General features: G+C 50.7%; 2 protein-coding genes and 2 long non-coding RNA genes across 4 annotated transcripts; 2 read left to right on the plus strand and 2 right to left on the minus strand.

Annotated features, from left to right (window-relative positions):
- Positions 1 to 28,556: 28,556 nt before the first annotated feature.
- FOXD2 (forkhead box D2) lies at positions 28,557 to 31,326 on the minus strand. Its single transcript, XM_003954368.6, has one exon. The coding sequence runs from the start codon at positions 31,110 to 31,112 to the stop codon at positions 29,625 to 29,627; it is 1,488 nt and encodes a 495-aa protein (XP_003954417.4). The 5' UTR covers positions 31,113 to 31,326; the 3' UTR covers positions 28,557 to 29,624.
- Positions 31,327 to 33,685: 2,359 nt separating this feature from the next.
- Positions 33,686 to 37,146, plus strand: LOC129143718 (uncharacterized). Its single transcript, XR_010153998.1, has 2 exons — positions 33,686 to 36,747; positions 36,912 to 37,146. It is a non-coding gene; the product is annotated as an uncharacterized LOC129143718 (long non-coding RNA).
- A 6,948-nt stretch (positions 37,147 to 44,094) lies between these two features.
- Positions 44,095 to 49,615, plus strand: LOC107976935 (uncharacterized). Its single transcript, XR_001721256.3, has 3 exons — positions 44,095 to 44,129; positions 45,005 to 45,077; positions 49,539 to 49,615. It is a non-coding gene; the product is annotated as an uncharacterized LOC107976935 (long non-coding RNA).
- Positions 49,616 to 51,180: 1,565 nt separating this feature from the next.
- FOXE3 (forkhead box E3) lies at positions 51,181 to 53,019 on the minus strand. The gene has a single exon (XM_016962721.4). The coding sequence runs from the start codon at positions 52,934 to 52,936 to the stop codon at positions 51,959 to 51,961; it is 978 nt and encodes a 325-aa protein (XP_016818210.1). The 5' UTR covers positions 52,937 to 53,019; the 3' UTR covers positions 51,181 to 51,958.
- Between the last annotated feature and the right edge of the window lie 7,929 nt (positions 53,020 to 60,948).

Genomic DNA, 60,948 nt, shown 5'->3' on the forward strand with positions numbered 1-60,948 from the left:
CTCAATTCATCTTGTTCTTTCCGGGGACGGGACATTCCTCCCTGTCCAGCTGCCTGCTCTCTCACCTCCCTGCTCCACACAGCTGGATTCCTGTACTTGCTGGGAGGGCCATGAAGAAGGATTGGCTGCCATCTCTTCCTGTAGATATCCTCATGGGACTCAGTTAGGGTAGCAATGAGCCTATCTCAGCTTTCCTGGCCCACTTTCCCACAGGGAGCCCCCATCCTGACAGGAGAGACACAAGCCAGCCCCACCCCTAAGAAGGGGGTGGTAGGAAACCCCAGTGCCTCCCACTCACTGCAGAAGCAAGGGCTGTAGCTGCAGTCACAAATAGAGATGATGGGCCTTGCAGGAGGAGGGAGGGTGAGATGGGTGGGGGAGGGCCCCTGCTCATTGTGTTCCGAATGACCCAGGCAAGAGGCTTGCCAAGGGCCCCTTCCCACTGAAAGAAGCAATCAGGAGAACCACATGCATATTTGCATAACATTTGCATTCAATTTGCTTCTGATTTACATATGTCGCTAGCCAAGGCCCATCTTCTTGGGCAGTTCTCTAGGTAAACATGTACCTCCTGTCCCAGAAAGCACCAGCCTTGTCTCAGCACTTCTCAAGGCTCCTCTCTTAGCCTGCCTAGGTCATCGAGGGCATGGGGTGGGGGCTGGATTCCCAAACAGCAAGCATGCCAGGCTGGCCAGGTCCTGCAGGACACACAGCTATGGAGACAGCCCAGGAAGAGATGGGAGCAGAAGAGAGGTACCTGTCAGTCTCTACATGCTACCTGTTCCCACTCTCCCTCACCATCTGCCCTTCAGCAAAGCACAGGAACAATTAGAACAGGAAGCGGGAAACTCTGACTGAGGTGGAGAAAGCAAGGAAGATTTTATGAAGCAAGTACTTGAGCAAAGTTTTCAAGAAGGAATGGGATGTGAATAGGTAAATGAGGACCACAGTGTTGAGAAAGAGGTCATTCATCCACAGCATGATTTAACTATTTATTCAATAAATTAGATAGGTAGGTAGGTAGATAGATGATTGATAGATAGATAGATAGATAGATAGATGCCAGGTGTCATGGCTCACACCTGTAATCCCAACACTTTGGGAGCCTGAGGTGGGAGGATCAATTCAGGTCAGGAGTTCAAGACCAACCTAGGCAACACAGCGAGACCCCATTTCTACAAAAAAAAAAATAAAATAAATAAAAAATTTAAAAGATAGAGACAGATAATAAGTGATTGATAGATAATAGATACATAGGTTACACTGACAGATGATAAATAATTGATAGATAATAGATACATAGATTACATAGATAGATAGATGACAGATGATAAATAATTGAGAGAGAGAGAGAGAGATGGATAGATGCTACTGCTAGCCCAGCTCTGTGCTGGGTGCCAGAGATGCAGTGATGGGTTAAGTGTGCTCCCTTCAGCCAATAAGATGGATGAGCAGCAATTAATTAAAATTCAGCGTGGCGAGTGCTATGCAAGAGAGAGGTACATATTGTTGTGGGAGCCCAGAGGAGGGAACTATTAATTCAGCTGGGAAAGGGGACACAGAAAGACGTGAAAGAGACAGTGTCACAAGAGTGGCATGTGAACTGAGTGTCCTGAAGAATAAAAAGAAGGTTGGTGAACAGGAGAAAGTACAAGGAAGAGCGCTCCAGATAGAGGAAATGGTCTGAGACGAGGCATAGAGGTATGGGTGAAATACAAAAGGGCCAGGCAGAAAGGGAGAACTCAAGACTGAGACAATAAGACTAAAGCAAACCAAGCCAAGGGAGACCCTAGTAGAAGGACAATTGCAGAGTCTGGAAAACCCTCTGAGCTTTAAAAAAAAAAAAAAAAAAATTAAGTGGTTATAGATGCTTTGTAGAAGGTACCTACAGTGTCAAACGGATGGTTATAAATTGGAAGGTAAGGAGATTGGGAAGGCCACTCAGAGAAATTGGGTAGCTGAGATAAAGAAATGCCATGAATGATTCCTTGTCTGATATTGGGGAAAAAGAAAAAAAAAAAGAAATGCGATGAAAAGGAAATCATGAAGGATGGATGGATGGATGGATGGATGAAAAATTAGGTTCATTATCTGGTTTATCATTGTTATAAATATTGGGTGAATTGAATCGGTGAGTGGGTGATTGCTGGTGGGTGGATTAGCATATGCAATGGAAGAAAGGAAGAAAGGGAGGGAGGAAAGGAGGGAAGCAGGCAGGAAGGCAGGTACACTGACTGAGAAGCTGAATGTACATGAATGATGACCTTGGTGTGGGAGAGGAACCTGCTCATCTATAAGGAGATCCAGGAAAAGACCTCCAGATTGAAAAGAAGACAATTTCTCACCTTGAGGGAGATATGGAGATGCTATTAATAGTAGTAATAGTAATGATGAACATTTACTTTTGAAGATAACTCTTAAATGTACAAAAAAAATGACTACATACTTGTTTTATTTCAGTGAAAATTGTTATTGTTATTGTTTTGGTTTTTTCTGAGACGGAGTTGCACTCCTGTTGCCCAGGCTGGAGTGTAATGGTACTGTCTCAGCTCACTGCAACCTCCACCTCCCAGGTTGAAGCAATTCTCCTGACTCAGCCTTCCAAGTAGCTGAGATTACAGGCACCCACCACCACACCTGGCTAATTTTTGTATTTTTAGTAGAGATGGGGTTTCACCATGTTGGCCAGGCTGGTCTCTAACTCCTGACCTCAGGTGATCCGCCTGCCTCGGCCTCCCAAAGTGCTGGGATTACAGGCGTGAGCCACCACACCCAGCCATTTCAGTGAAAATTTTTAAAGATGTGAAACTCAGGTTTGACACTCTATACCCACCTGAGTTGGAAATCGTACATATGTAGTGACAAGATTTTCCTACCTGACATTCAGCACACCTGCTAACTCCCGCTCTGGGGAATAGAGTGACAGCAGAGTGGAGCATATGACAGAGGTATTGTCCTGAAGAACCTGGGAGCTGTGGTGGCTGTCAGCATGACTCCAGTCACCACCAACAATGATGGCAGAGGTCTAATCCACAGGCACCCACTGGGTCAGGAGGTAGGCAGGGAGAGGAAGGAGTGTGGTGAGTGGTAAGGGTATATGAAAGGAAAAGTGTGGGCACACATGCACACTACACCAAGGCCACACAGAGGTGCCAATCCAGGAAAGCTTGACATGACCAGAGCTTGGCAGAGAGAATCAGGGAAGCTTCCTGGAGGAGGTGAGAACTAGGCTTAGGTGAAGGATAGTGTCTTTGCTAAGACAGAGATACCAGAGGAGGAGTGGTTTGGTGGATGGGAGAAGAGGCCAAAGGGACACAGAGTTGGGAAATAGTGGATTCAGTTAGCCCCCTTCTTTTCATTTATTACTCCATCTGTCTAAAAACCTCCCCATCCTTGGAGTTTTAAGGGGCAACTCTGGAAAAACAAGCCCACAGCTCCACCCACATGTCTCCTGCTAGAGCTCAAATATCTTTCTGCCTGTCCTGGGCCAGCTCAGCCACCTTCCCCCTCCCCTCTTTCCGCGTTCCCCAGCTGTCATAACTGGAAAGGATTTCTGCCTCCTCTATCCAGAAGAAACAAGGTTAGCTGTGTGACCTTAGTCAAGTCAGAAACTTCTCCGGTATTCAATTCCTTTGCCTATAAAACAAATTTAATAATCCCAGAGGTTTTAATGAGAATGAAATAAAATGCAAACTGTCACCTGTTGTACATTCATTAAAGGTAAACCAACACGATGACATTAAGCTGATTTTTATGCCCTTCTTTTTGCTCATAGTCACTTTTAATGTTTTTACAATGAATAAGAATTACTTATTTAATAAGGTGGGAAAGCAAAAATTTGAAAATATAAATTATACTTAGGGATTGAGAAAAGTTAGCATTTTAAAATTATAAGGGACATTTCCTGTATTGTTATTTCTTGTGAGGATTCTTAACTATAGATATTGTTATCATCACTAATTATGGATTATTAGTCTCATCTTACAGATGAGGAAATTGAGGCTCAGGAATACTAAGTAACTTGCCCAAACAGGTGTACCCAGTAACTGATGCTGTCAGCACTTAAATCTTTTGTCTCCAACTCTAGTGGCCTTTACATTATAGGACAAACCTGCTTTTGTGTGAAATCTTCCCAATGTTGACTGTGCTTCCATTTAATTTTTTAATTATCATATGTGTCCAATTGTCACAGATCTAAATATATATACAGTAAAACTTCAGCTATCTAGAATGTTTGATTAATGTAATATTCCAAATACCTAAGCTTTTGGATGACTACAGACTTAAGTATCAATTTTAATCATTCTTGGCTGGGCATGGTGGCTCACGCCTGTAATCCCAGCACTTTGGGAGGCCGAGGCAGGTGGATCACGAGGTCAGGAGATCGAGACCATCCTGGCTAACACGGTGAAACCCCTGTCTCTACTAAAAAATACAAAAAATTAGCCGGGCGTGGTGGTGGGCGCCTGCAGTCCTAGCTACTCAGGAGGCTGAGGCAGGAGAATGGCATGAACCTGGGAGGTGGAGCTTGCAGTGAGCCGAGATCGAGCCGCTGCACTCCAGCCTGGGCAACAGACGAGACTCCGTCAAAAAAAAAAAAAAATTTAATCATTCTTAGAAATTGTTCTTTAAAAATATGATGCTCTTTCTCTAACTTTTTAATCAGGATATAGAGAAAGCAGTTTACCCATTTCTTAATGCCTAGGAGCACCCATTCTAGTCCCAGTTCAGCCTGAGTGCACGCAGCCTCATCATATCCCTTCTTTCTCAAACTTCCATTTTCTCAATAATAATAATTAATAATAATACCTTTTATTGTGCAGTTACCACATGCGTTGTTCTAAGCAAGTATTACTTCCATTTTCTCAATAATAATAATTAATAATAATAATAACTTTTATTACACAGTTACCACGTGCATTGTTCCAAGCAAGCATTAGCTCATGTAACTGTCCTAACCCCTGGCAGGTAGATGTTGTTGCTCTGGCTTTGTAGACAAAGCAAGGGAGGCACTGAGAGGTTAAATGGCTTGCTCAAGATCACAGAGCTGGCAGGCTGTGGAGCCAGGACTTGAACCCAGGCTGTGCAGCTCTGGCAGTGGGACCAGGTGCTTCTAGCTCTGGCATCCAGGGCCTCATCTTCCAACCCTGAAGAGGAGTCTAGTGGGCACAGATCCCTACCCCCAGAGTAGCCAAGACTCTGCAGAAAGAAAGCACACACCCTCCTCCAGAAACTCCATAGAGCCTTCCACAGGCCATAGCAGATGCTTCGTGGAAATTCTTCTTTCTTTTTTTCCCCAGCTTCTAATGGTTGCCACAGCTTAGAAAACTCAAAGATCCTGAACCCTTCCCTGTCTGCCCTCCAGCCCTGCCAGTTCTGAACTTTATACCTTCAGCTTTTTTCTGGCTCTTGACAAGTGGAAAAAAAATCATTCTTAGGATTGGTGTGCGTGTGTGTGTGTGTCCCTATTCATAGAAAAAAAATGACATTTGAGGCCCCTCCCCCAACTCCCAGTTTCATAACACCGGAAGAGACAAGGAGCTGGACAGAAACTCCAGGAGGTGGCCACAGACTCCTGCCCACTCACCCCCATCCCACCATGGGCCACACAGCAAATCCTCTGTGGCCCAATCCTTTCCCTTTCCTTTCTGCAGTGAATTACTGTTGTGGCCTCAACTCCAACCTGGAAAATGTTGCATTCCTGCCCACCTTCCAACCTCATCGCCCACAACTCCCTGGCACAAACCCTTTTTTCCAGACAAACCAGGCTCCTCATTGATCTCAACACATGTTTCATGCTTTCCTACCTCTGTGCTTTTGCCCACATGACTTCTTCTCCAGGAATGCCCTCCCTTCTCCTCTTCCTTTCTCCAAATCCTACCATCCTTCAAGGCTCTGCTGGAGACAAGCACCTGACTGAGAACTTACTATGTGGTTGTAGATTCTGGAGATACAGGGGTGAGTGGATAGGGTCCCTGCTCTCAAAATAGTAATTAAAAAGTAATTACCCAATTGCAAGGAGTTCAAAGCCTTCCCTGTTACCCCTTTGCTCACTTTCCCTCTGCCTGAGTGCCTGCTCCATCACTTCCTACAATGCCTGCACAGAGCGGCACTCAACAACCATCCATCTCTCCCTTCCACTACCGTCTCCACTTGGGAAATTCTCTTAAATCTTTAAGTCCTTCAACCAATGCCCATCTCCTTCAGAGAACCTTCCATAATCCCCTTGTCCTCTAAACTACCCCTCATTGGGCTAGGTGGGCTTCTCTGTGGGCAGCCCTGTGCTGAATCTCATTATTTCACTTTCCACAGTGGGTGTCATCACCAACCCCACAGCCTCAGGGCCTCTGACCTGCAATTTTCCTTCCACTTGTCCCAGTGTGCCATACAAGAACCATCATGTCTGACACGTGCCATGCCACAGCAAATCTGGGGGCACTTCAGTGGACCGCCATGATGTGTACAGGGTACTTCTGACATTGTAAAAGGCTACTGGTCTGGAAAGTCTCAGTGTTAACTGCACAGATCTAGATGTTTGTGTTGAGCAGTGTCATTCTTATGGTTAAAGCCAGATCATTTTTAACTTTATTTTGCTCAAAATTACTATATTGGATGGTCTTTTGATATTGTTTTAGTAGTTGTTGAATGGGTTGCTTGACAGACAAAACATGGCATGGCAAACAGGTACAGCTTCAACCAGCAAAATTCATCTCTCCATCTACTGCCCCAAAAATTGTTCAGGAATTGGAACAATGAAAAGTCTTCATTAATGACTATTGGTCAAAAATAATCTGGTAAAATACAGAAACTCAGTGTGGAAAGGGGCCAAATCAGTGTAAGGCAGTGTTCTTTGTAGAGTACGTTTAAAAGGAAGTGAGAGCTAAATCAAACTCTGTAATTTCAACAAGCACATTATCACAAAGATAATGAGAAGCCAGTCAAAGATGCAATCATGTCTCAAAACTCTTGGACAAATGATTGGAATTTCCTGAGGTGTTAGCTCCTTCGGTGAGGTTACTGCTTGCCCTAATAGGATGGGCAGGTCTCAGTGCTGATGGGGAGTAGGAAAGGCTTTGCTATTGAGCAGAGTAGAGGTATAGTTTAGAAGATGTAATGTGATCTTGCTCCAGCTCACCACACTCTCATATGATGATCCCATGACAGGCAGCTCCAGGGGCAGCCATCTGCCATGCTGAGGATGATCTCCACTCAGCCAATTGCTTTAGAAGCCACTGTCCCAGGTGGCCCAGCACTTGGTCCCACATCAGAAAGACAGGCATCATGGTGTGAGGACTTACCTGTCTGTAGAGGGTCCTCACACCTCTCTGGGGTGTGCTTAGAGCTACATGCAGAATGTTCAAGGCTTATCCAACAGACCTGAAACCATTGTCTCAGATGTCATGAAGGAGCAGCTGAAAGTCACAGCTTACTCTAAGACGGAAGAACTCCCTCCTGCTGCTTCCAGGCACACACCTGTCCAAGGAACCATCACTACAGGCAGGACTTTATATGAGTGAATTCAACATCCAAAAGCTAATCATTGGAATAGAAGCAGGACCGCTCACTAGTGCATTAAGAAAGAGATCCTTGTGGAGAACGGAAAGCTGCAGAGGATCACAATTATTAGTAGTAACTATTATCAACATTATTAACTTGAGGAGGAGCAGAAAGATTCACTGCATCTTTACAAAAGAAAGTAACTACTCTAGTGACAATTAAATGACTCAAACCATAGGGATTGGGGCCACTGGAGAACTTGGTCACCTCTGCTTGATAGGAAACTCCTTCCTCAGGTGGGTCTGATTAGGAACACTGAATGTGGTGCATGAGGGAGTTAGCATAACCTAGCCAGACCTAGAAGGGTCTTGCAATAACTTACCGGAGAAAGGTAGAAAAAGAAAAGACATCTGCTTACAATATATAATATATCAAGTTCTTCTGCAGAAAAACAAACACCTCCATGGATACAGATCACTGGATGATCATAATACCAGTGCAAATGATGCAGCTATCCCTATCTTACGAAATTAAAACGGGATCTCTAAAAAGGTAGAAGACAGATGAAGCAAAATCTTGATAACTGTTGCATCTAAGTGGTGGGTATACACGGGGCTCATTGTACTGCTCTTTCTACTTCTACATAGGTTTGAAAATGTTCCTAGGAAACAAACGTTCATTCTGTCGCCCAGGCTGGACTGCGTAGTATGATCACAGCTCACTCCATCTTTGAACTCCTGAGCTCAAGCAATCCTCCCACTTCAGCCTTCCAAGTAGCTGAGACTATAGGTGTGCACCACTATGCCCAGTTAACTTATTTTATTTTTGTAGAGAGGAGGTCTCACTATGTTGCCCAGGCTGGTCTCCCACTCCTGGGCTCAAATGATCCTCCTGTCTCAGCCTCCCAAAGTTCTAGGAGTACAGGCTTGAGCCAGGGCACCTGGCCAAGAAATAAATTTCTAAAAAGTGGCCTCAAAAATTCAGAGATACTGCTCCTACTTTTTAAAAACTGTTGAAGCTTTTGTTTGTGATTTAGGTGACTCTTGATTATACCAGACTTGAAACTACCCTCTTTGTGGTATATGCAAAATAAAGATTCTTGTGTGGTTGCAGAAAAGAGAAGGTGGGGGTGAGGTGCGAGGGGAAGAGGGCATGACAAAGTGAGGGGGCACAGCAGAAAGAGATGAGCTTTCATATGAGCTGGACAGGTTCCCATCCCAGCTCCATCACACTCTAGCTGTGTGATGCTGCGGAGGTGTGTGCTACTCTCTGTGCATCTATTTCTTCTGGAAAGTTAAAATATTGCCCCCCATAGGCTTGTTATGAGGCTATAATTATGTAATAGATGTTGAATATTCGGCACACAATAAGCACTCAAGAAATCCTGACTATTACTACTTTATAAATATCAGTACTTTAAAAAATAGATACATTCAGGAGATTCTTTGCTTTACAAAAGAATTCACCACAGGGTGCCTTTAAGCCCTCAGCCCTGCCAGTGCATTTTAAATGGGATTGAGTTTGCAAACATCCATTTCTCATGACTTTTTCAGAACGCAGCCAAGGTACTAATGAAGGCAGGTGGATCTACAGCAAGAGCTCCCCGGGCACACTCTCTCAGTCTCAGATCCTGTCCAGCAGGATTCTCTGAAAGATTGGAGACTAAAAACGTTTTCTCTGAAAATCCACAAAAACCCACTGGCTGCCCTCTGGGAAGCCTTTTTTCCATGCATATTTGGAAGGGCTGTGGTATCTCCAGCTATGGGTCCAGGCTTATGAGGACAATAGCAATAGCAATAGGCTAACAACGTTACCTAACATTTATTGAGGGCTTCCTATGTGAGAGGTGCTGTGTTAATTCCCATGCATTATCCTGCACAAGGCAATAAAAGCTAATGTCTGCATAACCACAAGTGCTTTCAGGTGAAAGAAGTTCTGGTTATTCCTCACAAAAGTCTCACAGGGTATTATGATTAATGTTGTTGTTGTTTCACGTCGAGAAACTGAGGCACAGAGTAGAAAAGTCATTTGCCGAAGGTTACCCCCTGTAAATGATAGGTTATTTAGAACCCGTCTGGCTCTGAAGCCCACCCTGTTACAGACTCCCTGCTCCCCATTGCACACCCCCTCCCCAGCAGCACTAGATCCAGCAGAGACAGGACTATAGGGCAGAGGGTCCCTGCGGGAGGCGCTACCCCTCCCTCTATACCCTCCCCATCTCACTTAGCCCTCCACAAGCTGTTGTCAATTGCACTGAAGTATTTACAGCAACCAGCAACCGCTGACACCTCTGCCCACGTGGGCTATAATTTGATGCTCAAGTTGTTAAACAGCCGCTTTCGAGCGCTGAGCTCTTCATACATGAGTGTCTCTCCCAAGAGCCAGGCTAGCTGCCTCTCCACTGCTCCTGAAGGCTTGCACACTTCTGCTGGCCCCAGGCATGCACACATGTGCACACATGCCAAATGCACCATCACACACAGACATCTTCACACACACCATCACCATCACGCAACAATCCCAATTTGCTATTGAGGACACAGCCACCAACACACATGCTATGTATCACAGACTCCCAGACTCACCTAGTTCACACCCCTCTTGTCGTCAGCACGTGAGACACTACAGAGATAATGGCTGTAGATACTCTGTGTAGAGCAGTATTCACGAGTGAGTGATTGCTAGTAATGCCCATCCCAAACAGAGTCCCAGGAAGTATACTCTTCCCGCATAATTATCTATCAGAAAATTACCCACACGCTCAACTCTGCATTAGGGTAACCAGATAAACACTACATATATTTTTTCATTTCCTTGTGCTAAATGTAGCTTTCACTTGGATGCATTGCATTTGTATGTGGCTTCCATCCTGGTATACCTACCTAAACCCCTGACTCCTTATCTATTTGCCAGGGCCTGTACGTGTTGTGGGATGGGGGTCGGGGATTGTGGTGTACATGTGCTCAAACACCAATACATGCCTCTGTGTGTCTGTTTGCACAGAGCAGGTCCAGCAATTTGTTGATGGTCCTCTCCCCAGGGAGTCTCTGCGGAGTAAAACTGCCCTCTGCATAACTATCCAAGAGCAAACACATCCCTAAACCAGATTCCAGCCACACACTCCCACCCCATATATAGCAATGGGGGGTCAGAAAGAAGAGAGAAAGCAGAGAATAAGGAAGGAGAATGAGAGGGGGTAAGGGCCATGTGGGCAGAGGAAGAAACTGGGGTCCATCCACCCAGGAGAGAACAAGTTCAGGAACATGTGCAGTCACTGTGAAGATGGCCCAGAGGCTGGGCGCAGCAGCTCACGCCTGTAATCCCCAGCACTTTGGGAGGCCGAGGTGGGCGGATCACCTGAGATCAGGAGTTCAAGTCAGGCCTGGCCAAAATGGTGAAACACCATCTTTACTAAAAACACAAATATTAGCTGGGCGTGGTGGCAGATGCCTGTAATCCCAGCTACTCGGGAGGCTGAGGCAGGAGAATCGCTTGAACCCAGGAGGCAGAGGTTGCAGTGAGCCGAGATCGCACCACTGCACTCCAGCCCAGGCAACAGAGCAAGACTCCATGTCAGTCTTAAAAAAAAAAAAAAAAAAAAAAGGCCCAGAGTTGACCAGCTGAGGGTCTGAGGAGGATGCAGGTTTCCAGCCCCTCTGGGACCCTCCTGGATCCCCTGCTCTGTGAGGTGCTTTGGAAATGGTGCCTAGGAGGCTCCATGGGGTGCAGGCAACAGAGTGAGCCCCAGCTGAAGAAGCCCTGCACATCCGCTTTCCTATGGAGGTTTGGGACTGTGCAAGACAAGGAGATTCAGACTAGGCACAGAGATAGGCTAGAAAGATAAATGGGGAAAGAAAGAGCAGGAATAGCAAAGGAGGGGAAAAGAATGTCTGAATAGGATGGATGGGAAGACTCAAGCCCAAGGCAGATTCAGAGCTACACTCAGAGATAAACGACAGTAACTGTTTCCCACCGCGAGAGCCATCGATGAAAGGACTCAGGGCAGAGGGATCTCTGCTGCAGCTTTAGCAGGCCACTGATAAAAGGCAGGTCCAGCCGGGCGCGGTGGCTCACGCCTGTAATCCTAGCACTTTGGGAGGCCGAGACGGGCGGATCACGAGGTCAGGAGATCGAGACCATCTTGGCTAACACGGTGAAACCCCATTTCTACTAAAAATACAAAAAATTAGCCGGGCATGTTGGCAGACGCCTGTAGTCCCAGCTACTCGGGAGGCTGAGGCAGGAGAATGGCGTGAACCTGGGAGGCGGAGCTTGCAGTGAGCCGAGATCGCGCCACTGCACTCCAACCTGGGGGACACAGCGAGACTCCGTCTCAAAAAAAAAAAAAAAAAAAGGCAGGTCCTGCCCTGTGACCCTCTCAGCAGTTCGGGACAGGAACCATCCCAGGGGCCTACAGCAGCAGAGCAGGAGAGGAGTGAGCATACCTCCCAGAAGACCTGCAAAAGGATCTGACTGGGCTCTCCAGGACAAGCAGGAAGCCAAGGGTAGAGAATAAAAAGCAAACCTCTGAGTGGGGATTGGGGAGCACCTGGACCCATGGATTCAGAAGTTCAAGTTCTGATGCTATTTATGGTGCAAACCCACAGCAGCCACAGAACTTCACCAAGTCTCATCTGGAAAATAGTGGCTACAAGTGCCCATCTCAAGGCACTGTGAGGACTCAGTAAGGCAATAAGGGTAGAAATGCTTTCTAGCAATTTCTGTGAATCTCCTTGTTAATCAAGATTGCCAGGAGGGGCCGTGTGCAGTGGCTCATGCCTGTAATCCCAGCACTTTGGGAGGCCAACGTGGGTCAATTGCATGAGCCCAGGAGTTCAAGACCAGCCTGGACAACATGGTGAATCCCCATCTCTACAAAAAAATACAAAAATTAGCTGGGTGTGGTAGTACATACCTGTGATCTCAGCTACCCAGGAGGCTGAGGTGGTAGGATCACCTGAACCTGAGGAGGTTGAGGCTGCAGTGAGCTATGAATGCGCCACTGCACTCTAGCCTGGGTGACAGAGTAAGACAGACCCTGTCTCAAGAAAAAAAAGATTGCCACCCAGGAGGGGAGAAGTCACAAGTCACAGGGTGGAAATGACAGTGAGTAGCTCTCCATCAACATGGAGATTCTATTATTATTAATACTCATGTATGCTTATGTGTCCTGCCTAATTCCACAAATAAGTTCATTCCAGATATAAATGTGATCAGGCAGTATTTGAGTATTTGTCTTTCTGTGTCCAGCTTATTTCCCTTAACATAGTATTCTCCAGATTCATCCATGTTGTCGCAAATGACAGGATTTCACTCTTTTTCATGACTGAATAGTATTCCATTCTGTATTTATACCATATTTTCTGTGTGTGTGTGTGTGTGTGTGTGTGTGTGTGTGTGTGTGTGTGTTTTGAGACAGTCTTACTCTGTTGCCCAGGCTGGAGTGCAGTGGTGCAATCTTGGCTCACTGCAACCTCCACCTCCCAGGTTCAAATGATTCTCGTGCCTCAGTCTCCCAAGTAGTTTGGACTACAGGTGCACGCCACCATGCCTGGCTACTTTTGTATTTTTAGTAGAGAAGGGTTTCACCATGTTGGCCAGGCTGATCTCGAATCCCTGACCTCAGGTGATCCGCCTGCCTCGGCCTCCGAAAGTGCTGGGATTGCAGGCATGAGCCACCGTGCCCAGCCAATACCATATTTTCTTTATCCATTCATTCATTGTTGGACACTTAGATTGATTCCATATCTTGACTATTGTGAATAATGCTGCAATAAACATGGGGATGCAGATATCTCTTCAGCATATTGATTTCATTTCCTTTGGATGTATACCCAGTAGTAGGATTGCTGTATCATATGATAGCTGGATTTTTAATTTTTTGAGGAACCTCCATGCTGTTTTCCATAATGTTGTACTCCACAAAGGATTTGAGTTGGCTGAGAGGTAAAGATTATTGACAGACTGGCCAGGCGCGATGGATCACACCTATAATCCCAGCACTTTGGGAGGCCAAGGCAGGTGGATGATGAGGTCAGGAGATCGAGACCATCCTGGCTAACATGGTGAAACCCAGTCTCTACTTAAAAAAATACAAAAAATTAGCTAGGCATGGTGGTGGGCGCCTGTAGTCCCAGCTACTTGGGAGCCTGAGGCAGAAGAATGGCATGAACCCAGGAGGCGGAGCTTGCAGTGAGCCAAGATTGCGCCACTGCACTCCAGCCTGGGGGACAGAGCCAGACTCCGTCTCAAAAAAAAAAAAAAAAGATTACTGACAGACTCTCTGAAGGACAGATGGATAGACAGAGGAATGAGGACAGAGGCAACAAGAGGGAAAGAGATATCCAGGGAAAGATCATCATTCATTCAGATGTTCAATGCAACATTTATTTAATGAGCACCTATTATGTGTCAGGTACTGTTTAAGTCCTGGTTATGATCAGGGAATTCAGGTGACTTTACCCAGATTAAAGCTATGGCAAATGTGACTTGATTCCTCTTCCTTCCACACACACTCATGTGAGCCTCTTTCATGCACCCATGTGCTACCATTCTCAAAGAGGATCATTTCCAATGGAATCTGGTGACGAGAATGAGGTGGAGATGGAAAAGCGTTGTCTATGGAGCAGGTCTCCATCTGGGGATCCCACAGCCTGCTGGGAAGGCTGTTCTGAGTAACCGCTCTTCATAGGGTAGTACATGGGGTGTGTAGGAGCCAGAGAGGGGAGAGGTGTACTTGGCTCTTGGCTCTAGGAGCCACTCAGCACAAATCAGAGCCCAGACATCTGTGTGCCACTTGAACTGGACTTACTAGACTTGAAATATCTCTGTCTTCCTCTCTCCTTTTCAAGACATCATGATGTCCTCTGTGTTTGTCAACAAAGCTAATCAGTCTCTCACCTGGATCTTTTTTTTAATCTTTTTTTTTTTTTCTTGAGACGGAGTCTCACTCTGTCACCCAGGCTGGAGTGTAGTGGCATGGTCTTGGCTCACTGCAACCTCCGCCTCCTGGGTTCAAGTGATTCTCCGGCCTCAGCCTCCTAAGTAGCTGGGACTACAGGAGTGTGCCACCACACTGGCTAATTTTTGTATTTTTAGTAGAGACGGGGTTTCACTATATTGGCCAGGCTGGCCTCAAACTCCTGACATTGTGATCCACCCACCTTGGCCTCCCAAAGTGCTGGGATTACAGGTGTGAGCCACCATGCCCGGCCTATCTGGATCTTTAAAACACTGAATGGGGCCAGGCGCAGTGGCTCACACCGGTAATCTCAGCACTTTGGGAGGCCAAGGCAGGTAGATTACCTAAGGTCAGGAGTTCAAGACCAGCCTGGCCAACATGGCAAAACCCCGTCTCTACTAAAAATACAAAAATTTGCCAGGTGTGGTGACATGCACCTGTGACCTCAGCTACTCAGGAGGCTGAGGCATGAGGATTGCTTGAACTCGGAAGATGAAGGTTCCAGTGAGCTGAGATCGCGCCACTGCACTCCCACTTGGGTGACAGAGCAAGACTCCATCTCAGAAAAAAACAAAACAAAAACAACAACAATTAAAAAAAAAACACTGAATGGAACAGAAGACTCAAGGAGACTCTACATGGCAGTCAATGTTGCGCAGTCATCAAACCCCATTTCCCTTTCCTCCTGCACATACAGCAAGACTTCAATTCTTACTCTCCCTTACAGTTAGGTGGAGCCAAATGACTGGGTTCTGGCCAAGGAATGTGGTCAGAAGTGACACTTGCCACCTGCACAAATTTTTTTTTTTTTGAGACAGAGTTTCACTCTTGTTGTCCAGGCTGGAGTGCAATGGTGCAATCTCAGCTCACTGAAACCTCCACCTCCCAGGTTCAAGCAATTCTCCTGTCTCAGCCTCCCGAATAGCTGGAATTACAGGTGCATGCCACCATACCTGGCTAATTTTTGTATTTTTAGTAGGGACAGGGTTTTATCATATTGGTCAGGCTGGCCTCGAACTCCTGACCTCAGGCGATCTGCCCGCCTCGGCCTCCCAAAGTACTTGGATTACACGCATGAGCCATCACGCCTGGCCGTCACAAAATTTTTAAATGATTTTGATAATTTAATCTCAATATAATTGGCTTATTTCATAGTCCTGTAAATTTGATTTCATGCATTAAAAAATCTTTATTTTTAGGTATCCATAAGCTGATCATAAATCTACCTAAGGGGGTCCATGGTACAAAAAATAATAATAATAAGAGCACTTCCCCTACAGAATGATGGAACCCCTAGATGGAAGGCCATTTGGTCTCTGAGTGACTATGTAGAACAAAGCTTCCCCCCATCTCACTACCACCACCAGTGATCCAATATTTAGACTACGAGATGAGTGAAAAATAACCTTTATTTGTTCAACAACTGAGAACTTGACTTTATAATGCAGAGGGATTCTATTATGTGACTACGGGAAGAGTACAGGGAAGACCTCTCAGCTTAAATTAACTTTGAACTCACTCAGCTCTCCCAAATGCCCTCGCTCATAAAGGATGAAATGCCCTAGATGTCTTCCCCTCACACCCAACCTTCTATGGTCCAAATTCTCCCCAACTTTCAAGGCCCAATTCAAATGCCACCTCCTCCAGGAAGTCTCCTGTGCCTGCTCTCCACTCACAAAATGTATCGCCCCTGAATTGAAGCACCAAGAGCTATTAACTTCAGACTATGAGCTTTCCCAGGGAAGAAAGTTGCATAAATTCCCTTCCTGTCCCCAAACCTACACCCCACACCCACAGTGGGCCTCTTCCAGGGATACCCAGCCATAGTAGGATCAGTAAATGTTGCATGGGAGGCAAGAGGGTAGTCAGAAAATGGTTTGATTCAGTTCTATCCCCCAACGGCCTGGCCCAGGTCCCCACAGATTATGTGTGTTTAAGGAGAATGTATGATACAAGCGGGGCTGGGGAAGTACTAGTGTTTTCCCACATTAGGGCCTCAATCTCCCTTCTCTAAAACTACCTCCACCCAAGCTGGATTTTCAACCAATGTATATCATCCTCCAAGTCTTTGTAGTTTTGGTAGCCAGACAAGGCTAGAAGTCATGAAGGGGTTAAAAGAAACATGGGTCCTCTCCAACCCTGGAGAATGATACCTCCTCAGGGGTCCCAGGCAGAGTCAGCCTCTTTGTCCCACACCCTTGAAAGCCACTCCCTCTGCTCAACCCCTCCCTTCTTCTCCCGCCTCTGCCCTATCCCCAACAAGCACTTGGAGCCTCTGTCCTTGGGCTGGGAGCACTCATCTTCTCTGTGCAGCTCTAGAGAGCTGGGGCCTGCTCCCTGGACAGCTGCTGCACCATGGGAGTGCAGGGATGGTGGGGAGACAGCTCTCTAGCCCCCTCCCTCAAGGTATGACTCCTCCAGTCCAAGCTCCTTTTGCCCTGAGCTTGAGTACAGGCTGCCTCTCTCCCTTTGGGTTATCTTGCAACACTGGGGCTCAGGGGCCCCCAGCCACTGCTGTCCTGGACACTGTTCCCCCACTCCCCCTTCCCCACCACACCAGGCACCAGAGATCATTATTGCTCTATGAAGGGACATATTTCTGAATCACATTAACTCCACTTGTCTTTGGGCAATGCAACACATTTTTGGGGCCCTTCTACACATGCAGTTGATTCATTCTTTCATGTTCCAGGCCTTGTGCTGTGTACTGGAAAAGATGAGGGAGGGGGAACAGCAAGCAGAAAATAATACATCACAGTAAGTTCTTTAAAAGTATGAAAAGTCTTAGGATTGGGAGGCTGATGTGTGAGGATTGCTTGAGCCCAGGTGTTTGAAACCATCTTGGGCAACATAAGGAGACCCCCATTTCTACAAATAAATAATTAGCCATGCGTGGTGGCTAGCCTGTAGTCCTGGCTACTCAGGAGGCTGAGATGGGAGGATCGCTTGAGCCCGAGAAATCAAGGCTGTAGTGAGCCATAATCATGCCACTGCACTCTAGCCTGGGTGACACAGCAAGACCCGGTCTCCAAAAAAAGAAAAAAAAAAAGTCTGTGGGAGTGGGGAGATGCTAGTGAAGGCTTGGTGGGGGAGGTGACCCTGAGTAGGGAGTGAACCAGGTAGAAAGTGGAAGAAGGAACAATCAGATAATCAGACCCATGAACCACAGAATCACTCTGGCTGTTGGGCTCATTAAAGAGTAGTCTCCTAGAATTATTCTTTTAATCAATGACTATTTATTGCACCAGACAGCATGCTGGATAGAGATCTCAGTGTGACTGTGGCCTTCAGTGAAAAAGAAAGAGAGGGGGAGAGAGAGAGAGATCTCAGAACTGAAGCCATCTCATATCCCAAAGCCAGCCTGGCTTCCACATCCTGGTCTTGAGGGGCAGACTGCCTCTTCCAAATCCAAGGACCTGGGGAGAGGAAGCTGCTCTGGGTGCTGGAATGAAGGGTGAATCCCTTCTGGTGACATTGGAGGAGGGCTGCTCAAATGGAAATCTGTGATGGATGATGACACACTGGGAGGGGCTCCTGGCTCCCTATAGCTGCCATGACCAGCAAGTCCAGTGGTCAGAGGTCTGTTGACTGAAATCGGAGTCAAACAGGATCAAGTATGGGGTGACGAGTTCTCCCCACAGCAGGCTCCAGAGCTGGGGAGGAATCCCCACCCCATGACATCCTTCAGCTATTCTCTCTCAAGGCCGTCGGCATTCTTCCCTCTGCGCCCATATTACAGCTTTAATTCCACATGCATTTGTGTTTCTTTCTCTCCTCCACTAGATTGTCACCATCCTGAGGACAGGAACCACATCGGTTTTGTTCACCACTGTATCCCCAGTGTAGAGGAGAGGACCAGGCACAAAGTGAGTAATAAAAGAATGGTGAAATGAATTGAGACTGACAAGGACATTCCAGCAGATGAGGGCAGTCTGGTGATAAGTTCATTTCATTTTACAGAGAGGGAGAATAGGCCCAGGAAGATGGAGTGGTGCAAAAATAAAGCCGCCTACATATGTGGAGAGGGTGTGGGTGTGGCAAGGCCGGGCTCTGGGGTCAGGAGCACAGACAACAGAAAAGTATTCACAGTCCTGGCCCCCAAGATGCCCCAGCCTCCATAAAATCAGTTCCCTCCCCACAACTCAGCCACCTCCTCCTTGAGGTTGTGAACTCCTCCTCCCAGAGGTGCAGGGTGTGCCCAGCCATGGCAGGCTTCTCTCCAACCAGGTGTCCCAGAACTGCCCCCAACGGGCTACAGGGAGAGGAATAAAGCAGCTACCAGTTTGGGGGTGGAATAGGGCATCCCTGCTGCGGCGCAAGAGCTACAGGGACCATAACAAGGACTGCAAGCCTTAGCACCTAATCTATGCAGGATAAGCCTTAAGAGGGAGCGCACAAAGCCAATCTTGGTAGCGCAAGCACATCCCGGTTAGCACAGGATCTGCCTCTGTCAGTTTAAGGTCATCTCTGTTAGCACAGGGTCAGACCCACTCAAAGCAGGGTCACCCCCGGTGGTAGAGGGTCATCCCTTTTTAGCGCTGGGTCGTCCCGCATAGGAGCAAGATCGTCCTAGTTTGGAGAGTCAGCCTCTAACGGAGGGTCAGCGCAGAGCGGGGCGGGGTGGCCGGGTGAGCGGAGCGTATGGTAGTCTCTGCCAGCCAGGGTGAATCCTGGTCAGCGGAGGGTAAGCTCCCGGTACTTTGGGGCCAGCGGCGCCCCCAAGTGGCTGGGCCCGGCCTGCGCTCAGGATCCGGTGTCAGGGAGGCTTTCAGGAATCTCGGTCCGGAGCCCTCCACCCTGGCTTCGCTCACTCGAACTGGGAGCCTCGCCAACTCAGTCCCGGGCCTCGCTCTTCAGAAATTGCTTCTGCTTCTGAATATTCTTTGTACGCATGTTTGAGACTTTTTCTGTTCACAGGATGCAATTTGGGTGCGCGATTGCATCTGAGACCCAGAATCCGAGATGTAGGCAGAGAGGAGAACTTCGACTGGAAAACTGGAGCCCCAGCTCCAGGGTAAGCGGCAACAGAGCCCTCCCCTCCCCATTCCCTTCGCGTCTCCATCCTCAGACACTCACTCGGCGGACTTGTCTCTGAGAGCTCCGGTCCCGGCCCCCAGGCTTCGAGTAACTTCTAGCTACAACCCCACAAAAGCAAGTTGTTTAGTTTGGCCTGGGCGGGGACTTTTAGGGAGGGAGCCAAGCCACAGCCCCCTCCCCACTCAGGCTTTGGGAACGTTCTGACCCACTCCCCCACATAGACAGGTTACAGCCCTCCAGCTCCTGTGGGGTGCCCTGCCTCTCCCCACTACCCAGCACTCATCCGGGCAAGGCTTCCCGGAAAGAAGGCTGGGTGGCTCAGGGTGAACAGAGAGGAGTAAAAAGGAGCTGGGTTAGAGGTTCCCTTTTCCATTTTGTGCCACCCTATCTCAGTGCCCCGGGAGACACAATGGGATGGGCTGAGCTCTGCCAGCTTCAGGCAGCGACTCACCTTCAACCTCATCCACATTCCCCCTTCTCCCCAAAGGAGGTACATTTATGCAAACCGGCAACCAAAACATACACAGAGATTTGGCCACCCCTCCATGGCCCTGCCAGGGAAGGAAAAAGCCCTGGGTCCCACGTGGAAGCCTCTTAGATCCAGAAGGGAAGTGAGCCAAGCTCCCAGTAAGTAGGCAGCTATGGTAGAAGTCCTGAGGCTGCTCCTGAGATGTCTCCAAAGTCCAGCACTGTCCCATCCAGCACCCTTGCTGCAGAGCGACAGCTGAGGGAGGGGCATGAGCTGTTCAGTAGACTAGAGGGAGGAGCTGGGAAGCAGCCACTGACCACAGACCCAGGAGGTGAGTCCAGGCTAACTTTCCCCAGCTCCATTTCTGAGACAGAGAAATGGAGGCCCAGTGGGGATAGGGGGAGTACTTGCCCAAGGACACAGAGAGTCAGCACCCCAGCAAGAATCAGGAATCTTCTCACCTCCTCCCCTTCTCTACTCCCAATATTAGATAAGTATCTTCAGGGTAGGTGCTAAGACAAAGATCCAGGAGGAGTGGAAAGAGGCACCAAAAAGCCCTGGTAGCTTCCAGAGGTAAGTGTAATTCAGAATTCCTAATGCTACACTTGAGCCTACACACACACACATACACACACACACACACACACACACACCAAAGCCCTGAAGCTTGGTCAGCATATCTGACCCAGGAAGGAATGGCTCCAACCAAAGCTGCCTGGGACCTGAGTGGCCCAGATTTTCTTTGTTTATTCTTCACTTTATAAAAGGCCTAGAGTCAGGTGGGGTGAGGGAAGCAAGGCTTGGAGCACTCCAGTGGGCCAACTGACAGACAGATTCTCCAACAGACTCACGGAAGCAAAAGAGGCAGGGAAGCCACCACACTGGAAGATCCGAAAACTAGAGACATTCACTGGCAAACTCTGACCATTCCCCTACCCCTTCCTCTCCTCCAAGGGGGTCACTGGCGCTGGACCTTCTGCTCTGCCTAGGGCTAGGAGGAGAATTCGGCCACCTCTCCCAGCCCAGGAACCCTGGGGAAAGTGGAGTGCCAGACGCTCTTGCTAACCTACACTTCTCCCTAAAGCCACGAGCACCTCTCTCACCTAAAGGTGATCTATTCCATGCCTGATTTATCTGGATAATTGTCTGCTATCCTTCACCTTGATCTTGACCTTACTCCCATCCTGCCTTTAGGAAGGAAGGGGCATTCAGAAGCATTGACAGCCCAGGTGACATTTGAGATTTCCCTAGAGACAAGAGGAGATGCTAAGTTTTTAGTTTCCTCAAAATAGCTATACCTTAATGAAAACAAAATTGCAGCAAGGTAGGAGAAACAAGTTCTAGTGTTCCATAGCACTGTAGGGTAGATATAGTTAACAATAATTTATTATATATCTTCAAAAACCTAGAAGAGGATTTCTAACGTTCACAACAAAAAGAAATGATAAGTGTTTGAGGTGAGAGTTATGCTGATTACCCTTATTTGATTGTTACATATTGTATGCATGTATCAAATATCATTCTGCATCCCACAAATATGGGATTTACATACAATTAAATCCCATATTTGTGGGGTTGTAATAATTGTAGTAAATTATTTACTACAATTATTATGCATCAACTAAAAATAAGAGGAAAAGATCTGGACCAGTGTCTATTGTCTATGTTATTTGTCTATGTTAATTGTCTATGTTAGTGCATAGATACTGCAGGGTCCAACTTTATATCTAGGATCCTGCTGAGCAACTCTGGGCAAATGCCACCGCTCACCCCCTCTAGACCAGTTTCCCACACAATGTTAGCCTTGGAGACCCTGCAAGCTCTGGCATTTCAGGCTCTACAGCCTGCACCTGCCTCCTTGATGTAAGCCAGTTTTCTGGCAATGGAAGAGAAGACTCCACGGTCACCTAGGACCAGTAGCCAAGACCCTCTGTGTGGTCTAGAGGGGAGGGGGCTAGCAGCACCAGGCCAGAGAACAGGTCCAAGGCCACACAATGGAGCCTCTCAGCTGCTCTGCAACAACCTGGATCCTGACCCCCAGGCAGGCTGCAGGGGCTGGACATAGCGGGAAAGGTAAGAGGTAAGAATCTTGGGAGGAGGGCTGACTGCTCCACTGCTGCCCTCACTGCATTCCATTAGCACCTTCACTTTGTGCTCCATGTTCCCATCCTTGTCTGCAGTAGGGAAGGAAGTTGGAAGAAGGATACGTCCTAATTTTTGTTAAGGAACAGAGGAATAGGCTGGGAACTCAGGCAAGGACTCATTCCTAACCCTTCCACTCCAATCCTCTTCACTCACATTTCTCCAGCCTCTGCCCAAGACAGCCAGGGAGACTTACTGTACTCACAGACTCACACTGATACATCACAAGTATACCTTAGCACACACATAGTCATTCATCAATCTTCACCCCTAAGCACATTCTCCTGCACACACTGATGCATATCCATACCCTCTCACACACAAGCATAAACACAGTCACAGTCCCCAAACACCCAGAAGGCACACATCTATGGGCTGTGATACCTGCAGCCATCATGATAAAGTGAAAAGCTACAAACTTAACCCTTAAAACACCAAAGTTCTTCTTTTTTTTTTTTTTTTTTACTTCAAATATGGTGATAGTCGATCATTATATCTTTCTTTGTTTTCTCAACTACCAAGTTAGATTGCTTGTAATGATGCCAGGCAGAAGTTCACTGCTTGTACCTCCAGGACAATGCCCAGCACACAGCAGGTGCTCACTAAATATTTAAGGAAGGAAAGAAGGAGCCAGACAGGAAAAAGATCTCCAGAGTTGAGGACAAATTAACTCGCCTGTGTTTGAGCATTATCAGGTAACTCCTCAAACAGGAAAACTGTTCTTGGTCACACACTGAGCCCTGACGCTGGGCTTACACATTTTAGATGGTCAGCAGATGGACCAAGGTGAGGGGTGCTCAGATCAGGGGCCGGAGAGGTCGTGTGGCTCATCGGAATCCGGAACCCGCTTCGTAGTTTGTCTGCCCTCGCATTGCAAGACCCACGGGCTTCCAAACAGACACTAGGAACGATCCTCAGTCCTTGCAGATCTTCGATCTGCGATCCTCCTGCCTGCCTTCAGGCTCTGCAGACCATAGCTGGCTGGGGCAGCCGGCACCCAGTGAACTGGGACCAAAGCTGGCCTTAGGATACATATCCTCATACCGTTCGGGTCCAGGGCTCATCTTCCCAGCTGCACAAACTATCTGCTGTGTGACCCCCGCCAGGTAGGTTCCACTCCAAAGTGGAAAGTAGAGCCGTGCTGTCCTCAGAACCCCCAAGCTCCTGCAGTCTGGGTCGAAGGCTAATTCACGCAATAGCCTCACTAGTTGCCCTCTTTGACTATGATGACTGTTGAGGAGGCGAGACCTATCTCAAAAAGATGTATAGGCAACTCAAAGTTGAGACAGGAACCCAAAAGGCCCAGAAGGGGCGTCGGGGAAGGAAGGCGTGGGCCGGGGTTGGGGTGGGGAGGTGGATTCCTCACACTCAACCCGAACCCAGCACATTTGCCTCTGAACGGGATGGGGCATCTAAGCCCAGGAGTCCGAACTGCACAGACACCTGCTGGGGGAGGGGGTCGCGAATCGAGGGTCCTCTGTAAGCACCGGTGAGTTAATGTGAACAATAAAGTCCACTCCTGTACCCTCGGCGCTTACCCCACCCTCCGCCACCACACACACACCGGCAGTGTCTACACAGATAACTCGAAATGCACTTTTCAGGTCTGCAGTGATTTTTAGGAATCAAAAGGACGGATTTGAATTTTTTGTTCCCCCAATGATTCGCCCTTTCCAGAACTAAGATCCATGCAACTGCAATTCCAAAGATCCTTCTGCCTGCGTAGACAGAAATGCCCCAGAGATGAAAGCAGCCTGAGGCAACTTTCCAACACCTAGAGAACAGATCTCCAATGCCCGGGCTTCCCGTGGTGAAACGCGCGGAACCCCTGTAGCGGCATCGGAGCGCATCCTTCCCAGCCGAGCGCACTTGCGGGGTCTGATGAAAACCCCTCGGAAGCCGCGTATCTCTTAAATAACCGAGCAGGGAGTGGAGTGGCAGTAAAGCCTGGGACTCGGTTACCGACTCCGGGACGACGAAATTTCGGCGAGGAGGCTAGCGTGCCGGGAGGAAGGCACCGGGTAGAGACCCCTGCTGCAGGAGAAATGCAAAGTCGCGGACAGCGAGCGACTTCCGCTCAGAGTCCGCGTGGAGCGAAAAGACAGCGCTCCGCAGGGACCCAGGACTCGAGGCTGACAGCAGAGGGAGCGCCAGAAACAACCCAGAAGGTGACGGTGCGGAGTGCAGCACCGGGGCGCTGCGGAGGAAACCGCCTTCCTTCCCCACTAGTCCAGCAGTCCGAAGCCTCCAGGCCTCCGGAGCGGCCGCAGCCTCGAGCGGCAGCTCTCGCTCCGCTACGGAAGGAGGCGGTGCCCGCTCCGCCCTGCGCCGCGCCGCGCCCACTAGCCCGCGGAAAAATCCGTTCCCGAAACTAGAGCTGGAAACCTCTGTCCTGTCTACAGGTTCTCTGCTGGTACGTGTCTGCGCCGACCTTAAAGAACAGAGTAATTCCGCTCCAAAAAACCCAATCAACATTTGTTTTGCTCACAAACGCTTTAGGAGGATGAGTTATCCTGCCCGACCACTGCCCATCTTTAGTTTTCTTTCAACGTTTCTCCAGAGCGCCAAACCTCAGAGCGTCAGCCACAGAGACAAATGTGGGCTGGATGTCATCGTCCTGGTTGGCCCTCCTGAACGCCTCCCCAGGCCCCAGCCTACACAACCTTTTGACGCACGTATCGGAATTAAGTTAGGCGCAAACCCAAACTGGCCCCGCTTTTCTTTGGCTTGATGCATAGTGTTCGAAATAAACTCCGAATTCGGTCCGTAAAGACTCTAGGCGAGCTGCCTCCTCCCAACTTCTCCTAAGCACGAAACCTTACAAGGCACGCTCCACACACAAAATCTTTTCTCCCTTTCTCTTACAGGGTCCTTCGTTTAAACAGCGTCGGCGCCTTTATTCGCCTGACCCTGTGCGCAGGAAAACCCGCCTGGTCGGTCATTGTCTGGTCCGCGACTGCCCCCGCCCCCGCCCCAATCAGTGTCACAAAACGCCCCTTTCAACAGATTCCAAACCCTCTTCACCCGGGCTCACCGAGCCTTCAACTTCATTAAGTGCGCGCTGCGGCGGCGCTGGAGGAGGCGAAGTTTAAATAAACCGGAGCGGAGAGGGAGGAGGGGTGGGCCTGGGGAGGGTTGCTAGTTGAAGGGGGGAGAAAGAAGTGTTTTTGAAAAGGGGAAAAAAGTCATCAGGGAAACAGCGCTTTGTAACCACGAAGACGCGCCCGCTGTGGCGAGAACAAATTGGATATGGAGGGGAAGTGTCCGCCCCCACCTCAACTCCGGCTCCTGGGTGGTCCGAGGAGCCCCAGGAGAAAGAAAGAAAGATGGGGAGGAATAAGCGGTGAAAAGAATTAACCGCTTTAATTGGGCTGCAAGAGAGAAGTGCGGAGAGTCTCACCGATGTGCTTCGATCACCCAAACCAAATACCCTTCAATAAAATAAAATGTCTGCTCTTAGCGGCGGCTGAAAAACGTACGTCAAAGTTTCAGAATCAAGGCTGTTCTTCACAGCCCTAGAAAGTAAATCTACAAGATGAGGGAAATTCGCCCGGAAAGACCCCCTCCCCTTCCTTGTGGCCTCGGGCCTCCCGGCGCTGGATGAAAAGGAATGAAATTGAACGAAATTGAACGAAATGAAGTGAAATTGACCAGTGAAATTCGCCAATTTTCTTTCCCTTTAAACTGCCCGCTCTCAGCAGCACTCTCTGAACCCCAGGCCGATTTCCTACCTTCTTTTTTTTTCTCACCTTAGAGAGATGAAGGTATGCCCTGAATATTTTCTTATTATTGTCACTGATTGTTGGGGCCTGCAGGGCAGCAGAACCTCAGTTCCCTCCACCCAAGCACAGACGGAACCTACAGGAGCCCCTCCAGATGGGATAGCCTGTTTCTCCTCCCAGGATGCCTAGTGAGCCTCCTTAAACTGAACACCCACCCTATGCACCCATAGTTTGGGAGGAGTCACCCATTAGGCCCTTCCAGTCAGGAGGAATTAAAAAACATCCAGGAGGATTCTACCATACAAATCCTGAAACTCCCTCATCCTTTGCCTTGAAGTCCAGATCCCAAATGGGCCCTTCCCAGCTCCTAACAGGTTCCCCACAAAGACAACCTAAAGGAGCCCCAAACTCTAAATACCCTCCCTTCTTCTCTGCCTTCAGCATCTGGAGCCTTGGGAGCTCCCGCAGCAATTCCCTTTCTGGGTATTTTTCAAGGCCAGCTGGGCATCAGTGGCTTCTCTCTGACTCCCGGTCCTCAGACCGCAATCTTCTCTGGCTCAGGTCTACCCTTCTTGGCCCACTGAGAAACTGGGGTCTGAGTCATGGGTCTGGAGCTCCAAGATCCCTAGAAGCCCCTATAAGGGTACATCTCGCTCTTGTTCCCCAGTCCTCTTTTTTCTACCTTTTCCTGATATGGATCCTCCAACACACATAGACACCAAGCAATATGCTCAGATAAATTCACACACATACACACACACACACACACACACACACACACACACACACACACAAGGGTCTGCTGCTTCTCCTATAAATAGCAGTTGTGGAAGTATCTCATCCAACTATCCACCATCAGACATAATTCTGGCTGACTTAATTTTCTCCTCTAAAGAGGAAAAACCAATTAATAAATCTTTTACGTAAACCTCCGATCTAATATCTGGGAGTGACATATTCATTGTAAATGAGATCACATAGCTACAAAGTGCTTTACTGACAGCACACGCACACACACACACACACACACACGCTCACTTGTGTGGGTGCATGTTCCTTCAGTCACAGTCACCCTTCCTCAAGTGAAAATAAACGAAATTAAACTCAGAGAAATTTAAGTAGACGAAGCAACCAGCCAGAGACCTTCATCCCAGTATCAGCAGACGTTTCTCCCTTTATACCATCCAACCTAACCTTACTTTGCCTGGACCATTTGATAAAATGGTGGGAAGGTGGCCCACTCCGTTTGACCTCCCTCCACTTCCACAGTCTCTCAACAAGGAGAGGGTTGCCTTGCCTCTGGCAAAGGGACTGCGTGTACTCTTTGCACCTTGAGCCTCATCTCTTCTCCACTGGTGAAGGCGATGAGAGACTTGGGAACCCCAAACAACCCTTCCCTAGCTCTGGTGTGTTCTTCCCACCCTAATCCTGATTTTGACACCCTTTCTACAGTGGTCTCAGTCCTCCACCTCTTCCTTCTTTTCTACTATTGCCAGCTGCAGGGATCCTAGCTGAAGAGGCCTGTGTGGCTCACCTCTCTCAAGTTCCCTGCATCTGGGTCTCTGACCGTGCCTTCTTCCTTCTCTGTCTGTCACTTCATCTCCCAACCCTTGCCCTCAACATGTGTCTGTTTTCTGTGAAGTCTACACTGCCTCTTCTTGCACCTCTGTTTCTCCTCTCCTATAATCTCACTGGAATATACAGAGAAAAGAGCTAAGCAATCATCTCTGCTTCACCCAAAGATCACCTCTCACTCAACACACTGGCAAGTCTGGCCACTGGGAGTCCCAGGCATAGGCAGAGAGCTGGGAGACTCAATGGGTTTATGGAAGACTCCAACCAGACCAATGGATTTGTACTCAGGCAGTAGCTTCCAGCTATGAGTCTTGCTCAAGGGATGGGAAGTTTTACCTTGAGTGTTACTCCACTGACTCTTTCATTCAGCTCATAGTGCCCCTGTAACCCTCTTGGGCTGGAGGAAAGAAAGGTTTCACAGTCCCCAGTCCAAGCCTTTTACTCTGTTACATGTGTTAGGGGGTGGCGGGGGGGACAGGGGATTCCAGACAAGGCCCTAAAGCCGCCAGGGAGAAACCTGTCTCCTCTCAGAGACAGAAAGACAGCAACTGAGAATCACAAACACACACAAAGACATGTTCACCAACATACATAGAAATAATAATGCAGATATTCTGAAATACAATTCACACACACACACACAAACAAAAAGCAAGGAGCTGTGCCGACCCAGACAAACACAAAAACGAATCATAAGTTCCATAAAAGCCCTTCACTCAGAAACAGAGGCATACAGAGTACACATCACCAGATATATTCACCTTAAATTGTACTTAGTGGGTAGAGTGTTCATGAACCCTTAGCACCCAGATCTGCCCAGGCCATGCCAACATCCAAACTAGAAGGACATGAGAATCCTCAGGTGCATTGGAAACACAACCCCAGGCAAAACTCCAGGCAACAACCTTCTTAGGACTAGAACGAAAATGAAAGTGCTGGAGAGGCCACAGGCTTCCCAGAGATTCGGCCTCATTAACAGCTGAAGGCCAAGACCAAAGTGCCCCTTGCATCCTCTAAGCTCAAACCCCTCTCTGCCTGCTTGGGCTGCCCAGGGGCCTTTCCTCACTCCCCCTCTGCTGGGGAGCTAAGCTTTTCTGGGACAGCCCCATCAGGGGCAAGGGAGTGCAGGCAAGCAGACAGAGCTGGTGACTGCTGAAGTTCACATACATTTATTCAATTGACACCAATGGGGAATAGGGGGCAGACAGATTTTTCTTTTCTTCCACACAGACCATCAGACGATTTCACAGAGTTTCCCCACAGTGGAGAAGTTTAAATCAATGCACACCCAGTGGACAGAGAACGCCGAGAGCAGCCCGCTGTACAGATATTTACACAAAATTATAGGACCCCCTGCCACAGGGTGTGCCCTCGCCCACTCCACCCCCACCTCTCGAGTCCCTGGCCCAGACCCTTCTCTTCCACCCAATCTCATTGCCTTTAGCCACAATAAATATCACAGGGCCTGGGACAGGGTGGAACACTGACAGGGTTGCTGGCCGGAGATGGCTGGACCCAGCCAGCCAAGGGAAAGGAAAGAAATTCCTTTAAAAGCACCCAAACACAAAAGAGAAAGGATTTTCCTCAGTGGAGTGGGATCCAGGGTTTCTGCAGGGAATATAAAGACCCCCTGCTTCACCTCTCCGTTCAGCTCCGCCTGCGTAGACACTGGTTTAGCCTTCAGAGGAAACGAACTTCCTTGGAGAACAGCAAAAAAAAAAAAAAAAAAAAAAAGGTTGAATTTTTCTTTTAAGCACAAAGCAGATAATAGATGTCTTTAAATTATAATATTGGACAAGCAGGGTCTCAACGTTGGGGAAGAAGTGAGAGGGGAAAGGCAGAAAGGGAGACCCTCTGTTGGTGTTTCTGGCGGGATCCGTGGAGCCTGGCCAGGCATCTCTCCCGGAATGTGTTCGCCGAGAGGCGCAGAGGCAGGGAAAAAAACGAAGCCCCCACCCCCCTGCTTTTATTTCTCAAACTGTAAAGAATCTTGGCCTGCGACTTCTTCGCGTAGCCCCGGGCCTGTCGCCCTGAGCGATAGAGCCCGCTTAGTCCCAACTATCTGCGAGATTCTGTGCGTGGAGCCTGAAGTGCCGTGTCACGCGTGCCGGCCCAAGGTCTGGAGACTTCATAAATAGACTCCCTGAGTTCCGCTGGGACCGCAGGAACTCCCGGGAGAGGCTGAGGAGTGCGGACCTAACCGGCCCTGGGCCTGCTGCGGTCAGAAGTGGCAGCCACTAAGGCCGGCGACTTTGCTGGCAAACGGGGACCCTGAGGACAGCAGCGCGTCCCCGGGATGCGAGAGGCGAATGTGGCCAGCAACGGGAGCCAGGGCCGGAGCAGTCAGCATGGCCAAGACCTGGGCTTGGCCCCCAGGACCCGCGGCTGCCGCGAATGGCGGTCCCGGAGAGCCCTCGCCGGCGCCCGGGGGTGCTGCCCCGCCGCCACCGTGGCCCATGATGTGGTCTATAGAGAAGGAAGGCCTCTGCCCTGCCCCGGCGCCCCCGCCGCCTGCACCACAGCCCGCGTCCGTCTTGAGGCCCTGGCGCAGAAGTGCGGTGGGCAGACCCGCCGCGGTGCCGGCTGCGGGAGGGCTCAGGGACGCCGGGTAGAAGGCTTTGGCGCAGCCCAGCTCCGCGCCCAGGAAGGCGGGCAGGCCTGCGGGGCCCGGGCCCGGGCCCGAGCCTGAGGCAGGCGCAGGAGCTGGGGCCGATCCCGCGCCTGCGAACACCGAGGCCGTCGGAGGTCCGGGTGGAGGCGCGGCGGCGCGGCCTGGGGGTACCGACAGCTGGCAAGGAGCGGCGGCGGCTGCCGCGGCGAAAGCGAAGGCGTGCGGGTGCGGGTGCGGGTGCGGGGCCGGCCCCGGCGGGGGTGCGCCGTAGGCTGGGAGAGCCAGCCCGTAGCCGTAGCCGTAGGCGCCGTAGGCAGCGAAGCCGGGCAGGAAAGCGCCGGGGTCCCCCGCCGCCGCGGCCCCGCCACGCAGCAGCAGCTCCGGGTGAGGGTGCGGGTGTGGGTGCGGCGGCGGCAGGGGCTGCCGCTTGAAGCGCTTGCGGCGCCGCAGGAAGCTGCCGTTGTCGAACATGTCGGCCGACTCCGGGTCCAGCGTCCAGTAGTTGCCTTTGCCCGGGTTGCCCGGCTCGCGGGGGATCTTGACGAAGCAGTCGTTGAGAGAGAGGTTGTGGCGGATGCTGTTCTGCCAGGCGGGGAACTTCTCCCGGTAGTAGGGGAAGCGGCCGCTGATGAACTCGCAGATCTCGCTCAACGTCAGCCGCTTCTTGGGGCTCTGCAGGATGGCCATGGTGATGAGCGCGATGTACGAGTAGGGCGGCTTCACCAGCGGGCTCCGCGTCGCCGCGCCCCCCGACGGCGGTCCCGGCCCGGGCCCCGCTGCGCCGCGGGCCGCCGCCGCGCCTGGCCCCGGGCTCCCCGCTGCGGCCGCCGCCCCCCGGGACGCCAGAGCGCGGGGCTCGCCGTCCGAGCAGCCACCAGACTCCTCCTCGTCCTCGGCTAAGTCTGCCTCGGCTTCCTCCGCGGGAGGCTCGTGGCCGTGGGGGAGCACGTCCCGGGGGGCGCGGGGCCCGGAGCGAGCTGGGAGCTCCCCCCCGCCGCTGCCGCCGCCCACCACGTCTATGTCTGCGTCGGCCTCGGACAGCGCGGCCGGGGAGCTCTCGGAGGACATGATCTCGCAGCAGCAGCTGCCCAGGGTCATGGTGCCGCTGCCGCCGCCGCCGCCACTCTCCGGCTCCGCTCCGGCAGCGGCTCGGGCTCGGCCGCGCTGCCTCTGGGGCGAGTGCGTTTTGCGCGCGGGCGGGGAGGGGGCGGGGGACTGAGGCAGGCAGGGAGGGGTGTCCCCCGGCTCCGCAGCGCCCCCTGGCGGCCCAGCTCGGCCGCGCTCACCTTCCAGGGCACGACCCGCCGGCGGCCCCCGCCACTACCCCGGGAATCCGAGCTGGGACCCGCCGCTGGGGCGCAACGGAAGGAGCTGAGGCTTTCCCTTACCTGGGCGGGCCTCAGCCCCTAGTCCTCTCGGGGTGGCAGTGGTTGGTGGTTGGGGATTGTCCCTCCCGCCTAGCGGCTGCCTAAGGCGGAAGAGCTGCGGGCTAGGGCGGAGCTCCCTGGGCGGGGTGGGGCGAGGCGACAGGGGCGGGCGTAGCGCCTCCGCTGAGGGACCCGGCGGGAACAAACCGCCGCCGCGGCGGGAGCTGGGCTCGAGTGGCCGGAGGCGGGCCCTTGTCTTCGCCGCCGCTCCTGCACCGTGTGCTCCCTGAAGCCGCCGCCTTCAGAACGCTCAGCCCCTGGATGTTAAGGCTCACTCGGGCGCCAGCCGCAGCCAGGGAAGTGGCGGCGGTCCCCACCTGTCCTCTCCCCAAGGCGGCGCCCGGGCCACCGGGCCGAAGCGCAGTGGGAGCGCGAGGCTGAGACGCCGGGACCCACGCCGCCCCAGCGCGGCCCGCCGGCGCCCACCCGAGCCCGCACGGCTTCCAGCCCGAGGGGAGACGCATTCGAGTGATCACCAGGAGCGAACTTGGCGCCCGCAGCCTTGGGCCTGGGAGAGGTGAGATTGCGGCGGCGCCCTCTCCTCCCTCCGCTGTCGGGCCCGCCACCCCTCTCCGCGCGGAGAGGCCGGGCAGAGCGCCGGCCGCTGTGGCCGCGTTCCCGGGGCGCGGGCCGGTCTACTGCTCCGAGTTTGCCTGTTCTCCGACCCTCTCGATCTCGGCATCCGTTTGTCTCAGTCTCTGTGACTATCTCACTCTCCGTGAGTCTCTGTGGAAACGGCATTTGTCTGGATGTCTGTTCATGGGCCTGGGAATCCGCTTAATTTCTCCCTCCCCTCTCCCTGGCCCCAGTTGCCCTGAGGACTGGACACCCCCCACCTTCCTGGCTCCCAGGGTTCTGGGCCCCACCGACAGGCGGCAGGACCTCCTCCGCCCCCTGCCCGACACCCCCTCAGTGAACCCTGACCTCCACCAAGTGTTGCCTTCATCTCTCAAAAGTCTTGTGCAACTAAGGTTGGCCCTGTGCCTTGTTTCTCGCTAGCCGGGTTCCTGCCCATCCTATTAGACCTCTTTCTCCCCCGGCCTCCCTCCAGGACCCAGAAACAAGCAGCTTCAACACAGATTGGGCCCATTTCAGCCTCTGGGGCACGGAAGGGGAGATGGGCGCTGGACGTGAGCAGGAACTGAGCGGATGCCTGGGCTGCTGCCCCGACAGCGCCGCACAGTGGCCAAAGCTCGGGCGTGCGAGGCCGGAATCCCAGCTGCCTCCGCTGTAGCAAGGCTGTGTGACCCTCATTAGGTGACTTCCCCGCTTCGGAGCCTCAGTTTCCTGGTCTGCATAGTAGTTAAGAGCAGCGACCTTAAGTCAGGCTCCTGGGGTTCCAATCCTGCCTTCACTACTTACCCTGTCTGTCACCTTGGGCAAGGTTCTTTGCGCTTTGTTTCTGCCTTTGTAAAAATGAGGCTAGTAACACCCACCTCAGAACTGATGTATAAGTGTAGCCATATTCTAGGCCATTTAGGAAAGGGTACTGAGAACACTTTGCAGTTTCATCTAACAGCAGCCTCCAATCTACGGGATAGCCTGGTGTTAATCCAACTCTCCCATTCCACAGATGGAGCTACAGAGGCCCAGGATAGGGAGAAAGAACTCACCCAGGCTCCTGCAAAGAAATAGAACAGAGTTGGGTTGCAACCCTTTTCACAGAATCCTCAAAATAGAGTTCTTCATCCCCCCAAGGTAAGGGCAGAAAAAAATGGAAGGCAGGTCTGACTACTCATGTCCTTTGAGAGGAAGTCGCCTGGGCCCCCTCTGGGACCTCTGACCAAGGGGATCCATTTAATGTGCTGTTCCAGCATAAACTGTCATTGGAAAAAAGAGAAATCTCGTCCTCAAACCATGGACAGCAAATTGGACAGGGACTAGTAGCCCTGGAATTGGAATTTCCTGGGTGACAGACTGTCCGGGGAAAAAGGTCTTGGAGAGAAGCTTCTTGCATGAGTCCAAGGAAACTCACATACCTAGGGTTGCTAGATTTAGCAGATTTATTTTATCTGGCAACCCTACACATACCTCAAGCTTGCTCTTGACTACATGGATATCTGTCTCACACTCCCAGAACCCCACTCACAGATACCCCACACCACGGACCACACACCAACTCCAACCCAGCTCAACTCTGCTAGTATCTAAACAAGTGGAGAGAAAAACAGTGTTGGCGTCATCCTACTCCATTTCACCTTCTGAATGTCCTCATTTCTTTTTTTTCTTTTTCTTTCTTTTTTTTTTTCTTTTTTCTTTTTTTTTTTTTTTTTTTTTTTTTTTTTGACTGAGTTTCGCTCTTGTTGCCCCCCTGCTGGAGTAAAATGGCCTGATCTCAGCAGCTCACCACAACCTCAGCCTCCCAGGTTCAAATGATTCTCCTGCCTCAGCCTCCCAAATAGCTGGGATTACAGGCATGCACCAACATGCCCGGCTAATTTTGTGTTTTTAGTAGAGAGGAGGTTTCTCCATGTTGGTCAGGCTGGTCTCAAACTCCCTACCTCAGGTGATCCACCCGCCTCGGCCTCCCAAAGTGCTGGGACTACAGGCGTGAGCCACCCTGCCCGGCCTGAATGTCCTCGTTTCTAAAACAGCAAATGGGAACCAGTAGCTTCCTTCCTTGCCAGCACTCCCCTGGCTCCCCAGGCTTCGGTCAGGGTGAGACTAGCCAGGGCACTTGCTGCCCAAATTTCCTGCTTCAGAGAAGAAGTTCTACCAAGCAGCTACAGCAGCCAGCCCTTGCCTCTGCCTGGCCTTGCTGCACATTCACTGCTACTGAGACCTACACTGGGGAAGGGGAGTACAGAATCCCCAGCTTCTGCTCTGCAGGGTTGGGGAGGGAGAATCCAGACCCTTCACATACATACTTTTTACAGGAGCGGAAACTGAGGTCCAGGAGATCATGTTACTTGTCAGGCTTTTGAGGGGCGCTAAGCTGGGTTGGACCTACGTGTCCGGGTTCCCAGCCCAGAACCCCTCTGTTTATCCAAATAGCTGTTTCTCTAACCGAGCTCCTCTCTGTATAGAGGGATTTCTAGTAGCCTCTCATCCCTTCCAAGGTTCTGGGCCAGTTTGTTTTCAACAGTGTCAGGAGTAAGCGCACTGGGGACTGGGAGAAGGGCCACCGCGGGATTCGGAATTTATTTCGTTTTCTTTGCTTCTTCTGTGACCCTTACTTCTTTCGCCTGCCGGCTCAGCCTGTTCGGCGTCTTGCGCAGTGCCTGCGATCCCGCGTGAGTCCGTCGCTCCCTCCGCGAAAACCTGGACTCTTTCCCAGAAGCCTTGGGCTCCAGCACCATGCCTGCTGCAGCCGCCAAAGAGCGGGAAGCCACAGGCTCTGCGGGTCTTGGTTACAGCGTCTCTAGTCGTGCCCGGCCTCCTTCTGCATCTGTTCCACGGCCCGGCCATCTCCCTCGTGCAGCCCAGAACAATTGGGAGGAAGCGTTGGCGGGCGGAGGGGGATGCCTGTTGGGCTTTTCCACTAGTTACTGAGTGTTTTTTGCGAAGAGTACGTTGCTATCAGTGGCGTCCGCGTCGTCTCTCCCTCTCTTCCTTTTGGTCCCCATAAATGAGCTGTTCTCGGCTCTGGGAAAGAAAAGCCCTCCAGCGATTATGCGGATCTAATTAAGTCAATCAGGAAACTGCCGGAAAGCGGCACTGGCTTGAAGCGGAGTTTGTTCTGGGGCACAGCGGAACGATTGCACGCGGCCCTTTCCAGCGGTTCGAGCTCGGCCAGCGCCGGGCTGCAAACGGAAGCCTGAGCTGGGCTTGGGGAACTACGCCCGCAGACTTCTCTAATTTTATTCACAAAACTGGACACCCTCAGGGAAAGCGGCAAAGCCGGCGCGAGCCTCCTTCCCACTCTGGACCTAGCTGCAGCTCCAAAGCGAGATAGCTGTCTAGCCTCAGCCGGTACAGCTCCCGGCCCCTTTCTCCACCCGGATCTTCGGCTGCTCAGAAGCGATCAGCTCCCTTAGCCCAGGTGGGAGGCGGGAGACTCCAGATCCTGTGACCCGCGGAGGCAGACCTCAGACATGTTCCCCATGCACAGAAATGACTGGGGCTCCAGTGTGTGCACCTTCAACTCTGAAGCCCACCTGCCCACTTCAGGCGCTGGCGCGGAGATAACCACCATGAGTCTGCCGGGCAAAGTTCGAGAGTGAATTTACATCTTCTCTTTCCGCTACTCCTGGCCACTGTCCCCTCCCAGCCCCATCTCCCCCGCCCCCAGCCCTGGACTATGTGGTAGGGGAGTCGCTTAAGCACCCAAGTACTGCGCGGTTGTTGAGACCAAGGCGAGCTGCGGAGCCTGTGGGCTGTTGTTCGTGGGAAGAGGGTTGCGACCTCAGGAGAGACCGAAAACAGCGCCACTTGAAACCCGCCGGTCCTGAAGATCACAGAGTTCCCGGAGTGGTAGGGAAGGCTCCACGCTCTTGAGAGCAGAGGCGGCCAGGGGCAGTGGGGGACGCTTCCAGGCATCTGGGAAGGAGAACTTCATGTCTAAGTGCGCTCTTGTGGGTTTCTCGGCCCGCTGGGCCGAGCCTCTCTTTCTCTGTCCTCATGTGTCTGTCTTCTGGACAACAGTGGCTCTGTATGGCGGATTGCGACCCTGAGTGACGGGCGCCTGTCTTGCATCCTGTGTCCTGTGTCCTCCCCTCCAGACCTCATGCTTGGTGTCCACAGAGTGGACCCAGGACTGCCTGGAAGGCTTATCATTCAGGCCCGCGACTTCCCCCCAGAGTCTGAAGCCTTGCGACCTGGTCGGGGACGACAAACCTGCTCGGGGTCAGCAGCGAGACCCTAGTGGGGAATGAGGATGGGTGAGGGTGCGCCTGGGTTGAGGGTCTGTGACTGTAGCATGGAAAAGGAGTTCATGCAGGGATCGCACTGAGGGACAGCCAAGAGTACTCCAGCGGCAGCCTCCCTCCTACCAATTACACGCCGCCTGCTGGCACAGTGGCACCTCGGGAACAGGACGCCCTTCCGGGCCCTGAATTGGGGCAGCGCAGGAGGGAGGGTGCAGAGCCATAGCGACCTGTGTGTACCATAGACATGGACATGCGCTCACCTTCACGTGTAACCCTTCTGAGTCCCAGACAGGGTAACTGGCGAGGCCGTAAGTACCCTCGTGGGGGCGGAAATATTGCCGGGTCCCTGAGTCCTCTGGGCAGATGCAGAGCCGCGTAAGCCTCATAGAAGCAAAGCCAGGGGAACAGTGGGAGCTCTGGCCTCGCGGTGCGGACGCTAGTAATGGATTCCTGGGGAACAGCGACCTCTGGAGGAGCCTCTCATCCACACAGAGTCAGGTACTAAAGGACTGGTTCTGAGACAAAGCACCCTTTCCTCACCCTACTCCCATTCCACCCGCTTGGAAAAGTTATCCAGAGACTTTTAACCTCCGGACTCCACTCTTCGCTTATGTTTGCTTTTTTTTCCAACCTGTACCCACGCTTCAAAATCCCTGCTCCAGTCCTGCCTCTTCCAGAAAGAAGCCTTCTGGCCAGCCCAGTTCCTCTTCCCCTCTTCCTGTTCTGAGCTCATTCTCAGGCCACACTGCACAGCCAACCTGCTTCCTGCCTGCTCTTCTCCAAAAAGACTGTGAATCCACTCCACCCACGCCTTGTGTTGCATGCTGGGCATGCCGTTCCCTGCCCCAACCCACCCCACCCCCCAGTGAATAAAGACTGAAGTTATTCATTCCAAAATTGGACTGTTGATTTTTCAAAGTTAATTTCACCGATGGGGAAATTGAGACCCAGAGAGAGGGATGACTTGCCCAAAATCACACAGCAGACTGGTAGCAGAGGTGGAACTAGAACCCTACACCATTTCCCAGGCCAGGGTGCTCTTCATCTCACCTGGATGGGGAGCAGGTAATTTGGGGAGAACTCACTTTGATGGGTGAGACCTAAATTGAGGTTTCACACTGGAGCGGGGAATGCAGGAGGAAACTGAGAGAGTGGTCATTGCTCCAGGATGAGGCAGGGAGGGCAATGCTGTGCTGGGAGGCCAGACCCTTCTTTCTCCCATCCTCAGCCCAGATCAAGCTACTTGGAAGGACTTCACATTTCAGGGGTTGGCTGCATTTCTTACATCAGCAAGTGGGCAGGGCTAAGGTCTGGGAACAGACTCAACTCTGGAAAATACCACCCTCCCCCATCCACCACCACCACCCAAGGGAAGGAGGAGCTGAGAAACCTCTCCTGCTCATACACTCAGAGGGCACTGCTGAGACCCCAGATCAACAGGAGGCCTTCTGGTGCTTGCAATTCAGTTAGTGGAAAAGGTGGAAGTGTGATTTGCATGAGGCTCTAGTGATACCTGCTCAGTAGCCTGAGGCCTTCTCAGAGCTGCATCACTTTCTGTGTATAGAGTCCTTGTCTGCACAGGATACCTGGCAGCCTGGCCCCTACCTGCTTGCCCAGCCCCTACCTCCAACTCCTGTTCTCTACTCACACCTGATTTCCTCTTTCTTCCCTCTTCACCTTTGCAGGTGGCTCACTCTTGCCTGGCTCACTTCTAATCCTTCCTAGTTAATTTCACACATCAAGTTTGTGAGATGCTTTCCCTGACAACACTCCTGCGCTCACCTGACTCCCACCTCTGTGTTCCTGAAGCTCTTAGCTCCATCTGTTTTTGTTACTTGTTTTTCAGTCTGTAGATTTTATTATAGACCAGGAGTCCTCAACCTTTTTGGCACCAGGGTCTGGTTTCATGGAAGACAGTTTTTTCCACAGACCAAGGTGGTGGTGGGCAAATGATTTTGGGATGAAACTGTTCTACCTCATATCATCAGGCATTAGTTAGATTATCATAAGGACCACGCAACAGGCGGGGCATGGTGGCTCACACCTTGTAATCCCAGCACTCTGGGAGGCTGAGGTGGGTGAATCATTTGAGGTCAGGAGTTTGAGACCAACCTGGCCAACATGGTGAAATCCCGCCTCTAGTAAAAATACAAAAATTAGCTGGGCGTTGTAGTGGGTGCCTTTAGTCCCAGCTACCTGGGAGGCTGAGGCAGGAGAATTCCTTGAACCCAGGAGGCAGAGGTTGCAGTGAGCCGAGATTGCACCACTGCACTCCAGCCTGGGCAACAGAGTGAGACTCCAGTCTCAAAAATAAATAAATAAATAAAAAATAAGGAGCATGCAACCTAGATCCCTCACATGCGCAGTTCACAATAGGGTTTGTGCTCCTATGAGAATCTAATGTCGCCACTGATCTGACAGGAGGCGGAGCTCGGGTGGTAATACTTGCTCACCCGCAGCTAACCTGCTGTGTGGCCAGGTTCTTAACAGGTCACCGGTTAGGAACCAGTTAGTGGCCAGGGGGTTGGGGATCCCTGCTTTAGACTGTGAGCTCCTTGAGAACAGGGCTCATTTTGTGTTCATCTTTATCTTTCCTCTTATGCAAAATGGGGATAATAATTGTACCTACCTCATTGGATTGCTGTAAGGATTAAAAGAGATGATGCACATGTAAAGCACTTAGCCTACTGCCTGAAACTTTGAAAGAGCTCAATAAAGGCCGGGTGTGGTGGCTCACGCCTGTAATCCCAGCACTTTGGGAAGCTGAGGCAGGCAGATCACCTGAGGTCAGGAGTTGGAAACCAGCCTGGCTAACATGATGAAACCCCATCTCTATTAAAAATACTAAAATTAGGCCGGGCATGGTGACTCATGCCTGTTATCCCAGTACTTTGGGAGGCCGAGGCGGGCGGATCACGAGTTCAGCAGATCGAGACTATCCTGGCCAACATGGTGAAACCCAGTCTCTACTAAAAATACAAAAATTAGCTGGGCGTGGTGGTGCATGCCTGTAATCCCAGCTACTCGGGTGGCTGAGGCAGGAGAATAGCTTGAACCAGAGAGTCGGAGGTTGGAGTGATCCAAGATCGTGCCACTGCACTCCAGTCTGGCAAAAGAGTGAGACTCCGTCTCAAAAACAAAACAAAATACAAAAATTAGCCAGGTGCAGTGGTGGGCACCTGTAATCCCAGCTACTTGGGAGGCTGAGGCAGGAGAATTGCTTGAACCCGGGAGGTGGAGGTTGCAGTGAGCCGAGATCATGCCACTGCACTCCAGCCTGGGCAACAGAGTGAGACTGTGTCAAAAAAACAAAACAAAAACAAACCAAAAAAAAACCTCAATAAATGTTTTGCATCATCATTATTAATCACTCTACCTCCTGCCAGGCACAAAGCCTGACACACAGTAGGTGCTCAATTAATGTTAGATATGTGGATATATTAATGAAAGAAAAGAGGAAGGAAGAAAGGAAGGTATGGCATATCTCTCTCTCTGGGACTCCCTATAGAACTCTAGGGAGTTCATCAGTAAATCATCAATGGAATTCTGTATTCACTGGGAACAGAGGTTGTAGCTCAGATCATCAATAGAACTACGTGTTCGCTAAGAACAGAGGTTGCTTCTCTCCCATCAGTCCCCATCTTTGAGGGGAGGAGAACATGTCTCCCTCTCAGACAGAGTTTATCCATGGTTTCTGGCTGTAGCAGTCATTGGATTTGTCTGTTGTTCTCTCTGCCTCAGTTTCCTCCTTTTAAAATGGTTGTGACAAATCAAACCAGCTTCCAGACTGAGCCCTGCCAAAGTCTTCCAGGGGCTCCACATTGCTTGTAAGACAAAACGCAGTTTCCCTGGCATGATGAGCTGAACATGCTTACAGTTTTTGCATGTCTTGGCCCTCTGTTGAAGGAAACCTTCCCTCCTGTGTTCCATGTGGTCCTGACGGGGCTATCCAATTTGTTCCCCTCACAATTACTCCCCAGGAGCAGACAGGCAACCAACTGGGTCATACATACCATTGCAAGTTCAAGGCCCAGTGATTGGTCCAGGCAGTGGTAAGTGACCTAAGTAGCCAGTCACCCCTTCTACATGATTTGACATATGGACTCTGAGATTTGGGACTATGTAGACCATGGGACTGGCACTCTGGGACTCTGGGAGGAGCACCTCTCCTTTTGGATCAGAAGACAAGGACACAGGCTTAGCTGTCAGAAGCCAACTCCCTGCCACATGGAGAGTGCTGTTTGACATCAAAGCCCACACACAGAGGAAAACAGCCTAAAGAGAGAAAGAGACTTAAAAATAGTGTTTGAGTCCCTGGATCCAGCTCTGCCTGAAACTGGAACCCCTAGACTTTCCAGACATTCAAAAAGAAAGAAATCTCCCCTTTTGCTAAGCTAGGTTGAGGTGGATTTCTGCTAGTTGAGTTGAATTTCACAAATAGCCTAGCCACAAAAGGGAAGAATCCTGGGTCTCTGAGACCACTGAACTGCCATACCACCCTGAACTGCCTGCACTGACTGTTATGTAAAAGAGAAATAAACTTTGGTCTTGTTTAGACCACTGATGTGGGATTGGGGGGGGCCAGTCTGTCATTCACAACTGAACCTAACCCTGCTTAACGCACGAAAGTTTGAGAAAATGTCCTATAAACACGAAAGAAAGATCTGAGGTAATTAGCCTGGAGAATAAAGGCTTAACACAGCCAGCATCTCCCAATCTCCACAGGGCTCATCTGGGGCAGAGAGACCAAGGCAAAAGAGAGCCAGAAAGGGGTAAAAAGCCTCACTTTCTGTGTCTCCATGCAAGGAGAACATTCTAACAGGGCTGTCTCTGAGATGTAGTAGATTACCTCGGTGGCTCTGAGTTCCTTGTCACTGGAAGTGCTAGAGTGGAGGCTGGGTAATCACTGAGTATGAATCATAGAGGCACCCAGGTGTAGCAAGAAGAGTTCAGGTCTTAGAGCTGGGTTCAAATTACGCTCTTACCACTTATTAGTCTCAGACAAATAATCTCTGTAAGCCTGCATTTCCTCATTTGTAAAGCATCCAGATAGCTGGGTTGGAAACGGACTAGGGAAATTTCTTATCCTGCTACCTCATGGGGACTCCTGAGACCTAGTGCTCTAGCTGGAGCCCGTCATGGATCAGGATGTCTCAGTGAGGTGCCTTGCCCTCCTCTCCAACCTTGACATGTTCAGGGACACCTCCATCCTGCCATGAAAATGCATTACCCACTGGTTTGTTCCTGCAACTGCAGAGGAACAGTGGGGCCTGAGCCAAGAGGCCTGGGCCCTACTCTCTGTCTTCTCTCTGACTTCCTATGTGACCTCAAGCATGCCCCTGCCTCTTCTAAGGCCTCAGTTTCCTCATCCAACATATGAGAAGTGTATCTCCATCACAGACAATCTGGGTCTAGAATCAGGGCTCTTAACTACTGTGCCATACCTATCACAACAATAATCATCATGTTACTGCCTGGCCTTGCCCTGCCCAGCCCCCTCAAGGTCTGCTGGAACAGGCTACTCCTCATCCTCTGCCTAGGTCAGCCCCAAATGGTGACAACTGCTACATGAGCTGACATCACAGGCCTGGGCAACCCAGAGGTTCCCAGTCTGCCAAGGGCCTCATTTCCAGCCTTGAAATTTGACTCCCCATTAGTTACATGAACACCTCTCACAGGGGCTCTGTGTGATCTTTCCTCATCCACACCTTCCTTCAAAGTTGGGGCCACTCATATCTGGGGGACTAGAGGCAATGAAATGGGAAATCTGAAACAGTTGTGGAGCAGATCTTACAGCATTATCCTATGGTCAGAAGAAAGGAGTCACAACTGGGGACCCAGATGGGGAGACAGCACCATTTGGCAGGAAGCCTGGAGGCCTGAATGGTGGAGGTCCAAAAAGCTGGTTCCCTATACCTGCCATGGATGCCCAGGATTTGGGGGCTAAAAAGGAAAAGGAGCCACCACCCTGAATGGATTGACAGCCACGGCACAGCACACCCCAGGGTGGGCATGGCAAGTACCCATGCTTCCCAAATCCAGAGGCCAGGATACCTTGTGAAGGGACTGGTGGCAGACTGATGGAAAGGCCCTGGAGAAGAAGGCAGTCGGGTTTGAGAAGGTGAAAATCTGACTGTGGTCACCAAGGGTCCCTTTGAGAAATAAAAGGGGACTGCTGTTGAAAGGAGCCAGTGTGACCACACAGGGGACATAGTGCCTTGACAAAGGCTGCATGGAAATCCACTTCCACGGATTTCTCCTGCTGGTGTACCTGCACACATATGGTATGACATATGTACAAAGTCACATTGTGGTGCTGTTCGGAATGTCAAAAGGTTGGAAACAACATAAATGTCTATCAAGGACAGGTTAAGCAAATAATGAAACATCTGAAAAAGGGACCAGTATACTGTAAAAGTAGAATATAGAAGTTCTTTATGTACTCAGCTGGAGAAAGCACCAAGATACGTTGTTTGTTTGTTGTTTGTTTTTGTTTTTGAGATGGAGTCTCGCTCTGTCTCCCAGGATGGAGTGCAGTGATGTGATCTTGGCTCACTACAACCTCCACCTCCCGGGTTCAAGCGATTCTTCTGCCTCAGCCTCCCGAGTAATGGGATTACAGGCAAGTGCCACCACACCTGGCTAATTTTGTATTTTTTGCAGAGACAGGGTTTCACCATGTTGGCCAGTCTGGTTTCGAACTCCTGACCTCAAGTGATCCACCCACCTTGGCCTCCCAAAGTGCTGGGATTGCATGCATGAGCCACTGCACCCAGCCAAGATACATTGTTGAGTGAAAAAAAATTTCAAGATATATAGAACAGTGTAAACATGCATCCAATTGTGTTTTTCAAGGAGAAAATAATGTATACTTGTATTGGTTTACGTATGAAACAAAAATATCTAGAAGGATGAATAAAAATCTAGTAACTGATTATACACTAGGGCAAATTGGAAACAAATGGGAGACTTCATGGATGACTTTTTTATATTTGTAAAGTGAAGTGAATGTATTACTTATTCAACAATTAAATAAAAACTTTAAAAGAAACAGTTGGATTATTTCAATAACTAAGACTGAGTGTGCAGAACATAAGAATAAAAACCATTACTATGGGCTGAACACTTTTTATGGGCTCCAACTTGAAAATATGGTTGGTGGCTATGAATGTTGAAAGCAAGGGACATGAAGCCAGACATGTGAGGTGCCTGTGAGTATCATCTGCCTGCCCATCAGACAGGGAAGCAGTTGAGTCTGCTAGCTAGGACCCCAGATTTTCTGCCTTTCCTCCTTCCTGTTCTGTTCCCATCCCTCTGTCTTTGGCTCCCTCCCTCTGTTCGTCCCATCTAAGTTACTTTGAAAGTCTGCCAGCTGGACAGGGGTTAGGATGGATAGAGGAAGAAGGGATTTCACAGGAACAGGAGCAGCAGGCCCTCCCCTCCCTCCTTTCAGAACTCCAACCCACCACCTTCAGGAAGCATTCCTTTGTGAAGCCCACAAAACCCCAGCCCCTTCATAACTCAAGGGAGACAGACTGATGCCCAGGGTGGGACCTGTGTCTCCCTCAAGCAGGGTCCAGGCCTCTTGTCTCTAAGTCTCATCAACTCCCTAAACCCCAAGTCCAGCCTCCAATAAGGGCAGTTCAAACCAAAGCTGCAGTATGCCCAGCTCTGGCCAGGCTGCCCAGTGAGGGACATAGTGGAACAGAGAAGACACAGGCGCTGTCTGGGAAGCCCCAGTCAGGCAGGGTAGAAAATCCTCACCCATCATCACAATGCTTTAGCAGTCACAAAGGCCATCCCTACCCAGACAGAGAGGATCGGGCACATTCTCTATTTTGAGGTAGACTGAGGCTGAGTCAGGATAGAGGCTGGAATTGGTGAGTGACCAAGGAGACCTAGCAACCCCTCATCTCATAAAGCATTCTACATACTATATTGTCATCTGCCAATATTTGAGCTCTCTGAGCAGGGACAGTGTCTGAGACATCTCTGAGTCCTCAGCTGGGAAAGAGCACAGGACCTGGCACAATCAAGGGACTTGGGGAGAGGCAGTAATTGCTATGAAGTGCAGAGAAAGGAAAGGACTTGCCTAAGTGTTTGACCTGAGACTAGACCCCAGGTTTTCTGCCTCCAGCCCAGCCCCCTTTCCTCTGTCTCCCTCTTACAGAGTAGATAAATTGTCTGCACCTAGGGCCACCAACCTCACACCCATTCCAATTCCATTTGCAGTGGAGCAACTACCAAAGCCTGTCAAGAGGAAGTGGGGAGGGTGAAAGATCTGGGAGGGTTTTCTAGAGGAGGTGGGAACTGCAGCTAGTTTTCCTCTTCTGCACCAAACAATTGGTTTCCCTGCTGGAGCAAGTGCCTTTCAGCCACCAGGGGCTCCTGCCAGCCCAAAATAGCATCCAAATGGATCTGACTTCATTCCAGTGATTTCCTGCTCAAATCAGGTGCACACGAGGTGGCCAATAGGTGGCGCTTTTATCTCCAAAAATTGATGGGAGAAAGGAGATTAGAAAGAGGGAAAGGGGAGAGAGGGGAGTATTCGGGTGTGGAAAGGGTGTGGGGAGTGGAAGACAGACAAAAAAAGAGGAAACCAAAGACCTGTCATCACGGCTGGAAAGGCTCTTTTCAAGATCGGGACAGTGGGTGCGGGTGTAGGGGAGGAGGATATTAGGGTGAACTGAATAATTTTATTGGTGCCTGGGGCTTTTCATCCAAGTTTCCACCTCCACTTGTTTCTTCCTGAGAGAAAGGAGAATGACTTTGAAGCCAGGCAGACCTGGAAGCAAGTCCTGGATCAGTCACTTTGCAGCTTGACCTGGGTAAGTCACTTAACCTTTCTGAGCCTGATTTTCATCATCTATAAAGGTGATGATGCACAGTTCCTACAATGGGGAGCAAATAATTCTAAGAATGCCATCTTTGCATTCCAGGAATAAACTGCACGATTGCATATATTTTTTGTAATACATTACTAAGTTTAATTTGCTGATATATTGCTGACAAGTTTTGCATCATCTTTCATATGTGAGATTAGGCTATATTTTGTGTATTCCTTTATCAGGTTTTGATAACATAATTAGATAACATAGTCCGTAGAATTGGGATGACTTCCATTTTTTCTGTGTTCTGGAGCAATTTATGTAACTAGAGAAATAGGTTCCTCAATGGTTTGACAGAATTCACAGGAAAAAAACAGCTAACCTAGGTGCCCTCTGGTGGGAGCAGTGGAGGAACCATCTCTGACAATGTTGTCTGTTCCTTCTGGGCTAATAGGTGTACTGAAATTAGTTACTCTTTAAATTAGGCAAGCCAGACCAGCGGTGACTACCAGCAAAATGACCACTCCAAGCTTTCAGGGTTGGCCTGAGGCTATGATTAAATGGGAAAGCGTTTGGCCTTAGTAGATTAGGATGATGTTAGCCAATGGCTGATTCTTTCTATATAGCTTTGCATATCTACTTTTTTCCACTTGCACCTCCACCTCTACCAAACCACCACCCTTTCCTGCCTGGATGCTGCAGTAGCCTTGTAACTGGTCTCCCTACCCCACCCCAGGGCCCCTCTAACTCTGTGTCCGTGACATATTTAGGGCTATGAAATTTCCTCTGAGCACAAGTTTGACTACATCCTTTAGATTTTAATATGTACTGTTCTTACCTTTATTAATTTATAAATAGTCTGTAATGGCAACTTTCTTCTAACCAAAGAGTTATTTATTTAGATAAATGTTTTTAAATGTTTAATTGCTTAGTTTGAAGTATGGTCCAAGAATATATACTTTTTTTTTTTTTTTGAGACAGAATTTTATTCTTGCTGCCCAGACTGGAGTGCAATGGTGCAATCTTGGCTCACCGCAACCTCCGCCTCCTGGGTTCAAGCGATTCTCCTGCCTCAAGCTCCCGAGTAGCTGGGATTACAGGCATGCACCACTATGCCCGGCTAATTCGTACTTTTAGTTGAGATGGGGTTTCTCCATGTTGGTTAGGCTGGTCTCGAACTCCCGACCTCAGGTGATCCGCCCGCCTCGGCCAAAGTGCTGGGATTACAGGTGTGAGCCACTGCACCTGGCCCAAGAATATATTCTTATTCATGTGGGAATTTATAAAACTTTTTGAATGTTGGTTTTTTTCGCTATAATAAGCACATTCATATAAGCATATTCTGGATCACTTAGATGACTTCCTTGTAAGAGATACCTAATACTTGAAGTCTTTATTTCCATTTATTATCAGGTAGTGCTACTTTAATCTTGAGATGAGGCAAAAAAAAATGTAGATTTTATACATATATGCTGTATTTGGGCCCGTTGGTATCATGGCCTGCTACATGAAGGAATGCCTGCAGTTCATTCAAAAGAAAAAAATGGTGTTAGCCAGGCATGGTGGTGCAAGCCTGTAGTCTCAGCTACTCGAGAGGCTGAGGCGGGAGGATCGATTGAACCCAGGAGGTCAAGGCTGCAGTGTGGTATAACTGCACCACTGCACTCCACCCTGGGTGACAGAGTGAGACCCTGTCTTAATCAATCAATCAATAAAATTAAAAATGGTGACTTTAGTCATCACATGGCCCGAGGAATGACAAACCCAGAAAACCTGCTATGGAGAAGTCAGAGCCACATTCACGGAGCAAGTGATGTAGTCTCAGCAAAACTATATTATATATAGTTTTTGTTTTGTTTTGTAGATGGAGTCTCACTCTGTCGCCAGGCTGGAGGGCAGTGGCATGATCTAGGCTCACTGCAACCTTCGCCTCCTGGGTTCAAGCGATTCCTCCGCCTCAGCCTCCCGAGTAGCTAGGACTACAGGCGGGTGCCACCACACCTGGCTAATTTTTTGTATTTTTAGTAGAGATGGGGTTTCACTATGTTAGCCAGGATGGTCTCGATCTCCTGACCTCATGATGCGCCCACCTCAGCCTCCCAAAGTGCTGGGGATTACAGGCGTCAGCTACTGCGCCCAGCCACAATATATTCTTTTACATTTGACTAATGTTATGCACTTGAATTTTTATTTCATTGTTTGAATTTAATTTATAAACAATTTTAACAATCACATAAGAAATACAAGTCTAAGGAATTTATACCTGCAAATACTGACATTATAATAAAAAAATTAAAGTCAGTACTGGAAGTCCACAGAATTCTTTCCCTTTAAAAGTAAACCACAATAACCTGTATCGTGCAAAATCCCCTCACCCCCATACTTCTAGGATCTCCCAGAGAGGTAATACACTTGGGCTCAAAACCAATCCAGTCACTACAGTGGAGGGCTCTCTTGAAGGAGCCTCTCTGTTACCATGTTTGCCAGTGTCACTGCCAAGGGTGTCACTTTCCTATGTACTCAATTTTCCATGTGCCAGGGTAATGTTGGCTTCCTTCTTAAATGGATCCAGGAGGCCCTCAAACCAGCTCAGCACCATCCTGGGCCCAAAGCTACCCTCCCTGTGTTCCAATTCCCTCTAAGTCAGGAAGTCACCCCTCTCAGGGCTTCTCCTCTCAGGTTTCCTTCTCCTATAAGGAAATCTCCAGAGTTCTCCTGCCCTGTCCTCCTGCCAAAACTCTTAACCCCTCATTTCCATAATACTCCACCACCTTCCCTGCTTCCCTACAGGTAAAGCATACTAAGCTGAGAAAATATCTCCCATTCTCTGATTCCCTCCAAAAAAAAAGGTCTACAGAGAAGCACAGCATTGACGCAAATATTTCATTGTCAAATGCCTGCTTAGCTTCTCATGCTAAAACAATTTCAGATGTGCAAAGTTTCCAAAAAATTTTACCTCGACTGAGAAAAGGGAATAAACTAAGAAAAAAGGGAAAATAGGGATATCAGGAAGTAGAAGATCCAAAACAGGACATAGAATTCCCAAGGTAATGGTGAAGGGAATTTCCAGATCCAGCTCTGTTCAGCCGACCTGGAGCACCATCAGTCCAGATGAGCCGAAGGTTGGAGGGTTCTGGGAGAGATGCCCCAGGAAGGGAAAAGCATAACCACCAAAAGCAATTATAGGTTTCCTGGTAAGTTTGACCTCACCTCATGAAAAGCTGTACCACAGTGTTACTGGAAGGTATGGGAAGATTTAGCTTCCCATAGATTTAGCTTTGTACCTTTGTAGGTGCAAAGGAAGTTGAACAAATGAAAAAATAAGGCATTATTAAGTCCTGGTAAAATAAAAGGTTGCACACACACACAAAAGGAATTATAATTGTAGTACACTAGTAGCTTATCACAGAACAATATTTACATAGTAACAATGTAAATGCTAAAACTTTAAACGAAAGTTGGTAATTTGAGGGGGAATGGAAGGAGATAAGAGATTTTAGAGGTACATGTTCATCTATCATAATAGGAAGTTAATCGTTACTGTTTCAAGAGAGATGAGTAGAAGCATGGAAATATGGAAGTATATTTCAAGAGAAATATGAATTGAAAGCGGATTTTTGTATGGAACAAAGCAGAGATCCTGAGAGTGGTGCAAGATACCACTATAAGTCTATGATTGCTACTTGACTTGTCAAATTATGTGCTGCTTTCGATTTTTTTTTTTTTGAGACAGTCTCGTTGTGTCGCCCAGGCTGGAGTGCAGTGGCATGATCTTGGCTCACTGCAACCTCCGCCTCCCGGGTTCAAGCAATTCTCCTGCTTCAGCCTCCCAAGTAGCTGGGATTACAGGCATGCGCCACCACACCCAGCTACTTTTTGTATTTTTAGTTGAGACAGGGTTTTACCATGTATTTTACCAGGCTGGTCTCAAACTCCTGACTTCAGGTGATCCACCCACCTCGGCCTACCAAAGTGCTGGGATCACAGGCATGAGCCACCATGCCCAGCCTGAATAAAGGAAAATTAAGGAAGCATTTAAAAAATAAAAATCTGATTTTCCAGTTCAAGGGTGACCCTCCTAGTATTTCCCTACAGATATTTTCTACCTGTCCTCGAAGTGTTCCAAGATCCTGGGACCGAGACCTGCAGGGTAGTAGCAAGAATTGAATTCAGAGCTCAGGAAGCAGTTCCTGGCTTCAGGAGAGCGAGAAGAGTCCTTTCCTTCCCTGGGATTTCTTAGACTAGGAAAGAATTTATCAACAGAGGCTCTGAGGCAGGAGGAGGGGCTATAATACCGTTTGGAGCAAAAGCAAGTTTGCATTTTGATCTTTACGGAGCTCGACTTCCTAGAGAACCGAGGGCCGGATCTTTTGCTACCTGCTGGGCCTAGGGAGGGGCAGTTTACTAAACTTAGAAGTTGGGAAATAGCCTCCACCTTCACCTCTTTCACTCTTTCTATAGGTCACTATGAGGATTGCCAGTGGATAAGAAGGTGCCAAAGTCAAAGTACTGTCCACTCAGTCATTATTCTGTAAGTCAGGCACAGTATCAGACAGCAGGGATTCATGCCCTCGAGCAGTCAAAATATGTTAAGTGAAGGACTGCTGTGCATCAGGCAAATCAGATCTGACCCTTGCTCAAAGGGGCTAATAGCTGGTGGAGGGGGTCTATCCAGGTCACTTCCTACCATACTGTGTAAACCTACTGCCCTCCCCTCAAAGAGGGCCTTCCTGGCCTTCTCAGATTTTCATACTTTCTCCTCTATGGGCGGCCCATTGTCCACCCTCATCTTCCATCACCACCCCAGAGCTTCAAACTCTGGTATCCAAGAGAGGCACATCCTGCACGTCCTGCACGCAAATCACACTCACCCTGGGTTCAAGATGGGGGACTACCTCCCCCATCTTCTCCTACCCCTAATTCAGGCTCAACTAGACTGGGAGCCCTGGGGTGGGGGAGCTTGAAAAAGCCTGATGCTTAGCATTTGGGTCAGCACCAGACAGCAGGACAGGGTCAAAGGCCAACTCCCTCCCTCACACCTCAGAGTCTCTGCTCAGTGCTACCCTGTCCTTGGTGCTGGGGACAGTCAGGGATCAGCTCAGATCCCTTCTGCCCTATCTTACAATCCAGCAGGGGAGGTAAGACAGGGGGCATAGCCAATGGTGCAGTGCCTGGAAGTTCAGAGTGGGTGGGGTGTGGTTCTGTGACCTGGCCTCAATCTTTATAGTAGAGAGCGTAATCTTTTAGGCTGAGCCCCTTGCCTGAGGCCAGCGCCTTTCCTCTAGAATACTATGCATACTAGTCACCTGGGAATTTTGCTAAAATGCAGAATCTGATGATTCAGTGAGTCTGAGTGGGGCCAAGATCCTGCATTTCTATTTATTTACTTAAATGAGGTCTCACTACGTTAGGCCAGGCTGATCCCAAACTCCTGGCCTCAACCGATCCTCCTGCCTTGGCCTCCCAAAATGCTGGGACTACAGGCATGAGCCAGCACGTCCTGCCAGATTCTGCATTTCTAACAAGCTCCCAGGTGATGTTGTAGGTCTGTGAACCACACTTTGAGTGCAAGGCTGTAGAGCATTTATCTTATTTCTCTGAGCGTTGATGGTTGGATTAATGACTCTTCCCACTGGCCCACAACCTCCATGAGGCAGGGATTTTGCCCATTCAGTAATATTTCCCCAGTGCCTAGCACAGGCTCAGCACATTAACTAACTGGAGGAGTGAATCAATGGCCAGTGCTCCTTTATCCATGGGAGCTGGGAATAATCCCAGAGAGCAGACAACCTGCTGCTCAGATACATTCACACAAGTGTGTACACACACATGCCCAGCCCATCTCGTCTCTACCGGGCTGAGATGCAGGAGATGGCATTTGACTAGGCCTACTATGTGCACAGCTATGGCTGAATCACTTCCTTTTTAAAACAAAATTGTGTTAGCCACTAATCCTGCTGGAGAATCACTTCCTAATCCCATTTCATGAACTTCTGATTGATGTCTCACAAGGAGGTTCACCCCATGTGGCAACCCAAGATCTAGAATAAAGCTCACCCGTCTCCCCAGACCACTCCCCCAAGTCACCAGCCAGCACACCAAGTCCAGAAAAAAGTTTCTTTCTTTTTAATTAAACCAGCTTTAATTAAAAATAATAATAACCCAATAAGTCCTAAGTTTTCCAGGGGGTGGGGCAGACCTAAAGGCCCACCAACTCCCCTTTCAGTCAGGAGCCCTGGTGCTGCCTGTCTGAAATCTCCAAGAAATGCCCTCAGGGCGTGAAGAAGGCAGCCAGGTGTGTCTACGTGAAAGGGGGGCTCTCTCCCAGGAAGAAGCTGAGGGCAGACAGGTAAGTGGAGGTGGGGGGCAAACTTGTGGGGAAATGAAGGGACGCTAGCAAGTAAGTCATGAACCCAGGAGTCTGACCTCTAAAGTGTCGGAAAAACATGAGAGAAGGTTGATGAAGTACAGTCGGTGGAGGAGGCGGCTTGGGATCACAGATCTGGCTTCCAAAGGCTTGGAACTCACCAGGAAACCTGGGGTATGGACTCACTGGAGGCGAGTCAGCTCCGGGGCAAGGGACCCACAGACAGCGCTGGGGTAGGGGGCGCCGCAAAGCTGGGGGCGCTCACAAGTGGAGGGAGAAGAAATGAGAGGCTGGCAGGTCAAAGGGGACGCTTCTGTCCAGTGGCGAGATGGTGGGAGCCTCCCCAGGGATGGGGGACGGAGAAGGATGTAGCAGGAGTTTGAGTCCAGGAGGCCACGACGAGAGGCGCAGGGTGTGCTCCAAGCCAGGGTGGGGGGCAGAGGTGGGGCGCTCGAGGGCGGCGCCGCAGGTCCGGGGCACAGGTCGCACAGGTGCCTGCCCGCGCGGCGCAGGCTCACAGGTAGCGCTCCAGCCCCGACGAGAAGCCCGGCTGCCTCAGGTAGGCCTCCCCAGGGCTGAGCGGGCCGAGAGCGGCTGCCGGCCCGGCCAAGGCCAGGAGGGGCTCAGCGGGCAGCGGGCCGGGGCCGGGGCCGGGGCCGGGGCCGGGGCGCGTCGCGGGCAGTACCAGGCGGTCGGGGACCTGCGAGTAGAGTGGCGGGGAGGCGGCGGCAGCGCAGGGCGGGAAGGCGGCGGCTGCGGCGTCGGGCGCGGCGCAGCAGGGCGGCTCGGGGGCGCCCAGCCCCGCTAGCTCCGGCTGCAGGTTCACCAGGCTGTCGACGCTGAACAGACGCGCGGGCGGCGAGGGGCCCGGTCCGGCAGAAGGCGGCGGCGCCAGCAGCGCGGGGCCGGGCGCGGGCGCGTAGGGCGCGTAGGGGAAGGGGAGCGGCGGCCCCGGCGCCGCGGCCGCGTGCGCGGGCAGCTCGGCGCGCTTGAAGCGCTTGCGGCGCCGCAGGAAGCTGCCGTTGTCGAACATGTCTGCGGCCGCGGGGTCCAGCGTCCAGTAGTTGCCCTTGCCCGGGTTGCCCGGCTCGCGGGGCACCTTGACGAAGCAGTCGTTGAGCGTGAGATTGTGGCGGATGCTGTTCTGCCACTTGCGCGGGCTGTCGCGGTAGAAGGCAAAGCGCTCGGTGATGAAGCGGTAGATGGCGGCCAGCGTGAGGCGGCGGCCCGGGGCGTGCGCCAGAGCCATGGCGATGAGCGCGATGTACGAGTAGGGCGGCTTCCCGCGCTGCAGGGGCCGCCGCCGCCGCCGCCCCGGGCCGGGCGCGGGCGTGGGGGCCGCCTCTCCGCGGCCAGCCGCCGCCTCCTCTGGCTCCCGCCCTGGCTCGGCTCCTGCGAGCGGCGACGGCGGCGGCCCCGACGGCGCGACCGCTGGCAGGGCAGGGAAGCCAGAGAACGCGGCGGGCGGATCCATGTCGCTGCGCCCCGCCATCGGCTGCGGCAGCCCCTGCCCGCGCGGCTCCGGGACCGCAGGGGCCGCCAACCCGCTTTATATGGACACGGCCCCCCCCAACCACCGCCGGGGGAGAGGGCTCAGGCCTTGCCTGCTGGCCAGCGCCTCCCCTCTAATTTCCTCTCCCAGCCCCCTTACTCTGTTCACGGTACCCTCCTCCATTTCGCCCCTCCCTTTCTGCCTTTGGATCAGTTTTTCCCAGACCCAGACTCACCCCTTCCCCATCTCGGTTAGATCAGCCCCTGGCCCTATCCCACTGTATTTGGTCGGTCCCCTTCCCTTTCCACCCCTCCTTCTACCCCCTCTCCTTTGGATCATTCCCAATCACAAATCCACCCATTCACTCTCCCAGCCCCCTCCCCATTTTGCTCCTCCCAGTAGTCGGTCCCCCCATCCTTCTCCTGGCCTTCCATCCCCAGCTGGGACAGAGATGAAGGCCGCCTTGCCAGCCCTCAGTATCCTGATGGGGAGGTGTCAGGCCCACTCACAGACATTAGGGAACCTGGGCCAAGGTAATGAAGCAGCGGGGCAGGGCAGAGCCAGGCCGGTTTTGTCTCTGGGAGGATGTTTGACTGCTCCAGATCAGGGTCACCATCTTGCCTCTCTGCCACCCCCCTCCCCCATACCCCTGTCATGCCCTCCCTCCAGGCCTTGAGAGCATTCTCTGAAAAAACAGAATCGTGGAAAGTGGTGCGGCCGCTTTAAATGAAGAGCCCCCAGGAAATCCACAACTTGGAGCTGCCTTTCTGGCTGCCTCCTCTCCACACCCCCCTGTTAAAGAAAACAGCTTTTCTTCACATACACACACACACATACACCCACACACACAGTACAAAATGTAGGCTTCCACAGACTGGGGGTCTGAAAAAGCCGCCTTCTGACCCAGAAACACCACACTCACATCTCACTGGGGATGGGGGGTCTTTGGCAGTGTTTGTTAAAAACTCAGTCTGAGAAGTTCCACCCACAACTGGCATCCAGGGGGATGCAGCACCCAGCCTATTTTGGGAAACTTCTTCTCCCAGGAGACAGGAGACCCATCCCCAGCTCCAAGGGAACTACAGGGTGAAGGAGACTTGTCTTAAAGTGGGTTGTCCTGGGGACAGGCAGATCAAGGGACTTGGACGTGGAGCAGGGCTGGAAGGACAGTGAGCCCACTGAGGTGCTGAGTTTAAGGGGAGCTCAGTCTCAGGGCCTTGCAAGTGCAGTCAGCACTTGAGAGCCAGGGCCTCCTTACATTTGGGGCATCTCACTTGCCCCATCCTAGTCCCCCAGCCATGCTATAGAGTGTCCCTAGGTATAGGTGACCAAAGCTAGTTACAGCAGGCCTGTAAACTCCAAACTCAAAATCCAGTTCAAAATCCAAACTCAAAGCATGGAGCTCAAGGGCCCCTCTCTCAGCTCCAGTCTCAGCTGATGACATCACAGCCACCATTACTGAGCATTTTGTATTTGGTAAACACTTTATGTACATTATTGCACTTAAGTTTGGGCACCCCGTGAAGTGAGTACTGTTATTATTCCTGTTTTGCAAATGAGGAAACTAAGGTTCTGAGAGGTTAAGTGGTTTCCCTGACTTCATACAGCTAGTAGTAAGTGGTAGAGCTGGAATTAAATGTGAAGTTCAAAGCTCTAGCACCCCACTCTTCTAAGAATGCCATCCTTTAAGGCTGAGCTGAGACATTAGAAATAATCAGAGTATTTCCAGCTCCCACAACTTCAGCTGCCAAAGTAGATTCTTAGCTTCTCTCCTCACCTCCTGGTCAGCATATCTAGGTGCCCATTGGGCATAACCACATGGATATTTCAAGGTATCTCAAACCCAAATGTCCTAAATGAAATGCATCTCTTCCTCTACCCGGTACATCCTCCAGCCCTGGCCGGCTCTCCTTCCAGCATTCCATATCTCAGCAAATGGACCTCTCCCCTTTCCTTCCGACCACCACCAGATGAAAGTGTGGTTATCATCATCTTGGGCTCCTTCCTCCCCACTCACTCTCCACATTCAGGCAAGCGCCAAGTCCCGTCAATTCCACATGGGTCCCAGATCCATCCCTCCTTCAGTTCTCCTGGCCTCAGTTCAGCCTTCATTGCTCACCGAGTACTTCTGGACCAGTCCCTTAGCAAGTGCTCCAGGCAAGACAGAGATGAAGACTCGAAATCTGGTGGAGAGACAGACAACTGCCAGTTATGATAGAGGTGGCCAGAGGGGCTACAGAAGCAGAGAGGAAGGAGATGACACTTGGAGATCTACAGACAATCCCTAACCCACAACAATGAAGAGTCAGCTCAGTTTATATTCTAGCAGGTCCTGCCTCAGAAGCCTCTTCAACCTCCCCACCCTGCATTCTTTTTTTTTTTTTTTTTTTTTTTGAGACATAGTCTTGCTGTGTCACCCAGGCTGGAGTGCAGTGGGGCTATCTTGGCTCACTGCAACCTCCAATTCCCAGGTTCAAGTGATTCTTCTGCCTCAGCCTCCAAGTAGCTAGGACTACAGGTGCCCGCCACCACGCCCAGCTAATTTTTGTATTTTTAGTAGAGACGGAGTTGCGTCATGTTGGCCAGGCTGCTCTTGAACTCATGACCTCGGGTGATCCACCTGCCTCGGCCTCCCAAAGTGCTGGAATTACAGGCAAGAGCCACTGCACCTGGCCCCACCCTGCATTCTACCGCCTGAAGGTAGACCATATGGAACACAAGACAGTGCAGTCACAATGCCCAGCTCACCAAAGAAGAAGGCAAGACAAGCCACTGCAGCATCAGGAAATCTAGCTTCAAGAGCAGAGTGACCTGGGGCCAGTTCTCATTTAAGCCTCAGTGAGCCTCAGTTTCCTCAAACAGAATAATGGAAGCCCCCTCTCAGCATTTTGAGAGCCAAGTGAGATCAGGTATGAAAGTGCCTGGCCCACAATGGCACTTAGCAAGAGGTGCTTTCTTTTCCTACTACACAATTGGCATAATCAGTATTAAACCAGGGGAAGGAGAGAGGCAGGGCCAGAGAAGTTATTTCAGCACCTGCATATTTTCAAGCAGGTGCAACATAATCCTGCAGCTAGACTCAAGTGCAGACCAGAGCTGACAAGGTCTCATACACTACCTTTCCCACCTTCCCTTAGTGATGGAGCCCCTCCAAAGCACCCACCACAGCTTCCATCTCACACCTCCAGGCAGTGAGGGGGTTGAGGGAAAAGTGGCTTTTATTACCACCCGTAGCTACATGCAGTTTCCTTGTACTTTCAGTTTTCTGGTCAATGTGTACAGCCTAGGACATAGTATATGTTCAATAAATGAAACTGAATGTGTGGTTGGCTATGCTAATCCTGGGAAGGGTGGGGGTGGGGAACTAGGCCAAAGGGGTGAGAACCCAGACTTTTCCAGTTCTTTATGCCTGTCTGGCCCCCTCCATTGGGCCTGCTTCCCGGAGCTGGAGCCGAGCAGGCCAGTGTCAAGGGGCGGCCCAAGGGCTAATCCGTGTTTTCAGCGTGGCTGGGCCCTCTTTTCACAGGCCCTGGGCCGGACGTGATGCGGCTGAGCATCCGGGCATAAGATGGCCAGTGAAGGCGGCCCCTTTCTCATGGGCCTGGATTCCAGGCGGCCCAGCGTCTGAGTGGAGCCCCTGGGGCGGGAGGAACACAGTGGCTGGGCTGGGCAGTCCTTTGTCTGACCACACTGGGTGGATATTCGGGCTGGCAGGAGGGATTAATGGCCAGGGATTGGCCCTGGGGCCGGCCTTCCCACTGCCCTTTGGAGGCCAAAGGCCCAGGTCAGGGCACACAGCGTCGATGAATCTCTAGATAGGAGTGGAAATTCCCACCCTTGTCCAAAGCTGTTAGCACTAGCCCCCAAGACTCCCTGCCCCCAGCCCCAGCTCTGCAAAGGCACCACTAGCCAAGACAGACCTTGAGGCAAGGAACATGGGGTAGGGGCCAGGGCTTCCCAACTACTCTGCCTAGGAGACAAGGCTGAGGCAGAAAGCCCTTTCAGGTCCTTGGCCCAAGATACCCATCCTCATGATTGCCCTTCAGAGCTCTGAGAAGAAAGAGCCATGTTAACTCTGTGAGTGCCCAAGGGACCAGCCTGAGGCTCCTGAAGGCTTCCTGGAATGTTCCTCAAACACCTCTAGTTTGAGGCCATCCCAGAGTCATTTATTTCTAAAGCCCTCCATCACAGCTTCCACCAGTCTCGAGCCCAGAGGCTGCAGAAGGGGCTCTGGAGCCAAGGAAATCTCAGATTCCCCAACACCATCTCTTGCCACTCAGAGGTCCTGAAGGCTGCCGCAGGGCTTCCTCCCTCTTAGGCCCAAAACTAGAGCTGCCCAGGATACTGCTTGTTCCTCAGAAGCCCGAGGCAGGCAGTTTCCCGCTGGCTGGGCTCTGGCAAGGCCTTTTCTGACCAGGCTGCTCCTGAACTAGGGATGACAGCCACAGCCCCATCCTTACCAGCAGGGTCTGACTCCAGAGGGCCTGAGCCAGGCTCAGGAAAGGTAGCAAGTACAGGCCTGACTCTGGAGAGAGCATCAGGGAATAACCCAGGAGGAGGATGCCCCCTTTGTGATTCTTTATTCCTCATGCTCTTTCATTCAGCAAATTCCAGTCATCTGTGTCCAGGCTGCCCTGGGTGCTGGATCCTATGGTGAGTCAGACTGTTCTCTGCCTTCACTGTGCTCAGGAGGAAGCAGCCCCTGAACTTCCCCCATAAAAGGTCGTTGGTGTATGGTGTGGGTAGAGCAGGGACTGCAGGAAGAAGAGACCTCACCCTGTCTGGCTAAGTGGGGAATGCATCCCAGAAGGGGTAAAGCTCTAGACAGCCAAGTGAGGAAGGCCCCAGACTGGATTAGGGGCTCAATCTCTGTGGCTCCATATCATCTCCATCACTGCGTTTACCTTATCATGTTATAATTGTTCCTTCGTGTGTCTGTCTGCCCCATTTGACTTTGTATGCACTGAGGGCACATACCATGTCTCACTCAACTTTGGATCCCTGGTACTTAGTATAGTGACTGGGAGAAGCTGATGAGTAATAAATATGTATCAGATGGGTGGAAGGTTGATGGCCGAATACCAGGTGGAGACAACCTTGGGTGCAAGATCTGAAGGCAAGTGTGTATTGTCCATTCTGGGATGTGCAAGACTTTTTAGGAAGTGTTTTTCTTAGAGTTACGCAAGTTATATGTGTGAAGTTCTTAGAACACTGCCTGGTACATATCAGTGCTATGTAACTGTTAGCTGTTGTCGTTGCTACTATTATTCACTGTGGCTGGTGTAGACTGCCAAGGGACTGAGACAGGAATGTAAATGGGCTCAGATTGGAGATGACTTTGTGTGCTGGACCAAGTAGGACCTTTCTAGAGACAGGGAGTCTGAAATTTTTCCAGCCGGGGAGTGACATGATCAGATGTCTCATTTAGGTCACTCAGTCTATCGGGGATGGGCTAGAGAGGGAAGAGGCTAGAGGCTAAGAGACCAGATAGAAGGCTGACCATGTGATGAGATGTGAACTAAGGCTGTGGCTCTGGGCCACATCAGACACTTCACTCCCCTTCACTCAAGACAGGGATGGAGAGAGAACATTCAGCCGTCCATCTCAGATGGTGGCTTAAACATCGACCTGTCACACCGTCCAGAAACTGGCCATCATCCTTTCCTTTCTCTCCCTCTCCAACCACCTCCAGTCACCAAGACCTGTTGGTTCTCAGAAAGTTCTGTTGAATCCATTCTCTTCACTGAAGACTGCAGCAGCCTCCTGGCTGGTCTCCCTGCCTCCTCCTCGGATTCCTTCACTCAGCAGCTAGAGCAACGCTTCATCTGTGGCCCCTGCTTAAACACCTCCAGTGGCTCCCTGTCACTCTCAGGGCTCAGGCCCCATCATCAGCATGGCTGGCAGGCACCACAGGACTGGCCAGTGAACCCCTCCTTCCTCATTTCTCACCGCCTTCCCTGTTCCCTGATTCCCTGCAACACACACATTCTATACTGAGCCAAGTAAGTGCCAAGTCTCCTCCCACTCTGCGTTTTTGCTAATCAAAATTACAACAACCCGACTGGCCAGCTTTAGATACAAATACTGTCTCATGTATTTGTCTAACTAGCCCTTCCATCTCCAAGACCTTTATAGCAATAAGTCTCATCTTTCCCTCTGAAAAACTCCATTTCCACATTGTCAAACAAATAAGCAAATGAAAACCCAGAGAGTTTTCCCATCCAAAGGTAGAGAGGGAACCAATTACTTCTCCCACTGCACCCTCTGCCAGCAGGGCCCTTTCTTCCCTGATCTGCCGGGTGTAATCCTGCTTGTCCCTTGAGAACCACTCACAGAAGATAACCATTTCATCTGCTAGAAAACATTTCCCAATTTCTTGCTCCTTCTCCAGGCAAAAGGCCTGCTGGCACCTCTGGCCTGACCGTACCCAGAGACTGGATCACATGCTCCTGCTCCATGCCTGCCTCCCCAGCGGAATGGGAGCAATTCCTCCTTGGACCCTATGATAGGCTGCAGAGGGGCACGGCTCAGTGAGCATTTGTTGAGTGCCTGACTGACTACCCTGCTGAATGAATAAGTGAATGAATGAATGACCACACCTGTCTGGAAAGGTAAAAGGTCCATGTGCTGGCTTCCAGCTAGGAATCTGCCTTCTGCCCTCACTGCCGCTGCTCAGCTCTGTGGCCCTGGGCCAAGACCCCCCATGCGGGCCTTGCTTCAGCAGGGTCCAGGCTCAGCTCTGGCTCCAACAATGCTGGCTCAGCCCTGAGGGTGTAATTCCAGCCGCTCCTAAACCACACACAAGGCATCTGAAGTATGTTCCGTGTCATTTCGAGCTGTCAGCGTTCTGACATCCACCTCGCCCCCGCACCCTAGGCAATCTCAGTGCTCTCAGGCCTTCCTGCTTCTCATTTCCAGGGAAGCCGAAGGGGAGTGGTGCTGTCAGCAGGCTGCCAGAGCCAAGGGAACCCAAGCTGGAGAAGAATGAGTTTGAATCCACCATTCATGTGCTATGTGACCCAATGCAAGTTACACACCTCCTGTGGCCCATGTTAGGGACATAAGCCCCTCATACTTGAAGGACTCTGAGATGATCTGGGCCGCTTAGCTAAAGGCATCTGGAAACCATGTGGCACCCAGTGCTGTCTGTAAACTACATGCACAGTGTGTCTCTCACATACAGTCTGAATGTTTTTCAAATGGATGTAGATGCTGCTGTGATTGATAAATACAACCACATTTAAAAGTTTGGCAGTTATTTTTTTGTCATGATTTTTAGTCCATCAGTGGATACTAAAAGCACAACTGCTATCACATGAGGTAACTGGGAGGTGTTTTTTTAATCCCCATTCTTAAACTATTGCTAGAATCCAATATCTCTTCTTTACAGTTTTGGACATGCAGGTCCAGAAAGGGGAGAGGCTTGTCTAAAGTCCTGAAGCAAGTCAGTGCAAAGCCTAGGACTGTAACCACACTGCACTCACCCCTTCCTCCAGCCCCCACCCAGCTCTTTCTTCTCTGCATTTATTCAACAATATTTATTCAGCACCTGATTTGTGGCAGACTATGCTAGGCACCAGGGAGCCAAAAATGAAGACCAAGGATTCTTACTGTCAGGAGCTGACATCTGGGGGAGGGTGGTGGTTATGCAGGGAGGGACACATTAAACAGATTTGTCCTAAGTGTTAAGAGAAGCCATTGAAGAACCTCAGTGAGAAAGTGGTATAAAGCTCCTGTTGATTGAAAAACTTGAGTGAGAAAGTGGTAATAACTCGGCAAGCTGCTCATATGTGTCTGGCCTCTCCACTTGCTCTTAGCTCCTGAGGGCAAAGCCTGGGCCTCATCCTCTTGTGGATCCAGGAGAGCAGTCGCTGAAGAGAAAGAGGAAGAAAAGGAGTGGCTAGAAAAGAAAGTTTATTTCCACTGCAGGAAGCACTGCCTCCCATCTGAGAAATGTCCCAAGCAGGAATCAGGTAATAAGACTCTGAAAAATCATCTGGCTGGGTGACCGG

Source organism: Pan troglodytes, chromosome 1, assembly GCF_028858775.2.
Source record: "Pan troglodytes isolate AG18354 chromosome 1, NHGRI_mPanTro3-v2.0_pri, whole genome shotgun sequence".
In the NCBI taxonomy this organism is placed as follows: domain Eukaryota; kingdom Metazoa; phylum Chordata; class Mammalia; order Primates; family Hominidae; genus Pan; species Pan troglodytes.

What these genes read in the sequence shown, in the direction of transcription:
- FOXD2 (XM_003954368.6), bottom strand. Translation starts at nt 31,112, where the DNA reads ATGACCCTGGGCAGCTGCTGCTGCGAGATCATGTCCTCCGAGAGCTCC.
- FOXE3 (XM_016962721.4), bottom strand. Translation starts at nt 52,936, where the DNA reads ATGGCGGGGCGCAGCGACATGGATCCGCCCGCCGCGTTCTCTGGCTTC.